Raw genomic sequence first — 72,089 nt, forward strand, 5'->3', positions numbered from 1 at the left:
GCTCTCCCTCACAAGACGCATTAAAGCTTTTCTGCAGTAGGATGTAAACAACCCCATAACTCCTAACAAAATAGAAGCAGTCATTAAAGGCCTCCCAACCAAAAAGAGCCCAGGTACAGATGGGTTCAGTGCAGAATTCTATCAGATCTTCGTAGAAGGCCTCATAGCAATACTATCCAAACTATTCCACAAAATTGAAACAGATGGAGTGCTACCAAATTCGTTCTATGAAGCCACAATTACTCTTAAACCTAAACCACAAAAAGACCCAAAATAGAAAGAAAACTTCAGACCAATTTCCCTTATGAATATCGACAAAAATACTCAATAAAATTCTTGCAAACCGAATACAAGAGCACATCAAAACAATCATTCATCATGATCAAGTAGGCTTCATCCCAGGGATTCAGGGACAGTTTAATATATGGAAAACCGACAACGTAATCCACTCAAAGATAAAAACCACATGATCTTTTCGTTAGATTCTGAGAAAGCATTTGACAAAATTCAACACCCCTTCATGATAAAAGACCTTGAAGAGAATTCAAGGCCCATACCTAAACTTAGTAAAAGCCATGTACAGCAAATCAGTAGCTAATATTAAACTAAATGGAGGGAAACTTAAAGAAATCACACTAAAATCAGGGACTAGACACGGCTTTCCACTCTCTCCCTACTTATTCAAAATAGTTCTCCAAGTCTTTGCCAGAGCAATCAGACAACGAAAGGAGACCAAAGGGATACAGATTGGAATGGAAGAAGTGAAAATATCACTATTTGCAGATGATATGATAGTATATTTACGTGATCTCAAAAGGTCCACCAGAGAACTACTAAACCTGATAAACACCTTCAGCAAAGTGGCTGGGTATAAAATTAACTCAAATAAATAAGTAGCCTTCCTCTACACAAAAGAGAAACAAGCCAAGAAGAAATTAGGGAAACGACACGCTTCATAGTAGTCCCAAATAATATAAAATACCATGGTGTGAATTTAACCAAGCAAGTGAAACATCTGTATGATAAGAACTTCAAGCCTCTGAAGAAAGAAATTGAAGAGGACCTCAGAGGACGGAAAGATCTCCCATGCTCATGGATTGGCAGGATTAATATACTAAAAATGGCCATTTTACCAAAAGCAATCTACAGATTCAATGCAATCCCGATCAAAATACCAATCCAATTCTTCAGAGATTTATACAGAACAATTTGCAAATTCATCTGGAATAACAAAAAACCCAGGATAGCTTAAACTATCCTCAACAATGAAAGGACTTCCAGGGGAATCACTATCCCTGAACTCAAGCAGTATTACAGAGCAATAGTGATGAAAACTGCACGGTATTGGTACAGAGACAGACAGATAGACCAATGGAACAGAATTGAAGACCCAGAAATGAACCCATACACCTCTGGTCACTTAATTTTTGACAAAGGAGTCAAAACCATCCAATGGAAAAAAGATAGCATTTTCAGCAAATGGTGCTGGTTTAACTGGAGGACAGCATGTAGAAGAATGCAGATCGATCAATTCTTACCACCCTGTACAAAGCTTAAGTTCAAGTGGATCAAGGACCTCCACATCAATTCAGATACACTCAAATTAATAGAGGAAAAAGTGGGGAAGCATTTTGAACACATGGGCACTGGAGAAAATATCCTGAACCAATGGCTTATCCTCTATGAACATGAATCGTCAAATGGGATCTCATAAAACTGCAAAGCTTCTGTAAGGCAAAGAACACTGTGGTTAGGACAAAATGGCAAGCAACAGATTCGGAAATGATTTTTACCAATCCTACAACAGATAGAGGGCTTCTATCCAAAATATACAAAGAACTCACGAAGTTAGACTGCGGGGAGACAAGTAACCCTACTAAAAATATGGTTCAAACACATGGGCACTGGAAAAAATTTCCTGAAAAAAACACCGATGGCTTATGCTGTAAGATCAAGAATCGACAAATGGGATCTCATAAAATTGCAAAGCTTCTGTAAGGCAAAGGACACTGTGGTTAGGACAAAAGGACAACCAACAGATTGGGAAAAATCTTTACCAATTCTACAACAGATAGAGGACTTATATCCAAAATATACAAAGAACTCAAGAAGTTAGACCGCAGGGAGACAAATAAACCTATTAAAAATGGGGTTCAGAACTAAACAAAGAATTCACAGCTGAGGAATGCCAAATGGCTGAGAAACACCTAAAGAAATGTTCAACATCTTTACTCATAAGAAAAATGCAAGTCAAAACAACCCTGAGATTTCACCTCACACCAGTGAGAATGGCTAAGATCAAAAACTCAGATGACAGGAAATGCTGGCGAGGATGTGGAGAAAGAGAAACACTCCTCCATTTTGGTGGGATTGTAGACTTGTACAACCATTCTGGAAATCAGTGTGGAGGTTCCTCAGAAAATTGGACATTGAACTGCCTGAGGATCCAGCTATACCTCTCTTTGGCATATACCCAAAAGATGCCCCAACTTATAACAAAGACACGTGCTCCACTATGTTCATAGCAGTCTTATTTATAATAGCCAGAAGCTGGAAAGAACTCAGATGCCCTTCAACAGAGGAATGGATACAGAAAATGTGGTACATCTACACAATGGAATATTACTCAGCTATAAAAAACAATGACTTTATGAAATTCATAGAAAAATGGTTGGAACTGGAAAATATCATCCTGAGTGAGGTAACCCAATCACAGAAAAACACACATGGTATGCACTTATTGATAAGTGGATATTAGCCCAAATGCTCGAATTACCCTAGATGCACAGAAAAAAATGAAACTCAAGGAGAGTGACCAAAATGCGAATGCTTCACTCCATCTTTAAAAGGGCAACAAGAATACCCTTGGGAGGGAATAGGGAGGCAAAATTTAGAACAGAGGGTGAAGGAACACCCATTCAGAGCCTGCCCCACATGTGGCCCATATATATACAGCCAGCCAATTAGATAAGATGGATGAAGCAAAGATGTGCAGTCTGACAGGAACCGGATGTAGATCTCTCCTTAGAGACAGCCAGAATATGGCAAATTCATAGGCGAATGCCAGCAGCAAACCACTCAACTGAGAACGGGACTCCCGTTCAAGTAATCAGAGAAAGGACTAAAAGAACTTGTAGGGGCTTGAGTCCCCATGTGAACAATAATGCCAACCAACAAGAGCTTCCAGGGACTAAGCCACTACCTAAAAACTATACATGGACTGACCCTGGACTCCAACTGCATAGGTAGCAATGAATAGCCTAGTAAAGGCACCAGTGGAAGGGGAAGCCCTTGGTCCTGCCAAGGCTGAATCTCCAGTGAACTGAATTGTTGGGCCTAGGGCAGTAATGGGGAGAGGTTGTAGAGGGGAAAGCCCATATAGAAGGGGAGAGTAGGGGATGGGTTAGGGGCATGCTGTCCTGGAAACCGGGAATGGAAATAACAATTGAAATGTAAATAAGATGTACCCAATTAAGTAAAGATGGAGAAAAAAATGAATGAAATATTAGGGTAAGTATTCAAACCTAGAACAGATCAAACTTTTGAGTCTCTTCTGTCAGAACTGGAACAGTCATTATCAACGGTACTCAGAAAACAAACTATATACAAGTGGCTCGTAATTAACATGTTCTCATTCAAGCATGAAGAAATATAAAAAGATTTTTGTGTTCTGCACAGATTCTACATAATTTTTATCAAGAAATTACAAGCACCTTTTATAGAGAAAAAATTTCCTAAAATTTATTAAATTGCAAGAAACTACATAGATTTCAATAATTATGAGAGAAAGATAAATCCAGCGGTCATTTCAAAATATATAAAAGTTTTAGTGGTGGAAACCATGGAGTGATGATAAAAAGAAACATTAAAGGACTATAAATTAGAAAACATTATAGGTGGAGTTTTATATTCTCCAGAGATATTAAGCAAAACTTACGAAAATTCTCCTGGTATTGTTTTAGAAAATGGAAACATTATCTATATTATATACAGAATTTAATGGAACAACAAAGTGCTCAAAAAACACCGAGAGCAGCAAAAAACAAGAGGCATCCATGGTTTTAGGGAAATGCTATAATAAAATTATAGTAATGAAACAACTTAATATTGATATGAAGATATGACCATAAATGAGACTGTTGTCCTTCTCCAATAGGAGATCTGTGAACACACCACTGCCACCAGCATCTAGGCAATCCTAGTCTTATTTAAGTCCAAGTCACAGTGCTGAATGTCAATAAATGCTGGCAGAGTGTTGGGGAGAAGGGAAGAGTTTGGCCAAGAGTACATGTGAAGAGAGCTACTTTTGAATCAAGGAGGCGTTTTTCTGGTACAGGTTCTGACACAATTATTCAAAAGATGTTTTCTAATTTTATTTCAACATAAAGTGAGTTTGCTAACTATAAAATATTATAGCCCCATATGCTCTCACAAGATGGATAGTGCACTTGCCTGGACCTAAGTTATAAACTAAGAACTCAGTAGAGGAAGAAGCATATCTGATTTTCTGTATTTACATCACACAGTGCATGCATATATTTCAGAAAGAAAATTAATAGTGAATAAAATATTTAGTAAATGTTAATGATTATATGACCATATCTATGGCACATGATAAAATATATTTTCTGTTTTAATTCTATCTCTACTAATTTCATAAGAAGTTGCCATCTACATAGCTCTCTGAGGATGCCTAGTCCCCAAGGCCATCCTCTTGGATAGGAAACTGGGAAAACAGGGGAGTCTGAAAGCATGGATGAATGTAAATTTCAGGCACACTAGAATTGCAAAAATGGCAAGGGGTACCCTGTTTCCAAACAACAGATTTTTGCTCTACCAGATTATTTCAGGTATTATTTTATGACAGAAAAACCCCAGTCAAAATTGTATCTTCTGTCCTCCCACTATAATAAATCATTTTCCCATTTTATGACTATTGGTTAAGTGTTACATAACCTCTTAGCATGTGTTTTAAGTGGTAAATACTTAACTTTCTATCTGAGATTCAATCACTTGAAGACTCTCAGACTTCTCATTGCAGTTTTGACATCACAAAGGACTAAATAGCAGCCCTGTTAGAACCAGCTGACAAAGTTAGTATGAAGTCAAGCAGAGTGAGTAATCAGGAGAAGCTGAGAGAAGCCAGATCAAGTCACTCAGCTTGGTGAGGCATGTAAGGCAGAACAGCTGAGTTGAATCAGCCAGCCAGAGATCTAAAGAACTAGGAAGGTATGGGTTCATTCTGCCGTAAGTCTCTAATATTTTCAGTAATGCTGACAATATTCTAGGCCTAGATGAGATTGTAGGAAGTCTAAAAGCTTCAAGGACAAGACCTAAGTTAGCAGACAGAGGAAAAAAACCTCCAAGACAACAATTACTTCAGGAAGACAAAAGTTACTTTTACAATTCTTCTCTTAGCTATAATGAATATTTTTGGTCCCAATTTTATGAAACATTGTTCAGATGACAAGATAGGCACATCTAGTTCAGTTTTTCCTAATGCATTCTTTTTTATATTCTAGTTATTACTCTACCATTCTTTATACTATTTTACCTATGACATTCGTTTTTCCTGAACCAGCAGGTGAATTCTCAGTGACAGTCCTGCATTAGAAGCCTCTCCTTAGGCTCAGAGTAAAAAGATAGAAAAGTTAGGATAAAGGGATCTTATACAAACTATATCTTTTGCCAAGCAAGGTTATTAAGAAGTATAACATCTTATAAACATTTTCTGGAAGTGAAAATGGGATAAGTCAGGAAGTTGAGATGAATAATTGGGTGCACACGATATCACAATACCGTCAGAGAAAAGCATACAGCAGTTTTGGTAGAGTTATTCCCAGTCCATTTTGGTGAAGAGTATTTGGTGCTCCAAGTTAGAAGTCACATTCCCAAAATATCTCACTTTAGACCGTTCTTGAACTGCCATGTATATCCTTGTCATTCAGACTGGTTCCCTTCATATATCATGGTCTCAGGAAACCTTCTGTTTCCAATAGGGAGCAATGCTATTTAAACCAGGAACCAGCCTCCTACTATTCATGCTACCAGTGCTGTTCCCTTCTCTGCATTTAACAAAGGCGATGGGATTTTTGCAGGCAGACAAAGACAATAGAATTACAAAGAGACATGCACATTGGAATGTGTTGCTGAATATCTCTGAACTCTAAGCACATTACTACAATACTTGAGAGTATTGTGCCCAAGGCAGGGCAGTATGTTAGAGTGAACAAACACATACATTTACATAAATGTTCCTTGTATATCAGTGCAAGAAGATAGACAAACTCAATAGCTTAGTACTGTCAAAAATAAATTTTGATTCTTTTATCCCAATGATCATATGATAAATTGCATTAAGTGCTACTGTATGAGAGCTGATGTACCTAGATCAAAAGACAGTGGAAACTTCAGTTTCTAGACTGCTTCTTAACAGTATTGAGAATGCAAGCAGTTGGAAATACTGATGATGCCAATTTTAGGTATTTTATGAATTGAAGCCCCTCTGCTTGATGATCTTTATATCCTTAGCTAACTCCTGAGAGATTTCCAGTGACTTGGGAACTTTGTAAAATGATTTACAATGAACAATCAAATCATATTCTACTCCTCACACAACATTATTAACACTCTATAACTATTTATAAACACAGTTCCTGTCTATGATGGTAGCAAGGTCATGGTGGTGGGGAGATAATGTGGATCAGTCCCAGGGCTGCTTGAAAATTGGAGCTGTTTTGAAGGAACACAGAGAATAAGATGAAAAGGTACTATTGGGGCCTAGACAATCTCCTTATTAGAAGAGTGATGAAATAAAACAGCAGAAACTATATCTGGTTGGAATTTCAGCAGCATCAGTAGAAGTGTTGTGTCTATTCATAAGCTGTGAGAGACCAATAGGAACCAACTCTACTTTAATGCCATTAGAGTATTTATTATGATCTTGAATTTTGGCTTACTCACTGCCAAACCTGACACAACAGGACAGTTTGATGAAGAAGCCCCAAACCCTCTTTGGGACAGGGTTTTATAGGAAATGTGAGGAATTGAAGGTGTGTCCAGTTTAGCAAGCATCTCATAGAATGACTATTGTAAGCCCACTGGTGGGTGGTCTCAAGCAAGATTATGGAAAAATCACAAAGAGTCTGAAAGTTCATCTGAAACAATCAGACTAATCTTTCATTTTTGCTAGGAAGTAGCTAGGGAATAACCCTGGGATGTGGGTCAAGGACAAGTCATGGGATCCATTCTAATTTTTGGATGGGATTTGGGTTCAACCATAGGTCAAGTTCTCAGGATTTTTTTCTTTTAAGATATAATCCCTTCCCAAGGAATGAGTAGGTTTGGCCTCTCATTCCCCCCTTTATCTGGTAATTCGAAGGCCCAAACATCCTGAAGCTCATAATACTTTGCTATGGAGGGACTGGTAGTGACTTTTTATAATCACAAGTCTTAAGTTCTTTTATATCAGTATCTTGTTTCTCAGTCTATCACTTGTTATTGGATATTTCTTTATTTACATTTTGAACGTGATTGCTTTTCCTGGTTCCCTTTCATTGAGCCACCTATTCCCTCTGCCTCCCCTTCTTCTTTAAGGGTGTTTTTCCTCACCTTCCACCCTTCTTACCACCTCCCCCCAATAATACCCTATACTGGTGGTCCAACCTTCGCAGGACCAAGTGCTTCTCCTTCCATTGGTGCCCAGCAAGGCCATCCTCTGTTTCATATGTATCTGGAGCCATGGGTCAGTCCATGTGTATTCTTTGTTACTTGTTAAGTCCCTGGAAGCTTGGCTTGGTTGGCATTGTGGTTCTTACTGGGTTACAAGCCCCTTCAAATCTTTCAATCCTTTCTCTAATTCCTGCAAGGTAGGTCTCCTTCTCAGTTCAGTGGTTTGCTGCTTGCATTCATGTCTGTATTTGACATGTTCTGACAGTGTCTCTCAGGAGAGTTCTATATCCTGTTCCTTTCAACATACACTTCTTTTTTTTTTATTATTAACTTGAGTGTTTCTTATTTACATTTCGAGTGTTATTCCCTTTCCCGGTTTCCAGGCAAACATCCCCCTAATCCCTCCCCCTCCCCTTCTTTATGGGTGTTCCCCTCCCCACCCTTCCCCCATTACTGCCCTCCCCCCAACAATCACGTTCACTGGGGGTTCAGTCTTAGCAGGACCCAGGGCTTCTCCTTCCACTGGTGCTCTTACTAGGATATTCATTGCTACCTATGGGGTCAGAGTCCAGGGTCAGTCCATGTATAGTCTTTAGGTAGTGGCTTAGTCCCTGGAAGCTCTGGTTGCTTGGCATTGTTGTACTTTTGGGGTCTCGAGCCCCTTCAAGCTCTTCCAGTTCTTTCTCTGATTCCTTCAATAGGGGACCTATTCTCAGTTCAGTGGTTTGCTGCTGGCATTCGCCTCTATATTTGCTGTATTCTGGCTGTGTCTCTCAGGAGCGATCTACATCCGGCTCCTGTCGGTCTGCACTTCTTTGCTTCATCCATCTTGTCTAATTGGGTGGCTGTATATGTATGGGCCACATGTGGGGCAGGCTCTGAATGGTGTTCCTTCTTCAACATACACTTCTTAGCTTCATCACTCTTAGCTAGTTTTGTTGCCTTTATAGGTCACATGTGTGCCAGGCTTCGAATTGCATTTCCTTCAGATTCTCCTCTAAACTTTGCCTGCATATCCCCTTCTATAGATATTTTTGTTCCCCTTTTAAAAAGGAGTGAAACATGCTCATTTTGGTCATCCTTCATTTTGAGCTGCATGTGTTCCATGGACTGGATTACATCTTGGGTAATTCGAGCTTCTGGGCTAATATCCATTTCTCAATGAGTGCTTTCCGTGTGTGTTTTTCTGTGATTGGGTTAGTCACTCAGGATGATATTTTCTAGTTCATTCCATTTGCTTATGAATTTCATGAAGTCATTGTTTTTGATATCTGGTAGTGTTCCATTGTGCAATGTACCACATTTTCTGTAATAATTCCTCTGTTGAAAGACATCTGGGTTCCTTCCAGCTAATGGCTATTATAAATAAGGCTGCTCTAAACATAGTGAAGCATGTGTCTTTTTTGTATTTGAAGCCTCTTTTCGGTATATGCCCAAGAGAGATATAGCTGGGTCCTCAGGTAGTGTAATTTCCAGTTTTCTGAGGAACTTCCAGACTGATTTCCAGAGTGGTTGTACAAGTTTGCAAACCCACCCACAATGGAGGAGTGTTCCTCTTTCTCCACATCCTTACCAGCATCTGCTGTCACCTTAGACATTCTGACTGGTATGAGGTGGAATCTCAGGGTTGTTTTAATGTGCATTTCCCTGATGACTAAGTATGTTGAACATGTCTTTAGGAGCTTCTCAGCCATTCAATATTCCTCAGCTGTGAATTCTTTGTTTAGCTCTGTACCCCATTTTTAATACGGTTATTTGGCTCTCTGGAGTCTAATTTTGTGAGTTCTTTGTATGTTTTGGATATTAGCCCTCTATCAGTTGTGAGATTGGTAAAGATCTTTTCCCAATTTGTTGGTTTCCATTTTGTCCTAATGACAGTGCTTTGCCTTACAGAAGCTTTGCAGTTTTATAAGATCCCATTTGTTGATTCTTGATCTTAGAACATAAGCCATTGGTGTTTTCTTCAGGAAATTTTCCCCAGTGCCCATGCAATTGAGACTCTTTCCCACTTTTTCTACTGTATATTCGAGTGTATCTGGTTTGATATGGATGTCCATGATCCACTTAAACTTAAGCTTTGTACTGTTTTTAAAATTCTGTCTGTGTGTTGTGCACTTGGTGTTCTAATTATATGAGAAAATATGGAATGCTTCACGAATTTGGGTGTCATCCTTGTGCAGGGGCCATGCTAATCTTCTCTGTATCGTTCCAATTTTAGTATATATGCTGCCGAAGTGAGCACCTCCCAGTCTATCATAATGTGATTTTTGTAACACCAAGGAAGTTATCTGATTGTCAGTATCTAATCTCATGAGAACAGCTAGTAGCAAGGCCATGTCTTTATGACTCAATTAGTTTAAGCTTGTATGTATTGGTGACCAGAAAGGACTGGACCATTATATTTTAGAGGGTGTCAGGTTTGTCATCCAGTCCTCATGGAACCCCTGAGTCTTTTGCAGGGGTCTGGTCAGTGGGAACCTATCAGTCTTATCAGTCCTTTCAGGGAGTCTTTAGACAGAAGTTTCTTCCCGCTGGTTGGGGTCATCTTGTACTGCAAACAGGTATGTGGTGGATTCGTGCTGCAATCTTGTTGACCTTCAGGGAGGTGAATGTGGTAAAGATAATAACATAGGGACTTTTGTATCGAAGCTATAATGAACCCTAGCTCTGGGGGCACCTTTTCCATGGAGAACAAGACATTTAAACCAAACATGTTTATGAGCCCATTGAATATCTCCAAGATCACATAGCAATGGACAATATTTGAACTCAGTGATGACCTTTGTCTATATGTTAAGAACAATGCAGGGAGTGGTATCCTGAGCATGGTTTTTAAAGGGTTGAGTCCCATCTGGTAACGGGAGTTTCATACCTGGTAGAGAGGGAAGAGAAGGAGAGTTACTCAGTCATTGCCAGTCACTAAGTTCAATTTAGGTAAGTTCTCTTTTTGAGTCCTGTTCATGTTTTCTACCTGTCCTGAGCTCTAGGTTCTGTATGCATAACAACCAAGCAGCTATGTATGGCTTTATTTTTGAACAGGATGAAAGATGAATTACAGGAGTCAGGTTACCTAGATCAGGGCTTGATGGTCCATGAGAATTCTCCAGTATCCTTGTTCAAAAGCAAGAGAGAGAGAGAGAGAGAGAGAGAGAGAGAGAGAGAGAGAGAGAGCCAGAGAAAGAGAGGGACAGAGAGACAGACATATACAGAGACAGATAGAGACAGAGAGAGAACAGTGATGGGATCTAGCAATGATGAGAAACATCCCTATGAAAGTGGGGGCAGAACCATCCAGAGCTTCCAGGGACTAAGCCACTACCCAAAGACTATACATGGACTGACCCTGGGCTCCAACCTCATAGGTAGCAATGAATAGCCTAGTAAGAGCACCAGTGGAAGGGGAAGCCCTTGGTCCTGCCAAGACTGAACCCCTATGAACCCTTAGTGAACGTGATTGTTGTGGGGAGGGTGGTAATGGGGAAAGGATGGGGAGGGGAACACACACAGAGAAGGGGAGGGGGAAGAGTTGGGGGATTTTGCCCCAGAAAATGGGAAAGGGAATAACAACCAAAATGTAAATAAGAAATACCCAAGTTAATGAAGATGAAAAAAAAAGTGGGGGCAGTCTTTGAATAGTCACCAGTATTAGTGATGTGTTGGTCTGCGAAACAGACAGTTAATGGTTCTGCTCCTTTTAAGAGAGACTTACCTCATATGCTGCTGCATTTACCCACTGGGTATACAGCTAGATGTGATGAACGTTTGAATATATGTACTGGAAGTAATCAGAGTTTTTTTCATTCATTGTATGAGTATCAAGAAGAATCATCTGGTAGAGGATTAATATTATGGCTTCTTTGCAATGATGGTTCTCAGGCTACTGAGGTAATTACCAAAATTCACATTTTAAATTCTTGCATGCATATTAACTCCCATGTGAATGGCACTGTGGGGTTGGCCTGGCTGCCCTGCCTTCTGAGTCATGCATCACTGTTTTTTCAGGTTAGAATCCTTGTCTCCTGAGACACTGTGTGTCTTAAAGTTCCTGAGAAACTGGGACACTTCCTCAGGCAAGAAAGCTTTCAGACCATTTTGGGTTCCTCTGTATGTTCCTTTATAAGTGACAAAAATGTGGAACTTTGAGAAGACAATTTGCATAGACTTTATCTTTTGTACCCTCTTAACCTTGTAAATATTACTGCATGGTGGCACCTACAACTGTACTAATCATGGCATTTGCCACTACATTCCATTCCTGATAAGGGTATAAGAAGTCAGATTGTTCTCTAGAAAATTGCCATAGCCTCAGTCTTGCTTTTGTCCCATAAAAACAATCCTCATTTAGTTCCTCACCTAAGACTCATGTAAATTTGAACCAGTAAATATGTGTGGGCATTTTCACCTATATTCCATCACCAACATATTCAAGAGTGTCTTTGCCTTTAGGGCTGGTCATTCCCCGAGAGCTATTAGAAAATTAGTCCTATGAGGAATTACTGCAGATATAAATGATTTAGGGTATACACCTCACTAAATACATAGTAATTGTTTATAATGTTAACTAAGGAACATTGCACTCCTCATTAATTTTCTAGTCTAAAAATATCCTCCTAATGTAAACACAGTTTTCTGAAATGTGTAATTATATGTTGTGTTCTATTTGTGGTAATGATTGATTGATTGATTGATTGATTGATTGATTTTTTTAAGACAGGGTCTCACTGTGTAGCTCTATCTGTTCTGATACTCACTATGTAGATCAGGCTGGACAAAAAGTTGTGGGTTGCCTGATACTGTTTCTATTTGTTGCTTGTTATGCTTCCCAAATAGGGGCTGCCTGGGACCAGGAGTGAATCATCAGGTGACTGCATCAGAACTTTCTCCCCATTTTATCTTGTAAAATAAATGCAAGAGCAGGTGATTGGGCAGGGATAAGGAATGTAGAACTGAAGAGTTGGAGAGAGATAGAGACAGAGCCAGAGAGCCAGAGAGGGAAAGAGAGAGAGAGAGAAAGAGAGAAGAGGGGGAGAACAAAGGAAGAGGAGGCAGAAGGAAGATGGAGCTGAAGCAGGTGGCCTGGAGAAACCACAAGTTATAAGGGATCTCATAGCTTGGTAAAACAGTAGTGTAGTGGTAGATCTGCCCAACCTAGGTGCACAGCTTTTATTCATATTAATTGCATTGTGTTTCCTTTGCTTGTGCTTATTTGGGTTGGAGAATTTACTGCAAAAAATTGTGCCGTACGTATTGATTAGAACTCAAATAACCTAAGATAAAATTTCACTTCTCATCCGCTCCTAATACGGCTCTGGCAGAGATCAAGGTTGGGACAATAGTGGATTGAAAGTTGCCTGGATATGAGGGGTTTACAGAGAACTGTAGAGAGGCTCCTTCCTGTAACCCCAGGCAGAGAGTTACAGCCAGGGGCAATATGCTAGCCTGGAGCTAGGCTTGAGCAGTGCCCTGTAAAATCCTGGGAAGGGACAGGGACCCTGGACCACAACTGCCTGCAAGGTATTTTTCCTAGAGCCACAGCAAACAGGTCTGGGCATCTACGCCCTGGTGAGCCTTTCTGTGGTCGCCTCGCTGTATCCCCCCATGTCTACACAGGAAATCGACATACAGACTGGATCTCCGGACTGAGATCAGCACACAAGCAAGCACACAGCTACAACCTAAAGAGGCCTCTCCCAGGGAATAAAGGAATCAGAGAAGACTGCAGTGTTCTGAATCGAACAGCAGAGGGAGACAAAGGTACAAAGGTCTCCAGATCAGGTCATACTTTGATGTGAAGAGAGATATGTAACCTTTTGATACTAAAAAAAATGAGAAACACAATAAATATCTTTGGATCTTATAGGTCTGGAGCAATAAGCTTAAGACTTGGGAACATGTCTGAAACAAAGGAACTGAAGGTTCAGAATTTCATAGGTCAAAATAACCCACTGAAGGAGGATATTGAAGGTTAGAGACAGGAGCTAGAGGAGACATTAGAACAAAGAATTAGACAACTCACAGATCAAATTGAACAGACAGGAAATGGAGATAAAATTTTGAGGCAAAGTCTAGAGGATAATTTACTGGAGCTAGCAAATCATAATAATCAGAACTTCAATATCAGAATTACAATATAAAGAGAAGATAAAATTATTTTTTCTCCATCTTTATTATTGGGTATTTCTTATTTATATTTCAATTGTTATTCCCTTTCAAGGTCTCCAGGCCAACATCCTCCCAATCCTTCCCCCTTCCCTTTATGTGTCTGTTCCCTCCACAATCTCCCCTTGTTACTGCCCTACCCTCAACAATCCCGTTTACTTGGGGAGTCAGTCTTGGTAGGACTAAGGGCTTCCCCTTCCACTTGTGGTCTTACTAGGATATTCAAGGCTACCTATGCAGTTGGAGCCAGGGTCTGTCCATGTATAGTCTTTGGGTAGTGGCTTAGTCACTGGAAGCTCTGGTTGGTTGGCATTGTTGTTTATATGGTGTCTCAAGCCCCTTCAAGCTCTTTCAGTCCTATCTCTGATACTTTCAACGGGGGTCCTGTTCTCAGTTCAGTGGGTTGCTGCTGGCATTCGCCTATGAATTTGCCATATGCTGGCTGTGTCTCTAAGGAGAGATCTACATCCGGTTCCTGTCAGCCTGCACTTCTTTGCTTCATCCATCTTATCAAATTTGGTGGCTGTATATGTATGGGCCACATGTGGGGAAGGCTCTGATTGGGCGATCCTTCAGCCTCTGTTCTAAACTTTGCATCCCCATTCCCTCCCAAGGGTCTTCTTGTTCCCCATTTAAAGGAGTGAAGTATTCACATTTTGGTCACTCTCCTTCAGTTTCATGTTTTCTGTGCATGTAGGATAATAGAAGCATTTGGACATACCATGTGTACATTTTTAAATGAGTACATACCATGTGTGTTTTTCTGTGATTGGGTTACCTCACTCAGGATGATATTTTCCACTTCCATCCATTTGCCTATGAATTTAATGAACTCATTGTTTTTGTTAGTGGAGTAGTATTCCATTCTGTAGATTTACCACATTTTTTGTATCCATTCCTCTGTTGAAGTGCATCTTGGTTCTTTCCAGTTTCTGGTTATTATAAATAAGACTATTATGAACATAGTGGAGCACGTGTCTTTGTTATTTGTTGGAGAATATTTTGGGTATATGGACAAGAGAGGTATAGCCGAGTCCTCAGGTAGTGCAATGTCCAATTTTCTGAGGAACCTCCAGGCTGATTTCCAGAATGGTTGTACCAGTCTGCAATCCCACCAACAATGGAGGAATGCTCCTCTTTCTCCACATCCTCGCAAGCATTTGCTGTCACCTGAGTTTTTGATCTTAGCCATTTTGACTGGTGTGAGGTGAAGTCTCAGGATTGTTTTGATTTGCATTTCCTTTATGACTAAAGATGTTGAACATTTCCTTAGGTGTTTCTCAGCCATTTGGCATTCCTCAGCTGTGAATTCTTTGTTTAGTTCTGAATCCCATTTTTTTAATAGGGTTATTTGTCTCCCTGCAGTGTAACTTCTTGAGTTCTTTGTATATTTTGGATATAAGCCCTCTATCAGTTGTAGGATTGGGAAAGATCTTTTCTCAATCTGTTAGTTGTTTTGTTCTCACAACAGTGTCCTTTCCCTTACAGAAGCTTTGCAGTTTTATGAGATCCCATTTGTCAATTCTTGATCTTAGAGCATAAACCATTGTTGTTTTGTTCAGGAAATTTTCTCCAGTGCCCATGTGTTCGAGATGCTTCCCACTTTTTCTTCTATTAGTTTCAGGGTATCTGGTATGATGTGGAGCTCCTTGATCCACTTAGACTTAAGCTTTTTACAGGGTGATAAGCATGGATCGATCTGCATTCTTCTACATGCTGACCTCCAGTTGAACCAGTACCATTTGCTGAAAATGCCATCTTCTTTCCATTGGATGGTTTTGGCTCCATTGTCAAAAATCAAGTGATCATAGGTGTGTGGGTTCATTTCTGCATCTTCAATTCTTTTCCACTGGTCTCCCTGTCTGTCTCTGTACCAATACTATGCAGTTTTTATCACTATTGCTCTTTAATACTGCTGGAGTTCAGTGATAATGATTTCCCTGGGAGTCCTTTTATTGTTGAGGATAGTTTAAGCTATCCTGGGTTTTTATTTTTCCAGACTAATTTGCAAATTGTTCTATCTAACTCTCTGAAGAATTGGATTGGTATTTTGATGGGGATTGCATTGTATCTGTAGATCGCTTTTGGTAAAATGGCCATTTTTACTATATTAATCCTGTCAATACATGAGCATGGAAGATCTTTCCATCTTCTGAGGTCTTCTTCAATTTCTTTCTTCAGAGACTTGAAGTTCTTTTCATACAGATCTTACACTTGCTTGGTTAAAGTCACACTGAGGTATTTTATATTATTTGGGACTAGTACGAAGTGTGTCATTTCCCTACTTTCTTTTCGGCTTGCTTCTCTTTTGTGTAGAGGAAGGCTACTGATTTATTTGAGTTAATTTTATACCCAGCAACTCTGCTGAAGGTGATTATCAGTTTTAGTAGCTCTCTGGTAGAACTTTAGGGATCACTTAAATATACTATCATATCATCTGCAAATAGTGATATTTTGACTTCTTCTTTTCCAATTTGTATCACTTTGATCTCCTTTTGTTGTCTGATTGCTCTGGCTAGAACTTCAAGAACTATATTGAATAAGTAGGGAGAGAATGGGTAGCCTTGTCTAGTCCCTGATTTTAATTGGATTGCGTCAAGTTTCTCTCTATTTAGTTTAATGTTAGCTACTGGTTAGCTGTATATGGCTTTTACTATGTTTAGGTATGGGTCTTGAATTCCTATTCTTTGCAGGACTTTTATCATGAAGGGGTGTAGAATTATGTCAAATACTTTCTGAGCATCTAATGAAATGATCATGTGGTTTTCATCTTTCAGTTTGTTTATATAATGATTATGTTGATGGTTTTCCGTATATTAAACCATCCCTGCATGCCTGGGATGAAGCCTACTTGATCACGGTGGATGATTGTTTTGATGTGCTCTTGGATTCAGTTTGCCGAATTTTATTGAGGATTTTTGGGTCAATATTCATAAGGGAAATTGGTTTGAAGTTCTTTTTCTTTGTTGGGTCTTTGTGTGGTTTAGGTATAAGAGTAATTGTGGCTTCATAGAAGGAAGTCAGTAGTGCTCCATCTATTTCAATTTTGTGGAATAGTTTGGATAGTACTGGTATGAGGTCTTCCATGAAGGTCTGATAGAATTCTGAACTGAACCCATCTGGACATGGGCTCTTTTTGGTTGGGAGACCTTTAATGACTGCTCCTATTTCCTTAGGAGTTATGGGGTTTTTTAAATGGTATATCTGTTCCTGATTTAACTTCAGTAGCTAGTATCTGTCTAGGAAATTGTCCATTTCCTGTTGAATATAGGCTTTTGTAATAGGATCTGGTGATTTTTTTGAATTTCCTCTGATTCTGTAGTTATGTCTCCCTTTCCATTTCTGGTTTTGTTAATTTGGAAGCACTCTCTATGTCCTATCATTAGTCTGGCTGAGGGTTTATTTATATTTTTGGTTTTCTCAAAGAACCAACTTTAATTTCTTTTGATTCTTTGTATGGTACTTTTTGTTTCTACTTGGTTGATTTCTGCTCTGAGTTTGATTATTTCCTGCCTTCTATTCCTCCTGGGTGTATTTACTTCTTTTTGTTCTAGAGCTTTTAGGTGTGCTGTCAAGCTGCTGACATATGCTCTCTCCTGTTTCTTTTTGCAGGCACTCAGAGCTATGAGTTTTCTTCTTAGCACAGCTTTCATTATGTCCATAAGTTTCAGTATGTTGTACCTTCATTTTCATTAAATTCTAAGAAGTCTTTAATTTCTTTCTTTATTTCTTCCTTGACCAGGTTATCATTGAGTATAGCTTTGTTCAACTTCCATGTATATGTGGGCATTCTTCCCTTATTTTTATTGAAGACCAAGTTTAGCCCGTGGTGGTCTGATAGCACGCATGGGATTATTTCTATCTTTCTGTATCTGTTGAGGCCTGTTTTATGACCAATTATATGGTCAATTTTGGAGAAAGTACCATGAGGTGGTGAGAAGAAGGTATAGCCTGTTGCTTTAGGATATAATGTTCTATAAATATCTGTTAAGTCCATTTGGTTTATGACTTCTCTTAGTCTGTCTATGTCTCTGTTTAATTTCTGTTTCCATGATCTGTCCGTTGATGAGAGTGGGGTGTTGAAATATCCTATTATTGTTTTATGTGCAATGTGTGCTATGAGCTTTAGTAAGGTTTCTTTTATGTATGTACATACCCCTGTATTTGGAGCATAGATATTTAGGATTAAGAGTTCATCTTGGTGGACTTTTCCTTTGATGAATATGAAGTTTCCTTCCTTATCTTTTTCGATGTCTTTTAGTTGAAAATTGATTTTATTCAATATTAGAATGGATACTCCAGCTTCCTTCTTCAGACCATTTACTTTTATAGTTGTTTTCCAGCCTTTCACTCTGAGGTAGTGTCTGTCTTTGTCTCTGAGGTGTGTTTCCCATAGGCAGCAGAATGCAGGGTCCTCATTATGTATCCAGTTTTTAATCTATGTCTTTTTATTGGGGAGTTGAGACCATTGATGTTGAGAGATATTAAGGAATAGTGATTGTAGCTTCCTGTTATATTCATATTTGGATGTGAGATTATGTTTGTGTGCTTTTCTTCTCTTTGTTTTATTTTCAAGACGATTAGTTTCTTGCTTTTTCTGGGGTGTAGCTTGCCTCCTTATTTTGGGCTTTACAATTTATTATTTTTGTAGGGCCAGATTTGTAGAAAGATATTGTATAATTTGGTTTTGTCATGGAATATATTGGTTTCTCCATCTATATCAATTGAGAGTTTTGCTGGATACAGTAACCTGGGCTGGCATTTGTGTTCTCTTAGCGTCTGTATGACATCTGTCCAGGATCTTCTGGCTTTCACAGTCTCTTTTGAGAAGTTCAGTGTGATTCTGATAGGTCGGCCTTTATGTGTTACTTGACCTTTTTCCCTTTCTTCATGTATTATTCTTTCTTTATTTTGTGCATTTGGTGTTTTGACTATTATGTGATGGGAGGCATTTCCTTTCTGGTACAATCTATTTGGAGTTCTGTAGGCTTCTTGAATGTTTATGGGTATCTTTTTCTTTAGGTTAGGAAAGTATTATTCTATGATTTGTTGAAGATAATTACTAGTCCTTTGAGCTGGGAGTCTTCACTCTCTTCTATACGTACTATCCTTAGGTTTGATCTTCTCATTGAGTCCTGGATTTCCTGTATGTTTTGGACCAGTACCTTTTTCCGTTTTACATTATCTTTGACCGTTGTGTCGATGATTTCTATGGAATCTTCTTCTCCTGAGATTCTCTCTTCTATCTCTTGTATTCTGTTGGTGATGCTTGTATCTACGGCTCCTTGTCACTTCCTTTGGTTTTCTACATCCAGGGTTGTTTCCCTTTGTGCTTTCTTTATCGTTTCTATTTCCATTTTTAATTCCTTTACCTCTTTATTGTGTTTTCCTGGAATTCTTTCAGGGATTTTTGTGATTCCTCTTTATATGCTTCTTCTTTTTTATTTATGTTTTCCTGCATTTCTCTAAGGGAGTTCTTTATGTCTTTCTTCAAGTCCTCCACCATTTTGATCAAATGTGATTTTAAATCGAGATCTTGCTTTTCTGGTGTGTTTGGATATTCAGTGTTTCTTTGGTGGGAGTATTGTGCTCCGATGATGCCATGTAGTCTTGGTTTCTGTTGCTTGGGTTCCTGTGCTTGCCTCTCGCCATCAGGTTGTCTCTGGTGTTAAATTGTTCTGCTATTTCTGACAGTGGCCAGACCTCTCTATAGGTCTGTGTATCAGCAGTTCTATAGACCTCTTTTCCTGTTTTCTTTCAGACAGTTATGGTAACAGAGTGTTCTGCTTTCAGGCGTGTAATCTTTCCTGTGTACTGGTCTTCAGGTGTTCCTGTGGTCCTGTGTCCTGAATCCACCAGGCAGGTTGCTTTCAGCAGAAAAGTTGGTCTTACCTGTTGTTCCGCGGCTCAAGTGGCTTTTGAGGGGCTGCTTCTCAGCTCTCCATGAGGGCAGGAACCAGGAGGACCTGAATTGCCTTTTCCTGGGGCCCCGTGCACCAGGGTCCCATATGATGATAGGTGTTTTCTTCTGGAGTCAGAAATGTGGGCATAGTGTAGTCTCTTCTGGATTCCCAGGCATGTCTGCCCCTCTGATGGTTTAGCTCTCTCCCCGCCCCACGGGATTTGGGTGCTGAGAACTGTTGGCTGGGCCCCTTCAAGTCCTGGCAATGTCTGGACCACAGGGGACCTGCTGCTCCAGTGCCCCTTTCTTCCTGTTCCTAGAGGCCCTATACAGTTTCCTCTTGGGCCAGGGATGTGGGCAGGGATGGGCAGTATTTTTGGTCCCTTCCTCTCTGCAGTCTCAGGAGTGCCCACCTCTCCGGGCGGTGAGCTCTCTCCCAAGGCGTTTGGGAACAGTGAGCTGTGGGCTGGGATCAGCTGATGATTGATTTCTTATACCCATTTTGGCCTCAGCTTTGTGATATGATTTTATAAGAATTGCTGATTAGTACATTTGCATTCAGAGGACTTACTATAAATATATCGGACTTTTAAAGAAGAGTTAAGATTTGTGATTCTTTTAAGATTCTTACGAGGTTACTTTTAAAGATAAATAATAAAATAATAGCTCCTTTCTTTGTAACTTTGCAGAATGCTCTCTGCTAGTAAGAGAATTGACTAAGAATAAAACCTTGATTCATTATACTTTGTTAATCTGTAACAAGTTGCTTGATTTTTTTTTACCTATAATATGGCTTATACTATTTCTGTAAATGTATTGAGAAAATAGGTTTTTTTTTTTCATAGTCATTCAGTAGGAGAAAACTGAACCATTATCTTATACTGCCTGAAAGAGTTTTTATGGCTATATAATCCATGTGAGAAAGAATGAAGTCGTCAAAACATTGTTCTTTTCACCTACCAACTATGTGTATGTATGTACATGTGTAAAGTTTGTGTGAGAGTGTGATGGAACTTCAATCCACCCATATATCTACACATATGTATATATGTAAAGCTTCTTTGGGTGTGTGTTGAAGCTTGCATGTTCCACCAATTGTGTGCATATATGTACATACATTATGTATATATGTATGTATATTATGTGTGAAATGCTTGAAGCCTGTTTGTTGGAAATTTGTTTCATTCACACACCAGTAAATGTTTATATGTATGTATGTGTATATGTGTAAAGCTTAGAACCTGACTTTCAGAGCATTGCTCCAGTCTTCTAAACATATGAATATGTATGTGTCTTCCTATCTGTCTGTCTATGAGTATGTCTGTTGCTCTACCCCTCCCTCCCTAAATCACTCCCTCCCTCCCTCTATCCCTCCCTCCCTCTCTACTTCCCTCCCCTCTCTATTCCCCACACTGCCCTCTCTCACTGTGAGTGAGTTAATGGTTGCCTTCTGCTCTATCTCTTCACTAAATGCTGGCTGCCAGAACCATCAACCCCAGGTGATTTCTGGACTAATCCTAATCAGCTGCTCTCGGCACTGACTCCCACTAGCTGGCTACCTCAGATTACTCTGTGGTGTCAAGGTAGATTTTTGCAAAGTCATCTAAATTTCACACATAGAGAAGGTTACTTCAATAAGCCTTATTTTCCCTGTCAATTTAACAAGTGTGTCTTTTATGATATACTTAAGTTGAGGGTTCTTATGGAAAATGCCTAAAGAAAAACCCAGTCATCTCTACTCATAATCCACCTTTTCTCTGTAGGTTCCTGTAATTGTAACACCACAGTAGAACATTGAAAAGTAGAATGCCAGTGAAAAGTGTTTGTAATACTCTTCTATATTTTTAAAAATTTATGTAATTTTATTTTGTGTGTGATGTGTTATTATGTGCATAAAAACATTCAGGTAAAATTGGAGCCCAGAAGAGACCATCTGATCCTTTTTAGCTACTGTTACAGGAGGTTGTTAATAAAAGTATGTGGGGTTGAGTATTGAATCAGTTGCTCCATAAGTACAGGACATCGTTTTAATTGCTGAGATATCAATTCATCTTCTGAAATATTCTATCACGTTGTTTTTAAAAATATTCCTCTCTCCACTATGTTCATAGAAGAACTCTTCTAACTCCTAGAATGGATCAGGATTCTCTTAGCTCTTTCTGTCAAAGAGGACAATTGTCAAATATTCTGGATGATTATAGGAGACAATGTAGACCTCAGTACACATGATATTGCTAAATAAAAATCATAAAGGAAACAGGTATGTCATTCCAAAAATAAATAGGTATGGTAATGTAATCCAATATTTGGTGATTATGAACCAACTAGATATGTGCCGGTCAGAATTTATGAAATGTGAGTATGGGAAGATGATTTCTCCCTGATTATTTTAACAGAATTTTTTTCTGGTCTAAAGAGTATTATGTAACATTTGGGAATGAAAATGCATACCAGCATCCCTGAACTGGAAGCCAAAATGGAAATGATCTCAACAGCCACCATGATCTTGCCTTTTGTGCTATGGTAAACGGGGAGGAAAGTGACCCAGACACTGCAGACCACCAGCATGCTGAATGTTATTGACTTGGCTTCATTGAAGGCACCAGGCAGATTTCTGGAAAGGAAAGCCAGAGTGAAGCTCACAAAGGTCAGGCAGGCCAGGTATCCCAGAACACTGTAAAAACAAGTGACTGAACCCTTGTTGCAAACAATGATAATGTGACCATGCTCAGATTGAGCATCAATGTCAACAGAAGAAGGAGAAACTCCTAAACAGACGGCACAGACAATAACTTGGATGAGAGTGCAGATGGGAATGATGTACGTAGATACTCCTGAAAGAAGAAAGTACTTCATCATTCTTTGAGGGGCTGTTACTTTGAATGCCAGAATAACAGTAATTGTTTTGGCTAACACTGTGGAAATAGCCACGGTGAATAGAACTCCAAATGTGATTTGCTGTAGGATGCATGTGACCGAGTCTGGATGGCCAATGAAGAGCAAGGGGCAAAGGAAACAAAAAATGAGGGAGAGGAGCAAGATGTAGGTGAGAGTGCTGTTATTGGCCTTAACAAGGGGAGTATTGTGGTGCTTCACAAAGATGCCAAGAATCACAGCTGTGAATGCAGAGAAGCCCAAGGCCACTAAAGAAAGTGCCATCCCCAGGGGGTCTTCATAACTGAGAAAGATAAGAGCTTTTTGAATGCAATCATTCTGTCCTGTGTTGGCATATTTGTCCTCTGAGCATGGGACACACATCTCCAAGTCTAATGGAAAAATTAAGGCATTGTTAGTGTAGCTTCAGCAATTTTATTGTCAGGATATTTCGTTTAAGAATCTCGAAATAGACAGCAGCTCTCTGCTCCCAGACCCGGTGAGAGAGAGACCCAACCGCCTGGTCAGGTGGGCACTCCTGAGGCTGCAGAGCGGAAGAGACCACCAACTCTGCTCACCCCTGCCCACATCCCTGGCCCAAGAGGAAACTGTATAAGGCCTCTGGGCTCCCGTGGGGGAGGGCCCAGGAGCGGCAGGACCCCTGCCTGAGACACCGCCGGAACCTGAAAGAAACAGACCGGATAAAAAGTTCTCTGTACCCAAATCCCGTGGGAGGGAGAGCTAAACCTTCAGAGAGGCAGACAAGCCTGGGAAACCAGAAGAGACTGCTCCCTGCACACACATCTCGTACGCCAGAGGAAAAAGCCAAAGACCATCTGGAACCCTGGTGCACTGAAGCTCCCGGAAGGGGCGGCACAGGTCTTCCTGGTTGCTGCCGCTGCAGAGAGCCCGTGGGCAGCACCCCACGAGCGAACCTGAGCCTCGGGACCACAGGTAAGACCAAATTTTCTGCTGCAAGAAAGCTGCCTGGTGAACTCAAGACACAGGCCCACAGGAACAGCTGAAGACCTGTAGAGAGGAAAAACTACACGCCCGAAAGCAGAACACTATGTCCCCATAACTGACTGAAAGAGAGGAAAACAGGTCTACAGCACTCCTGACACACAGGCTTATAGGACAGTCTAGCCACTGTCAGAAATAGCAGAACAAAGTAACACTAGAGATAATCTGATGGCGAGAGGCAAGCGCAGGAACCCAAGCAACAGAAACCAAGACTACATGGCACCATCGGAGCCCAATTCTCCCATCAAAACAAACATGGAATATCCAAACACACCAGAAAAGTAAGATCTATTTTCAAAATCATATTTGATCATGATGCTGGAGGACTTCAAGAAACACATGAATAACTCCCTTAGAGAACAAGTAGAAGCCTACAGAGAGGAATCGCAAAAATGCCTGAAAGAATCGCAAAAATCCCTGAAAGAATTCCAGGAAAACATAAATAAACAAGTAGAAGCCCATAGAGAGGAGACACAAAAATCCCTGAAAGAATTCCAGGAAAACACAATCAAACAGTTGAAGGAATTAAAAATGGAAATAGAAGCAATCAAGAAAGAACACATGGAAACAACCCTGGATATCGAAAACCAAAAGAAGAGACAAGGAGCTGTAGATACAAGCTTCACCAACAGAATACAAGAGATGGAAGAGAGAATCTCAGGAGCAGAAGATTCCATAGAAATCATTGACTCAACTGTCAAAGATAATGTAAAGCGGAAAAAGCTACTGGTCCAAAACATACAGGGAATCCAGGACTCAATGAGAAGATCAAACCTAAGGATAATAGGTATAGAAGAGAGTGAAGACTCCCAGCTCAAAGGACCAGTAAATATCTTCAACAAAATCATAGAAGAAAACTTCCCTAACCTAAAAAAAGAGATACCCATAGACATACAAGAAGCCTACAGAACTCCAAATAGATTAGACCAGAAAAGAAACACCTCCTGTCACATAATTGTCAAAACACCAAACGCACAAAATAAAGAAAGAATATTAAAAGCAGTAAAGGAAAAAGGTCAAGTAACATATAAAGGGAGACCTATCAGAATCACACCAGACTTCTCGCCAGAAACTATGAAGGCCAAAAGATCCTGGACTGATGTCATACAGACCCTAAGAGAACACAAATGCCAGCCCAGGTTACTGTATCCAGCAAAACTCTCAATTAACATTGATGGAGTAACCAAGATACTCCATGACAAAACCAAATTTACACAATATCTTTCCACAAATCCAGCACTACAAAGGATAATAAATGGTAAAGCCCAACATAAGGAGGCAAGCTATACCCTAGAAGAAGCAAGAAACTAATCGTCTTGGCAACAAAACAAAGAGAATGAAAGCACACAAACATGACCTCACATCCAAATATGAATATAACGGGAAGCAATAATCACTATTCCTTAATATCTCTCAATATCAATGGCCTCAACTCCCCAATAAAAAGACATAGATTAACAAACTGGATACACAACGAGGACCCTGCATTCTGCTGCCTACAGGAAACACATCTCAGAGACAAAGACAGACACTACCTCAGAGTGAAAGGCTGGAAAACAACTTTCCAAGCAAATGGTCAGAAGAAGCAAGCTGGAGTAGCCATTCTAATATCAAATAAAATCAATTTCCAACTAAAAGTCATCAAAAAAGATAAGGAAGGACACTTCATATTCATCAAAGGAAAAATCCACCAAGATGAACTCTCAATCCTAAATATCTATGCCCCAAATACAAGGGCACCTACATACGTAAAAGAAACCTTACTAAAGCTCAAAACACACATTGCACCTCACACAATATTAGTGGGAGATTTCAACACTCCACTCTCATCAATGGACAGATCATGGAAACAGAAATTAAAGAGAGACGTAGACAGACTAAGGGAAGGCATGAGCCAAATGGGCTTAACAGATATTTATCTATCCTAAAGCAAAAGGATATACCTTCTTCTCAGCTCCTCATGGTACTTTCTCCAAAATTGAACATATAATTGGTCATAAAACAGGTCTCAACAGATACAGAAAGATAGAAATAATCCCATGCGTGCTATCGGACCACCAAGGCCTAAAACAGGTCTTCAATAACAATAAGGGAAGAATGCCCACATATACGTGGAAATTGAACAATGCTCTACTCAATGATAACCTGGTCAAGGAAGAAATAAAGAAAGAAATTAAAAACTTTTTAGAATTTAATGAAAAGGAAGGTACAACATACCCAAACTTATGGGACACAATGAAAGCTGTGCTAAGAGGAAAACTCATAGCGCTGAGTGCCTGCAGAAAGAAACAGGAAAGAGCATATTTCAGCAGCTTGACAGCACACCTAAAAGCTCTAGAACAAAAAGAAGCAAATACACCCAGGAGGAGTAGAAGGCAGGAAATAATCAAACTCAGAGCTGAAATCAACCAAGTAGAAACAAAAAGGACCATACAAAGAATCAACAGAACCAAAAGTTGGTTCTTTGAGAAAATCAATGAGATAGATAAACCCTTAGCCAGACTAATGAGAGGACACAGAGAGTGCGTCCAAATTAACAAAATCAGAAATGAAAAGGGAGACATAACTACAGATTCAGAGGAAATTCAAAAAATCATCAGATCTTACTATAAAAAGCTATATTCAACAAAACTTGAAAATCTTCAGGAAATGGACAATTTCCTAGACAGATACCAGGTATCGATGTTAAATCAGGAACAGATAAACCAGTTAAACAACCCCATAACTCCTAAGGAAATAGAAGCAGTCATTAAAGGTCTCCCAACCAAAAAGAGCCCAGGTCCAGACGGGTTTTGTGTAGAATTCTATCAAACCTTCATAGAAGACCTCATACCAATATTATCCAAACTATTCCACAAAATTGAAACAGATGAATCACTACCTGTGAAGCCACAATTACTCTTATACCTAAACCACACAAAGACACAACAAAGAAAGAGAACTTCAGACCAATTTCCCTTATGAATATCGACGCAAAAATACTCAATAAAATTCTGGCAAACCGAATTCAAGAGCATATCAAAACAATCATCCACCATGATCAAGTAGGCTTCATCCCAGGCATGCAGGGATGGTTTAATATACGGAAAACCATCAATGTGATCCATTATATAAACAAACTGAAAGAACAGAACCACATGATCATTTCATTAGATGCTGAGAAAGCATTTGACAAAATTCAACACCCCTTCATGATAAAAGTCCTGGAAAGAATAGGAATTCAAGGCCCATACCTAAACATAGTAAAAGCCATATAAAGCAAACCAGTTGCTAACATTGAACTAAATGGAGAGAAACTTGAAGCAATCCCACTAAAATCAGGGACTAGACAAGGCTGCCCACTCTCTCCCTACTTATTCAATATAGTTCTTGAAGTTCTAGCCAGAACAATCAGACAACAAAAGGAGATCAAGGGGATACAGATCGGAAAAGAAGAGGTCAAAATATCACTATTTGCAGATGATATGATAGTATATTTAAGTGATCCCAAAAGTTCCACCAGAGAACTACTAAAGCTGATAAACAACTTCAGCAAAGAGGCTGGGTATAAAATTAACTCAAATAAATCAGTTGCCTTCCTCTATACAAAAGAGAAACAAACCGAGAAAGAAATTAGGGAAACGACACCCTTCATAATAGACCCAAATAATATAAAGTACCTCGGTGTGACTTTAACCAAGCAAGTAAAAGATCTGTACAATAAGAATTTCAAGACACTGAGGAAAGAAATTGAAGAAGACCTCAGAAGATGGAAAGATCTCCCATGCTCATGGATTGGCAGGATTAATATAGTAAAAATGGCCATTTTGCCAAAAGCAATCTACAGATTCAATGCAATCCCCATCAAAATACCAATCCAATTCTTCAAAGAGTTAGACAGATCAATTTGCAAATTCATCTGGAATAACAAAAAACCTAGGATAGCTAAAGCTATCCTCAACAATAAAAGGACTTCAGGGGGAATCACTATCCCTGAACTCAAGCAGTATTACAGAGCAATAGTGATAAAAACTGCATGGTATTGGTACAGAGACAGACAGATAGACCAATGGAATAGAATTGAAGATCCAGAAATGAACCCACACACCTATGGTCACTTGATTTTTGACAAAGGAGCCAAAACCATCCAATGGAAAAAAGATAGCATTTTCAGCAAATGGTGCTGGTTCAACTGGAGGTCAACATGTAGAAGAATGCAGATTGATCCATGCTTAACACCCTGTACAAAGCTTAAGTCCAAGTGGATCAAGGACCTCCACATCAAACCAGACACACTCAAACTAATAGAAGAAAAACTAGGGAAGCATCTGGAACACATGGGCACTGGAAAAAATTTCCTGAAGAAAACACCAATGGCTTACGCTCTAAGATCAAGAATCGACAAATGGGATCTCATAAAACTGCAAAGCTTCTGTAAGGCAAAGGACACTGTGGTTAGGACAAATCAGCAACCAACAGATTGGGAAAAGATCTTTACCAATCCTACAACAGATAGAGGGCTTATATCCAAAATATACAAAGAACTCAAGAAGTTAGACCGCAGGGAAACAAATAACCTTATTAAAAAATAGGGTTCAGAGCTAAACAAAGAATTCACAGCTGAGGAATGCCGAATGGCTGAGAAAAACCTAAAGAAATGTTCAACATCTTTAGTCATAAGGGAAATGCAAATCAAAACAACCCTGAGATTTCACCTCACACCAGTGAGAATGGCTAAGATCAAAAACTCAGGTGACAGCAGATGCTGGCGAGGATGTGGTGAAAGAGGAACACTCCTCCATTGTTGGTGGGATTGCAGACTGGTAAAACCATTCTGGAAATCAGTCTGGAGGTTCCTCAGAAAATTGGACATTGAACTGCCTGAGGATCCAGCTATACCTCTTTTGGGCATATACCCAAAAGATGCCTCAACATATAAAAGAGACACGTGCTCCACTATGTTCATCGCAGCCTTATTTATAATAGCCAGAAGCTGGAAAGAACCCAGATGCCCTTCAACAGAGGAATGGATACAGAAAATGTGGTACATCTACACAATGGAATATTACTCAGCTATCAAAAACAACGAGTTTATGAAATTCGTAGGCAAATGGTTGGAACTGGAAAATATCATCCTGAGTGAGCTAACCCAATCACAGAAAGACATGCATGGTATGCACTCATTGATAAGTGGCTATTAGCCCAAATGCTTGAATTACCCCAGATCCCTAGAACAAACGAAACTCAAGATGGATGATCAAAATGTGAATGCTTCACTCCTTCTTTAAATGAGGAAAAAGAATACCCTTGGCAGGGAAGGGAGAGGCAAAGATTAAAACAGAGACTGATGGAACACCCATTCAGAGCCTGTCCCACCTGTGGCCCATACATATACAGCCACCCAATTAGACAAGATGGATGAATCAAAGAAGTGCAGGCCAACAGGAGCCGGATGTAGATCGCTCCTGAGAGACACAGCCAGAATACAGCAAATACAGAGGCAAATGCCAGCAGCAAACCACTGAACTGAGAATAGGTCCCCCGTTGAAGGAATGAGAGAAAGAACTGGAAGAGCTTGAAGGGGCTCGAGACACCATATGTACAACAATGTCAAGCAACCAGAGCTTCCAGGGACTAAGCCACCAACTAAAGACTATACATGGACTGACCCTGGACTCTGACCCCATAGGTAGCAATGAATATCCTAGTAAGAGCACCAGTGGAAGGGGAAGCCCTGGGTCCTGCTAAGAGTGAACCCCCAGTGAACTAGACTATGGGGGGAGGGCGGCAATGGGGGGAGGGTTGAGAGGGGAACACCCATAAGGAAGGGGAGGGGGGAAGGGGATGTTTGCCCGGAAACCGGGAAAGGGAATACTCAAGTTAATAAAAAAAAAAAAAGAAGAAGAAAGGTAAATACAAAATATCCAATTTAATAAAAATGGGGGAAAAAGATTAAATTAACTGGCTGCTGTGTGAGGGAGAAACAATCTACACGGACAAGCTCCCTGAGAGGTTTGGTCTATATTTTAAAAGTTGAGTTGCAATAGCTACAATGAAGTATATTTCTCAACATATTTTTGGTAAAGGTATCTTTAGACATATGTAAAAAATGGTTTTTTCTTTAATCACTGAATTGCCATTAAATCATTTTTAGAGAAAAACGTATATCTTTTTATTTTGCAAAATCTCCTATCTCCTTCTTAACAGTTTTTGATAATATTACAAATTATTATATACCCTTTTCTGGAGTCTTAAAGTGGAATTGGATTTGGTTCCCTCTAGCCACATGCCTGATTCTGTCCTCCATGTGCTTCTGTACTTGATAGGTGTGCATAAACTTATGTAAGGATATGTACATCAAGAAAATGTAAATAAATCCTTTAGAGATTCATGTTCTACATATGTTTTTATAGAGGATAAATCACTAGGAATGATTTTTCCTAGAACCCAGTAACACTGGAGGTTTCTAAGCAAAAATGTTTGAGAATATTTTATCTACTAAAATTTTCAATCAGTGAAATATATATGATAAGTTATATTTCAATAATGACATTTTAAATTATATATATATATGTTCTTTTTAACGTTTCTTTTTAGACCAATTCACTATTCCAATATGTGTGTAAGATGATAATCAAATTGAAGAACTTAGCCCTGCAGGAAATACACACTTGTCTCATTAGAAATTTCATTTTCTGGGCAGGGACTGCAATCAAAACAACAGGCTGACATTTCCTTCTTTCTGAATTTTCTAAATCCTGGACCACAATCAGCACTGCACACAGAGGTCGGCATCTAAAAAAACAGACATATCCTGCTATCAGAAGTTTTACTTACACCTTCAAAAATAATATTGTATTAGCATGTGATATTAAAACACTTAATTCATATACACCAACAAAGTTACCAGTTTCATTTACTGTATTGTCTGATGACAGACATCAATGTACGAAAAATTAAGGAAATGTTGAATTGTTTCCCATCAACTTGGAATTCAGAAAGAAGAGTTGATAGTGTCCTGTTTGCAAACAGTGCAGGAATTTCAAGGTGGTTATTTTACTTAATCCTTGTCTCCTTAACACACAGTGTAGGATAAAGGCAAAGAGAACCTAATAAAGAAATTATCGGGCTGGAGAGATGGCTCAGTGGTTAAGAGCACTGACTGCTCTTCCGGAGGTCCTGAGTTCAAATCCCAGCAACCACATGGTGGCTCACAACCATCTATAATGGGATTTGATGCCCTCTTCTGGTGTGTCTGAAGACAGCTACAGTGTACTCATGTATAATAAATAAATCTTTAAAAAAAAAAAAAAAAAGAAATTATCTCCATCAGACTAGCCTGTCATCATACCTGTGAAGCTTATTTTAAATTGGTAATTGATGTAGGAGTACGCAGGTTATTGGGAACAGTGTTCCATGTAGGCAGTGGTATCTTAGAAATCATGCAGAACAAGCCAGTAAGCTGAGTTCCTTGAGTGACTATGTTTCAGTTGCACTATACAGATCCATGCCTTGTCTTTCCTTGAGTGTAACCCACGAGCCAATTCAACCTTTTCCTCCTCACTTTGCTTATACTTAATGTTAAATAACAGCAACATAGAAGCAAATTACAAGCAAAGAACATACAAAAATGGGAAAAAATACTTCAAATACCCGGTAACCAAAATAACCTCAACTACATTACGACTGAAAACTAAAACAAACTAAATGGAAATAGAATAAGATCTACATAGGAAGAGGGCCATTGTTTTTACAATGAGGAGTTTCTCACGTTCTGTACAATGAACTGAGTGTTTACTAAAGTGAACAGGCTATGGGGAGCCTGAAAATAGCACGAAAATTGAGGTTGCTTAAAGTTAATTGAGGTATTTCTTAAATTAAGGAAATCTTGGCATTACACTGAATCTTGGGATGGGTGTCCATATGCTGCATTGGAATTTTACTGATTTCTGCATGCTGAATTTGCATCCTTTGTTTCATGTAAGTTTGATGGTGCTATTGCAGCATCAATTATTCACAGAATCACATCATGTTCTTCAGAAATATGATTAAGCACAATTCTTCTTTTTTCTTTGTTGTTGTTGTTGCTTTTGTTGTTGTTGTTGATACAGGGTCTCACTGTGTAGTATTAGTAGATCTCAACCTCATATAGATCAGGGCAGACTGCTTTACTTCTCTTTCTGTATTTATTTTTTTATTATTTATTTTCACACTTAGTAAGGTTTTAAAGACTATTTTGATGATGAGTTGAGAAAGTACATTCCTTACCCATATCCTGCTCATTTTATTTAAAGCAGAGTATCCATTTCAACCCTGTTTTGAGTAGATTAAGTAGAAAAGGCAGACTAGCAATGAGTTGAGAGAAATTATCCTGACTTTTGATTCACAGAATGTAGATTAAAGACATGTGTTACTACAAAAACTTGACATAATTTCTAGGTTAAATGGAATTTCTTTGACTCTCCTATCCATAAACTGCAATGCCATCAATAAGTTTCCTGTGGAAAACTTTATTATGGCAATATATGTTCTCTTAGTTTGTCAGTTTTTGTTTGTTCTCCATTTTTAAATTCTGAATGGATCCTAGACTTTATTAAGAGCCTTTTCTACATGCTTTTGGATAATGTAATGGTATGATTAAGTTTATCTTGAGATGTTTTACACTTAAATGATACACATATGTTGAACCTTGGCATAAAGTAATTTTTGCACAGCTCAAGCTGCTAATGTTATGAAAGCTAATTGTGTTTCTAAAAAAAAACTGTTTGCACTAGAATATCTTCAAGTAGCTTCTGGGCATCTGCCCCCAGTTGGTTCTGCCATCTAAAGATACCAACAGACAATAGCTGGGTATAACAGATAGAGACAGAATTCCTTGGTTCCCTGGACTTGGGCAGAGGGGAAGGAGGAAGAAAGAGGTCTGTCATGCAGAACAAGAGTGCAAAGAGAGGAGACACTATATCCAAATGAGTTAGAAAAACAAGGAGAGTGCTCCATGTTCTGGACCAAAAAATGTGACCAAGACAGCTCTCTAAGTAGAGTCAAGAACAACTGAAATGGAATATAGAATTAGTAAATAATCACTCAGGATTAACAGCATGGAGATTGGGCAGTTGCTCAGCTACTGTGCTGTTTAAAGCATATTAAAATAAAGAGACTATGTGTGGATTTCTTTCCTTTGGTAACATAAATAATCGAGGCTGTTAGCAAGCCAACTACATGGGATTAATTAATACATAATAAAACACACAGGGACTGATCTTTCATTTGTGATATTGCCATCTGTCAGAAGATGTTTAGTCAAGATTATTTCAGGCATGTCCACAAAAGATAAATGACGTTGTACTCTAAGTATGATTCTTAGGTTCTGTTTCATTTTGTTGCTTCCCCTGACCCTTATTTCCAGAAGTGTATATATATATATATATATATATATATATATATATATATATATATATATATAATATGGGAAAGGATTTTTTTACCCACCCGGCCCATGGATGCTACAAAAGAATGTCTAGTTTTATAGCCAGCCTACCTACACTGGCCATATTTCATATTTATGTGAGTGGCCTGTTCTGTTATGGCTAACCATGGTGATATCCAGCTTCATATTGCTAACAAAAGCCATTGTTGGACCTGTTATCCTACAGCACCCAGAATCTTTTTTGATGTCTGTGGTATGTGTTCTACCAAAATGTGTGCAAATATGTATGGTGGCTGCTGCCATCATGGTGGATGTCTGCTGTCAATGGGATATGTATTGATGTCCATGATCAATGTTACCACCAAATGCAATGTGTGTGCCCTTAGACTGCGTTGGTAACTGAAGTCAAGCTGAGGTCCATGAGTTCTGTTTTAGCAGGAGCCTTATTAATCTGAGAGAACCACACTGCCACGTGAGGTTACGGAGATGTCCAGATCTCTGCTGCTAGTGGTGGCTATGTCTGGATCCATGATCCTATTGCATTTAGAGAAAATGTTGATTTCCATGGCACATATTTTGCCTGAAGACTTTGGAATTTTTATGCTCTTGACTGTAGCCTGAAACCATGTTGATGTTCATGCTCTGTGCTCAGTTTGAGGGCCTTGTCTGGGTCTGTAGCCCTGTTGCAGCTAGGCCCCATGTGCTTTTCTCTGTAACTACAAGAAACCATGTAGAATCCCATTATCTTTGCTCCCTGCATTTTTAAAAATGCTAAGAGACTACTTTAGCAGTGATATGAATGATTGTAGATTCATAGATGTGAAGGAGGTACATGAAAGTTTTCTGTAACAACTCCTCTCATCATCCCAACCCCTATGCTTCCCCCACAATCCAAGAAAGAATATTAGTTTAAACAGGAAGCCCTAAAAAGAACTCTTTAAATATATGGTAAGAAATCTAAAGTTAGCTTTGCAAAGTTGAGGGCTTCTTGAAGGAGTTTTGGAGGGAACAGCTAAGTTCTATTTATGGGGCAGAATTTGACCATGCTCCAGTGTCTTATTTAGGAATTTACTCCTGTGAGCAAACACCATAACCAAGACAAATCTTCTAAGGACAACATTTAATTTGGCCTGGCTTACAGGTTCAGAGGTTCAGTCCATTAATGTTAAGGCAGGAACATAGCAGCATCCAGGCAAAGCTGAGAAATCTACTTCTTCATCTTAAAGCTGCTAGCAGAATACTGAGTTCTAGGCAACTAGGATGAGGGTTTTAAAGCCCACACTCAGAATGACACACATACCCAACAAGGTCACAACTTGAAACAGTGCCACTCCCTGGGTCAAGCATATACAAGCCATCTCATCTGGTGAGTACATGAATAACAAAATTTGGACTTTTTAACTTTAATTTTTACTTTCTGTGGGGTGCTGTCATGGAGACACAAACATGAAAGGACTGGGAATTGAATATGGTCAAAGTGCATAATTGGAAATTTGAAGAGTAAATAAAAATATTATGTTAAAAATAAACCAAACACATTATCTGTGATCTTTAGTTAGAGAAGGTGACCACGAAATTCAATTATTACTAAAACATATTTGTAAATTGTGTTTTAGTTGTTATTTCAATATTTGATGTTTTTCTACTAGTTTTTTTTTCCTGGTAGGGTCTTAGAGGGTAGAATGATGTCATTTTACAGCAAGGCAGGTCAGTATAACATGAAACCATTCATTGGATGAGAAGAAAAAGGCTTGGGAGGAGGACTGGTATGGGGGGAGTCTATAAATGAGACAGGAAGAGGAAAAGTGGGAGAAAATCAAGAAAAAAAATGTGAAGGAGCAGGATAATACAGATCCCAATGGACTAGGCTAATTTTATCCACAAACCCTCACTTATTCCTAAAAGTTATGCATAAATTATGATTTAGTTTTTATTTAAATATTTGATTTTTTAATATTTGTTTTTCTTGTCAAGCGTTCAAGTGGTATTTACATGTTATTTTGACCTCTTGTGTTCACCTTACTTTTAAATATGGTGGAGTTCCTTTAATGTCTTTCATAGTGCTCCTTTATTAGTTATGATTAATTGCAATTGTGTTCATCTTGAAATTCCTTCTGTCTCTTTCCATAAAGAATAAATACATTGTATTAGCAGTTATGTCTCTAAATGGTTTTTTTTTTTCATCTTTATTAACTTGGGTATTTCTTATTTACATTTCTATTGTTCTTCCCCTTCCCGGTTTCTGGGCCAACATTCCCCTAATCCCTCCCCTTCCCCTTCTTTATGGGTGTTCCCCTCCCCATCCTCCCCACATTACCGCCCTCCCCCCAACAATCACGTTCACTGGGGTTTCAGTCTTGGCAGGACCAAGGGCTTCCTTCCCCTTCCACTGGTGCTCTTACTAAGCTATTCATTGCTACCTATGAGGTTGGAGCCCAGGGTCAGTCCATGTATAGTCTTTGGATAATGGCTTAGTCCCTAGAAGCTCTGGTTGGTTGGTATTGTTGTTCATATGGGGTCTCAAGCCCCTTCAAGCTCCTTCAGTCCTTTCTAAGATTCCTTCAACGGGGGTCCCATTCTCAGTTCAGGGTTTAACGATGGCATTTGCCTATGTATTTGCAGTGTTCTGGCTGTGTCACTCAGGAGAGATCTACATCTGGTTCCTGTCGGCCTGCACTACTTTGCTTCATCTGTCTTGTCTAGTTTGGTGGCTTTATATGAATGGGCCACATGTGGAGCAGGCTCTGAATGGGTGTTCCTTCTGCCTCTGTTCTAAATTTTGCCTCCCTATTCCCTCCCAAAGGTGTTCTTGTTCTTAATTTTCCTTTAAGAATATCCATGATGAGTTGCAAAAGAGCTAAGTAACAAGGATGGCACAAGATGGGAGACGGATATCACCCTGAGACGGGGAGATAGAGTAGACATCATTGGTGAATGGGTTTGGAGACTAAATGGGAGGGCAGTGGGATGAGAACAGAAGGGGAAGACAAAGAAACAGATTGTTTAGAGAGAGCACTAGGATAGGGTGGTATCTCTGAGTCAAGCTAGATTTATACAGCAATGAAACTCCCAAATATCTATGAGGAATACCCTGACTAAGTCTCTGCGCAAAGAGGGAGATAGAGCCTTGAATGGTCATCTCTGATAACTAGGCAAGATTTCCAGTGTTGGGATTGAGACAACACCACATCCACAAAACTTTCAACCTACAATTTACCCTGCATAAATTTGGGGGTTAGTAAAACTGTAACAGAAGATCAGGGGATAGTTAACTATTGACTGGTGCAGCTTGAGAACCTTGCCATGAGAGAAAGGCCACCACTGATGCTGGTAATAATATTTTGTTACATTTCCAGGCAAGAACCTAGCATAACCATCTTCAGAGAGAATTTATCCAACAGCTGATGGAAACAGATTGACAGAGCTATAGGCAATGTTGAGGAATCCTAAATAAGAAGGAAAAGAATGATTGTAGGAACCAGAGGGATTAAGGACACAAAAAAACCTACATAATCAACTTACCTGGTGTCCTAAGGGTTCACAGACTGAACCACTTACTGCAAATGATGCATGGGACTAACGTATCTTCTAAATATATAAAGCCTTTGTGAAACATGGTCATTATATGTTAGCAGGTTTGTTGTCTGACTTTGGGAAGCTTTATTACTAGTGGGTAGCCTCCCGTGTTCTCATAGGAGAACATGAAACTGTGCTTATTTATTATACAACATGATATACCAAACTTTTTGATATATGAGTGGTGGGGGCTCCCCTTTTCTGAAGGAGAAAGAGCAGGGAAAAGATTGAAGGACTAGGAACAGAGTAGGGACTGTAAACTAGTGTCCCAATGTCAAGTTAATCAATGAATAAATGAATTTACTGCTTTCACTTTAAAATTAGTGATGCTGATGGAACCTGCTGTTATCCAGAGAGGGACTTTCTATGGCACAAGGTTCTGTCCTGCAGCTTTCATATTCTTCCTTTTTTCCAAAACAAATTTTTAGTCAAATGCGCCAAAGAATTTTCATTTGGAAGTTGATTATTTGCTAATTACATTTCTCTACTAGTCCATATAATTGATTCACTGTTTACACAAAGAGTATGTCCATCCTTATATTAACCCCCAAGGTTTTTAAAAGTGACCTCTTAATCACACTTCCTTGGTCACTATGATTTTCACTTTTCCTTGTTGTTTAATATTTGTTTTAGTTTGAAGTTTCTAATTCTGGTGCCTTATCTTCAACCTTTGCCATCCTGTCCTCAACTTGGAGTATTCATTTTGTGAGTCTTGTCAATAAGATATTATTTTGGTTTATTTTGTTTTTCTGTTATACATTTTAGTTTGAAATTCTTTCATTATTTTATACCTCCCGAAGTTCTCTGTCATATAAACAATCAATGTCATATTGTAAAAAGTGTTCATACTTTCATTGTATTCTCCCAGATGCTGTGACACCCCTCTGATATTTTTAATGTTCTTATATTCACTCTTTAATTTTTTGTTTAATATAACATTGAATATATTTTTGCTTAACTGTATGACTCTTAAGTTTGGCATCATATTTCCCTGACGTCTTCATGTTTCATTTATGAATCTCCATACTGGGTTTATGGTATATGTGAATAGAACTCAGGTTGCATTTTAAAAAAATCTATAGACTTCTAGTAGACGTGCTTGAAGTAGGCCTGGTGAGAACACACATAAGATTGCAATTCTATCTTTAACATGGATATGTAGCTCTATAATTACACTTTTAGTTCTTACATATTTTCAGTATGAATTACATTCTTAAACTTATTGAGGACAAATAGCAACTATAAATTTCACACTGTCTGAGTAACCTGAGAATCACTTCATATCCAACCTGAAGACATTTACCCAATGTTTTTTGGGGGGCAGTTTGAATATTACATATTAAAACCAAGATATCAGATGTCATAGCTATAGAAAACCTAGTATGTGTGTGAAATATTTCATTCTCAAAGTTCCTCAAGTCAAATTTTTATTACTACCAATTTCTCCTCATTTTAAGAAGGAAACTATGCATATCCTTGTTTTGTTAAATAATTTTTTGCAAGAATTAGTGGGGCCAAAATCTTCCTTATTCAACATTACCTCTTCCAAGGTATGAGTCAGTGCTGCAGTCATAGCTCAGCTCTCAAGCACAATTACTACCAGTAAAGAGGACCCAAATTGATTTCCAGTACCCACAGAGTAGCATGGAGCTTTTGCAAGTATCTTAGATTCAAATAACTCTTCACTCATCCATATATCCATACATGCAGCTGCTACATTGATAGACATGCAGAAAAACACCCATACCCATATTTTTATAATTTCTATAGTTTTTTAACTGAAAAAAACAAGATGTAGTTCATAAAGTATCTAAAATTGTCATTAAAATGTTACGCTTTGATTAGCTAGAGACGTTGGAAATTTAGGACTAGTTGGTCAATAGACATAAAATTACACAAAAAAAATCAATGACTTGATCATGTTGAATTTACTCTATCCTTAAAATGAACAACGATCTTTAAACATCTTTTGAAGAGGTTCATCATATGAGTGGAAATCACTCTATATTAGTAAGAATAGGACCAATATAATATTGCTAACTTTATTGGAAATAACTTCAAAATGTTTTCTAAAATAGTTTATATTAATGTGAAAAATAAGAAACAAGTTCTGATCTGATAAAAATACATTACATTCATGTTAGAAATCCTCAGTGAATTGGTAAAAACTCATTTGAAAGAAAATGAAAATAAGAAATGTAGTTTAGTAGTCTCTCACATGACAGTCAACTTCATTTCACCACTTTCAAGGAAGGTTGGATGCACTCACTTGACAGTGTAATTTAAATGAGTACCAGTTAGGCCAAACCCACCTGTGTACTTCCTCTTGCCCACTCTATCATATCTTCAGATAAATGTAACTGTTGACCATTTCTAAAATAGGGACTAAATAGTCCTATTTTCACTTTAAATGCAAGTCCCTGTGGAAAATTCCAAATGTAGAAAATGTCATATTCTTCCTGCAGTTTGTCTTCTTGATTCATATTTACTCTGTCCCCAACTGGATTAGTGAAGTGGATCTTTCTCAGAGGGGCACCCAGCTGAAAGACAAGCAGCATACTATTGAGTATATTTTCTTGCTTAAGGTTAGAAAATGCATTCTTATTCCATATTAAAGGCAACTTTATTGACCGTATGCTGGTGAAAACCTCAGTGAAAGCAAAGAGATAAACAAAATTATAATGTTTCTGTTATTTTGTTCTCTAAGAGGAAATTACCACATGAGCACAAACATTCATGTGACACCAAACATATATTTGCAATATGAAAATATAGATACATGAAAAGGGAGAGACTTGCATCTGTATAGAGAGGCACATATAACTGGAGCACATAATTATTTACAGAAACATACACATACATGCCCAAATGCACATGAATATACAGATACACACTGAAACAGAATATTCATGAAAATAGTCAAACAGATGCCAAAACACACAAAACAATTACCCAGGTGCACACATATAGAACTACATGGAAACACATGCTCAGAAGAATATACATAAATAGACATACATATATACTGACACACACCCAGAGTAACATTGCCACACAGACAAATTCGTGCTGCCATACAAAGACACAGGCAAAGCAAAAGAATTATACATAAATAAAAGAACATTCACAAAACCACAAAAAACATATAGACACAGGCAGAAACATGCATTGATAAATATTCACAGGAGTATACATTTATACAAAATGAACAATACAGAAAGCAATTGAAAAACAAATTTATGTTAATTACCCTAAACCAACATATATAGACACATATAAAAAACATAGATAGATAGATAGATAGATAGATATTGATGTACACAGAATGTAGACAAATTGATATACAGATAAACACAGATATACAGAAAAACAAAAACATACAAATATACAGTGAGAAATATATATCCACACAAATGAGCACACAGGAATTAGTAAATTGAATCCTTGCATTCATTATTCTCTATGTTAGTACTCTCAGAGCACCAAGTGATATCCCTGACCTATAGTGGAAACATCATATATTGGGATCTCTACTTAAAACAATACCCTACAGGGGTTATACAATAATTAACAATTAATGAATAAGGATTCATCATTCAGTGGGTTCTTTAGGAAGGACTGGATTTGTTTTCAATATTAGAACATGTGTGATGATAATCAGGTAATCTGTAACAAATCCCAATACTACATTGACAAATTATGCTTTGTATTCCATTCTCTTTACATTAGTGGTATATACCAGCATCAAGATTTATACAATCAGACACCACCCGGACCTGAAGGGACTGGATCAACAGTTCTCTGCACCCAAATCCCCTAGGAGGGAGAGATAAACCTTCAGAGGGGCAGACACGCCTAAGAAGCTAGAAGAGCTACATTCTGTCCACATTTCTGACTCCAGAGGAAAACACCTAATGCAATCTGGGACCCCAGTGTACTGGGGGCCCCAGGAAAAGGCAGCGCAGGCCCTCCAGGTTGCCACCCTCACAGAGAGCTCAACAGCAGACCCCCACGAGCAACTTGAGCCGCCGGACCACAGGTAAGACCAAATTTTCTGCTCCAAGCAACCTGCCTGGTGGACTCGGGACACAGGCCCAGTAGACAGGAAAGCTGAAGCTTTCAGCCAGGAACAGCTGAAGACCAGTAGACAGGAAAGACTACACGTCCGAAAGCAGAATACTCTGCTGCCATAACTGGCTTAAAGAAAACAGGAAAACAGGTCTACAGCACTCCTGACACACAGGCCTATCGGACAGTATAGCCACTATCAGAAATAGCAGAACAAGGTAACACTAGAGACAACCCAATGGCAAGAGGCAAGCGCAGGAACCCAAGCAACAGAAACCAAGACTACATGGCATCATCGGAGCACAATTCTCTCACCAAAGCAAACACTGAATATCCAAACACACCAGAAAAGCAAGATCTAGATTTAAAATCACATTTGATCATGATGCTGGAGGACTTCAAGAAAGCCATGAAGAACTCCCTTAGAGAAATGCAGGAAACATAAATAAACAAGAAGAGGCCTACAGAGAGGAATCACAAAAATCCCTGAAAGAATTCCAGGAAAACACAATCAAACAGGTGAAGTAATTAAAAATGGAAATAGAAGCAATAAAGAAAGCACAAAGGGAAACATCCCTGGATGTAGAAAACCAAAGGAAGAGACAAGGAACCGCAGATACAAGCATCACCAACAGAATACAAGAGATAGAAGAGAGAATCACAGGAGCAGAAGATTCCATAGAAATCATCAACACAATGGTTAAAGATAATGTAAAACATAAAAAGCTACTGGTTCAAAATATAGAGGAAATCCAGGACTCAATGAGAAGATCAAACCTAAGGATAATAGGTTTAGAAGAGAGTAAAAAACTCCCAGTTCAAAACACCAGTAAATATCTTCAACAAAATCATAGAAGAAAACTTCCCTAACCTAAAGAAAGAGATGCCCATAAACGTACAAGAAGCCTACAAAACTCCAAATAAATTGGACCAGAAAAGAAACTCCTCCTGTCAAATAATAGTCAAAACACCAAATGCACAAACCAAAGAAAGAATATTAAAAGCACTAAGGGAAAAAGTTAAAGTAACATATGAAGGCAGACCTATCAGAACCACACCAGACTTCTTATCAGAGACTATGAAAGCCAGAAGATCCTGGACAGATGTCATACAGACCTAAGATAACACAAATGCCTGCCCAGGTTACAGTATCCAGTAAAACTCTCAATTAACATACATGGAGAAACCAAGATATTCCATGACAAAACCAAATTTACACAATATTTTTCTACAAATCCAGCACTACGAAGGATAATAAATGGTAAAGGCCAACATAAGGAGGCAAACTACACCCTAGAAAAAGCAAGAAACTAATCGTCTTGAAAACAAAACAAAGAGAAGAAAAGCACACAAACATAATCTCACATCCAAATATGAATTTAACCGGACGTAATAATCACTATTCCTTAATATATCTCAGCATCAATGGTCACAACTCCCCAATAAAAAGACATAGATTAACAAACTGTATACACAATGAGGACCCTGCATTCTGCTGCCTACAGGAAACACACCTTAGAGACAAAAACAGACAGTACCTCAGAGTGAAATTCTGGAAAATAACTTTTCAACCAAATGGTCTGAAGAAGAAAGCTGGAGTAGACATTCTAATTTTGAACAAAATTGATTTTCAACTAAAAGTCATCAAAAAGATAAGGAAGGACACTTCATATTCATCAAATAAAAATTCACCAAGATGAACTCTCAATCCTAAATATCTATGCTCCAAATACAAGGGCACCTGCATACATAAAACTCAAAGCACACATTGCACCTCAAGCAATAATAGTAGGTGATTTCAACACCCCACTCTCATCAATGGACAGATCATGGAAACAGAAATTAATCAGAGACATAGACAGACTGAGAGAAGTCATGAACCAAATGGACTTAACAGATATTTATAGAACATTCTATCCTAAAACAAAAGGATATTCTTTCTGCTCACCATCTCATAGTACTTTGTCCAAAATTTACCATATAATTGGTCATTAAACAGGCCTCAACAGATACAGAAAGATAGAAATAATCCCATGCATCCTATCAGACCACCACAGGCTAGAGCTAGTCTTCAATGACAATAAGGGAAGAACGCCCTCATATACATGTAAGTTGAACAATGACCCACTAATTAATAACCTTGTCCAAGAAGAAGTAAAGAAAAAAACTAAAGACTTCTTAGAGTTCAATGAAAATGAAGGTACAACATACCCAAACTCATGAGACACAATGAAAGCTGTGCTAAGTGGAAAACTCATAGCTCTGAGTGCCTGCAATCAGGAGAAACAGGAGAGAGCATATGCCAGCAGCTTGACAGCACACCTAAAAGCTATAGAACAAAAAGAAGCAAATACACCCAGAAGGAGTAGAAGGCAGGAAATAATCAAACTCTGAGCTGATATCAACCAAGTAGAAACAAAAAGGACCATAGAAAGAATCAACAGAACCAAAAGTTGGTTCTTTGAGAAAATCAATAAGATAGATAAACCCTTAGCCAAACTAACGAGAGGACACAGAGAGTGCATCCAAATTAACAAAATCAGAAATGAAAAGGGAGACATAACTATAGAATCATAGGATATTAATAAAATCCTTAGACCCTACAACAAAATCCTATATTCAAAAAACTTGAAAATCTGCAGGAAATGGACAATTACCTAGACAGATACCAGGTACCGAAGTTAAATCAGGCACAGATAAACCATTTAAACAATCCCATAACTTCTAAAGCAATAGAAGCAATCATTAAAGGTCTCCCAACCAAAAAGACCCCACGTACAGATGGTTCAGTGCACAGTTCTATCAGACCTTCATAGAAGACCTCATATCAATACTATCCAAACTATTACACACAATTTAAACAGACAGAGTGCTACCGAACTCCTTCTATGAAGCCACAATTACTCTTATACCTAAACCACACAAAGACCCAACAAAGAAAGAGAAATTCAGACCAATTTACGCTTTGAATATCAATGCAAAAATACTCAATTAAATTCGTCCAAACTGAATCCAAGATCGCATCAAAACAATCATCCATCACGATCAAGTAGGCTTCATCCCAGGCATGCAGGGATGGTTTAATATATGGAAAACAATCAACGTAATCCATTATATAAACAAACTGAAAGATGAAAACCACATGATCATTTCATTAGATTCTGAGAAAGCATTTAACAAAATTCAACACCCCTTCATGATAAAAATCCTGGAAAGAATAGAAATTCAAGGCCCATAACTAAACATTGTAAAAGCCATATAAAGCAAACCAGTAGCTAACATTAAACTAAATGGAGAGAAACTTGAAGCAATCCAACTAAAATCAGGGACTAGACGAGGCTGCCCACTCTCTCCCTACTTATTTAATACAGTTCTTGAAATTCTAGCCAGAACAATCAGACAACAAAAGGACATCAAGGGGATACAGATTGGAAAAGAAGAAGTGAAAGTAGCACTATTTGCAGATGATATGATAGTATATTTAAGTGATCCCAAAAGTTCCACCAGAGAACTACTAAAGCTGATAAACAACTTCAGCAAAGTGGCTAGATATAAAATTAACTCAAATAAATGAGTAACCTTCCTATACACAAAAGAGAATCAAGCCGAGAAAGAAATTAGGGAAATGACACCCCTCATAATAGTCCCAAATAATATGAAATACCTCGGTGTGACTTTAACCAAGCAAGTGAACGATCTGTATGATAATAACTTAAAGCCTCTGAAGAATGAAATTGAAGAAGACCTCAGAAGATGGAAAGATCTCCCATGCTCATGGATTGACAGGATTAATAGAGTAAAAATGGCCATTTTACCAAAAGCGATCTACAGATTCAATGCAATCCCCATCAAAATACCAATCCAATTCTTCAGAGATTTATACAGAACAATTTTTAAATTCATTTGGAATAACAAAAAACCAGGATAGCTTAAACTATCCTCAACAATAAAAGGACTTCTGGGGGGATAACTATCCCTGAACTCAAGCAGTATTACAGAGCAATAGTGATAAAATCCACATGGTATTGGTACAGAGACAGAAAGATAGACCAGTGGAATAGAATTGAAGACTCAGAAAAGAATCCACACACCTATGGTCACTTGATTTTTGACAAAGGGGCCAAAACCATCCAATGAAAAAAAAGATAGCCTTTTCAGCAAATGGTGCTGGTTCAACTGGAGGTCAGCTTGTAGAAGAATGCAGATTGATCCATGCTTATCACACTGTACAAAGCTTAAGTCCAAGTGCATCACGGACCTCCACATCAAACTAGAGAACCTCAAACTAATAGAAGATAAAGTGTTGAAGCATCTTGAACACATGGGCACTGAAGAAAATTTCCTGAACAAAAAACCAATGGCTTATGCTCTAAGATCAAGAATCGACAAATGGGATCTCATAAAACTGCAAAGCTTCTGTAAGGCAAAGGACACTGTGGTTAGGACAAAACGACAACCAACAGATTGGGAAAAGATCTTTACGAATCCTACGACAGATAGAGGCCTTATATCCAAAATATAGAAAGAACTCAAGAAGTCAGACCGCAGGGAGACAAATAACCCTATTAAAAAACAAAGAATTCACAGGTGAGGAATGCCAAGTGGCTGAGAAACACCTAAAGAAATGTTCAACATCTTTAGTCATAAGGGAAATGCAAATCAAAACAACCCTGAGATTTCACCTCACACCAGTGAGAGTGGCTAAGATCAAAAACTCAGGTGACAGCAAATGCTGCCGAGGATGTTGAGAAAGAGGAACACTCCTCCATTGTTGGTGGAATTGCAGACTGGTACAACCATTCTGGAAATCAGTCTGGAGTTTCCTCAGAAAATTCAACATTGAACTACCTGAGGACCAAGGTATACCTGTCTTGGGCATATAACCAAAAGATGCCCAAACATATAACAAAGACACATGCTCCACCATGTTCATAGCAGCCTTATTTATCATAGCCAGAAGCTGGAAAGAACCCAGATGCCCTTCACAGAGGAATGGATACAGAAAATGTTGTACATCTACACAATGGAATATTACTCAGCTTAAAAAAATGACTTTATGAAATTCAGAGTCAAATGGATGGAACTGAAAATATCATCCTTAGTTCAGTAACCAAATCACAGAAAAACACACATGGTACGCAGTGATTGATAAGTGGCTATTAGCCCAAATGCTTGAATTATCCTAGATGCACAGAACACATGAAACTCAAGAAGGATGACCAAATTGTGAATGCTTTACTCCTTCTTTAAAAGGGGAACAAGAGTACCCTTGGGAGGGAATAGGGAGGCAAAATTTAGAACAGAGGCAGAAGGAACACGCATTCAGCGCCTGCCCCACATGTGGCCCATACATATACAGCCACCCAATTAGATAAGATGGATGAAGCAAAGAAGTGCAGGCCAACAGGAACCGGATGTTGATCTCTCCTGAGAGACACAGCCAGAATACAGCAAATACATAGTTGAATGCCATCAGCAAACCACTGAACTGAGAACGGGATCCCTGTTGAAGGAATCTTAGAAAGACTGGAAGAGCTTGAAGGGGCTCGAGACCCCATATGTACAACAATGCCAACCAACCAGAGCTTCCAGGGACTAAGCCACTACCCAAAGACTATACATGGACTGACCCTGGGCTCCAACCTCATAGGTAGCAATGAATAGCCTAGTAGTAGCACCAGTGGAAGGGGAAGTCCTTGGTGGTGCCAAGACTGAACGCCCAATGAACGTGATTCTTGGGGGGGGATAGTGGTAATGGGGGGAGGATGGAGTGGGGAACACCTACCTGAAGGGGAGGGGGAGGGTTTAGGGGGATGTTGGCCGTGAAACCGGGAAGGGGAATAACAATCCAAATGTAAAGAAGAAATCTTCAAGTTAATAAAGATGGAAAAGTAAGATTTATTCAATAGGTAGGAAAATTCTTGATTAATCATTCTATGTTAAAAAATATTTCCTAGCACACTTGGTTTTGGCATCAAAGAGACTCAAAAAGACATTGATAACAGGAAACGTTAAATAATGAAAGAAGCACTACCTTACTGCAGACATAATTTTGTACTTTCCCTTTGGCAATGGGCAGACTATGAAACTTTTGAAAAGTCATCTCATGAAGTACATGGGCAATAGTATACACAGCATTGTATATGTTATAACTTCCTTCAGTAAATGTCACTTCAAAAGTATGTTCCATTAGCCATTCCAGTGAGTGATTAGATGAAAAGTTCTTCAGTGTCTTCCATTTCGATGCTGAGACTTCACAGTTAAAGTGCATCCATTCCAGCTTTGCCAGATTTTCATTTGAGTATGTGACAGGATTCAATGTCTGGACAAAATTTTTAAAACCAGAAATCACACCATGGTGGTGTCCAAAAGCAAATAAACCATATAAATTGTCTTTCATGCTAGGAGTGACATCCCACTGTGTGGTGGTGATCCATAATCTCTGTAAACCTAGAGATTCCCACATTCTAAAACTCACAGCTAAAGTACTACCTGTGTCGCCATAAATGATAACAACATTTGTAGATGACGTCATGATTTGGCTGTAATACACTTCAGCTCTTGACATGTATAAATGCATATTGACTGGGATCATGCTCACAAAAGCAAAGCAGACTGCATTTTTTTCCATCCCTCTTTTCAAATAAGAGAGAAATTGGGTCCCTTGATCATTGTCTGAGATGGCCAACCCTATCCAGTTCCAACTAAAATGAATTATGAAGGAGACCAGGGCAAGGGCTAGAGATGTATCATCAGAAGCCATCTGATATAGATAGGGAAATTTTTCATGATCACTCAGAACAGGATGAAAGTGTCCGTAAGTAAGATGAAGGTACTAGAACACAAAAAGCAGCATGATATACGATGTATACCTGAGAATTTATAAACACTGTTTTCTGGAGATTTCTAGAAATCTCAGATAGCTATTATTTCTTCCCTCATCTCTGTATCACACAAGGACATTTGAAAGCTCCATCACGACTCTGAATAGGACCCTTGAACTACATAGATTGGCTCAAGCCTTGTAAGATTATGGGGGCTCCAAGTGATACCTGATTTCATGAATTACCAACTGGCACCTAATACACAAGTACACGCACACACACACACACACACACACACGTACACACACACACACACACACACACACACGTACACACACACACACTTACCTGCTGAGATTTGAAGTTGTTTAGGATTGTATAAAGTAACAGAGTTGTTGCCCAGTTTAATCCTGTAAGTGCCACTCCACAGAGATTATCTTTACAGGTATAATTAGGGAGAGCTCCATAATCAGCTATATTCGCTTCAATGACAGTTGGGAATTCTGATTCCCAATCACAAATGTTTTCTTGAAATGAAAATACTAGAGACATATTTGGCAAAAGATCAGGGTTCCTGTTGACTTCAATCATGGAAAAAGCCAAGACAAGAGAATACTTGTGGATTTCAGTGTTTTTTCTGAAAAATGTTACAGTGTTTTTAAAGACAGCAATTTACAAATATCATATTCAGTCCATAGAAGGACAATCCTGTACTGGATTGTATCCCCCCGCACCCCTGAAAGGTGAAATGACTTGTGTAATGAGGTTGAGAAGACAAAAGAAGCCGGAAGTTGATAAAACCTTGACAAGTTCATGAGAGGTCATGTCCCGTAAATGAAACGTACTATTATCATGTTCTCACTGAGAGAGTTTTCCTTCTCATGTTTTTGAATGTTTGCTAAGAATGTAAACAAATCACCAAATGCTTTGATCAAACAGTAAAAATGGTCACATATTCATTTGAAATTAGTGAGAAATATGTGAAATACATTGGATGTATTTGTGCCATTGAATTTATGGTATGTTTGTACAAAAGTGACTGTATTGGCTAAGGCAGAAAAGTCTTCTGTGACAATTCTTGGCTCATGTCATTAAAATTCATTTTCATTGGGGGGCAATATGTTTATCATATTCCTACATAATCATCCTAACCTTAAATGTTCTTTCTAAATTTCAATTCCAATGGAATAATTCTCCTGTGTGTTTATGTTTAGAAAAAGAATAATGTGTCATATCCCTTCAGAATTAACATCAGATGGATAAACATGAAATATTATTAATTTTTACCAAGAAAAAATCTACATTCCAACCAGAAATTGTACATCTGTCATGTCTTTTTTATTAAAAACAATCCCTTTTAGAATATTCTTTATGAATACACAAAAAGGTGTCTTTAAAAATTTCAATAACAAATGACAGATTGTCAGACTAGTACTTGTACAAATCACACAAATCCTGCACATTTAAACCTAAGAAACATAAAGTACTTGAATGATCATAGTGGCTTTGTGGTCTAAAGTACTATGTCTGAAAAACAATATCAGAAGCCCACAGAAACAAAATGTTCCCAGTCGTACACTGGTGAAACATAGAACTATATTTTGTAAGGTTACTGAAAAAGAGAAATAAACAACTAAATATTGAAAGTGTCAGGTTAAACGACATAGAGGAAAAAGGGAAGAAATATGCACCTTAAATAATGGCAAAGATGAGCTAGTACGTAACTCCTCCATCCTTATTCTCTAATATTGCCAACTATCATATACCACAGTTATTACCCAGGATAGTAACAAGGGAAGTATCTAGCCACCACTATTAGTAATAATATCACTTTTCAAAGAACGCAAACATATTTTTATAGTCACTACATTCCTTCTTTATTCTAAAGAGAGAGGAAAGAACTGGACTTTGTAAGACCTAAATGCCAGTGAATTTATATAGATCAAAATATGAAGTTCACAGAGGACAGCTCTCTTACATCAAATCTTGATGCAGCTTCAGTACATAAATGGGGACCACATGGAGCAAATTTAAGAAAGTAACTGAGTATCTATTTACATGAAAGTTCTGCACAGCTAGAGGTGTCTCCAACATTGCTGGCCCCAGCATAAGCACTAGAAGTTGCGCACTCATGGAACGATAATCAGCTGACTCTGTTCATTTGCATGAACACATACAGAATAAAGTCATAAAAATTATATCTTTCAACGATATATCATTGTGCTACTGTGCTATGGAAACTGTCTAGGAGAAGGATACATGTGACTGACAAAGCCTGGAAGTTGTTTTATTACCTCGGTCCATCCCAGCAAGTGGGAGGCAGGCTGAAAAAATAACCTGTCAATTTAATGTGGTAATATAGCATTGTCTCTAGTATAATTTGGAGTTCTTTCTTGTTTTCCAGATTAAGAACACAGTATAAAAGACCCTTAGAATTGCTTTACTCCACAACTCAACAGGCTCAGGAAATAATCATGATCACATCTACATGGAAAATATAAAAGCACTTACTGTGTATTGAAAAAATGACTGAAATACTCTTTCTCCACAGGCTTTTGTACTGCTTGAATCAAGAAGAAACAGCCAAGTCTCTCATTTCCACTCTTGTTTTTACTCTGTTATTCTCCAAGAGCAGGTGGGATAAATAAAACCAGTCACCTGAAATGGAATGTTCTGGAACAAGAAAGACAAAATCAGAGTGAACATAGTTTTCCTTCTCTGAGGCTGGGCAGAATAGTTTTTAAAGTGCCACAAAGATCAGCAAATCAAACTGATACCCATATATCCCCATGTACTATTATCACTGTGGCCAAGGGAGATGCTACATCTGCATTTCTGTTTCCCTTTTTACACCTGTTTCCTCAACCCTGGAGCAATTTTTGATACTATCTCCTGGGAATGTTCATCTGATGTCCACTGTTCATGTGATAAACTTAGTTGATAAATATAGATGAGGGAGTTGTAGCTACATGAATGACATCACACATATTTGTGGAAATGAAGCTCCCTGGAAAGATTCCACTTTGTGAAATTTGGTCTCAGGATTGCCTCAAAATCTGTTTATGTGAATATGTGTAATAATAGCAGTGGATTTTGTTAGTTGATCCACCTTCAGGAAGGACTCTTAGAATCTGAAGTCATGGTTACACACTGACCATTGTCTCACAAATCCCATGTCAGGGAAAAGTAGCCTCATGTTTAGAGCATTTAATATCCATTGGGAATAGCATATGGGCAATGTACAGCAGTGACACAAACAGAATATCTAAACAAAAATGTGCTTACATTGTCTTGAGAGTTAAAAATCATAGCAAATCCAGAAATGTCCTGAATAATAGTAAATGTTGCTTTTAAAATATTTAAGAAAATAAAAAGAGAATGTTAAACCTTTATGCCTCATTTCAAATACTACCTAAGGCCTTGAACTGTTGTTCCCCATTATTTTTAATGAGAAGCTAAGCTGAATATTTGAGTTCTAAACCATGATTTCAAAATTTGACCCTCAGTTCTCACAGATCAATACCTCATTATTATTCTTATAATTAGTATTTTAGAAGCAAATGGTGTATGGGAGGTGAACTTTTTTTAATGAATAAACTCTTCTTATGTAATTTTCATAGCCATGTGGGAGAGTTTACTTCTAATTGTGGTCAGAAGCGTGAATGTAGATATGGACTGCAGAGAAAGCATCACAAATGTGGGCAACTCTTTCATATGTGTTGTGATATGTAGTATTTAGCATTTATGATGAGTCAAACAGAGTATGTTTTCTCTTCTAGATTTTATTGTGCATTTAAATAACACCATTTTATGTGTGCATGAACCTGCACCTGTGTCCTAGGTAGCAAATATACGGACAGAGAAAAATGAGATGATGGAGAGTTTATCGTAGGAAGGAAAAGCACATTCACCTTTGATGAGCACAAATAAAATTGCTGTGAGTCCAGATTCAGCATTGTATTCAGTTTCATCTGTGTGAAATGGTTATTTTTTATATTAATACATTTTATTATGACACATTCACATGTATGTTTTATGTATTTTGCCAGTTTTTCCCCATTTGAAACCCACATCTCTTGCTCATCTTAGTACTCATTCCATTCCTCAGTTCAAACAGCCTTCCTCTTAATTTATTACCTTTGTGTTAAGTTTATGAGACAAGTGTCATTTTTTCTTGTGTATTTTTCCAAACTGTCTTCACATAGCACCCCACCCCTAAATATGTTACCCACTTGCTTCATGTAAAAATGAGTGCATATACACACCATATACACATATATACAGTTATTGACCATTTTATATGGAATCTTCCTTGCCTCTCTGGGATAAAGCCTATGTGACATTGATAGCTGATATTTTTATTTGTTCTTGGATTCACTTTGCAAATATTTTATTGAGTCTATTTGTACCAAGTCTGATAAGAGACATCTCTCTCTCTCTCTCTCTCTCTATATATATATATATATATATATATATATATATATATATCCATCTTGGTTAGTTTTTTTATGTAGCGTGAATATCATGTTGACTGTAGCCTCATAATCTGAACTGGGCAATGTTTCTTCTGTTTCTATTGTTTGGGATAATATAGGAATAATGGCATTACAATTTTGAAAGTCTCAAATAATTCTTTCATAAATTTATTTGTTTCAGATTTCTGGGGAGGGTCAGCAGTTGGGAGAATTTTAGTGAGTTCTATTACACTATTTGTTAGAGTTCTGTGTAAATTGATATGCTGACATTCTTTGATTGTAGCAAGTGGTATTGAGGACAATATCCATATATTTCAGATTTCAGACTTGTGGTATGATATTAAATAAATACTTTTTGTATTTTGTTTTGTTTATTACATGGAATGTTAAATTCACAGCAATATGGAACAAATCTAAAATTTTTTCATCATTTTTTATTTATTTTAATTTTTATTAGATATATTTCTTTACTTACTTTTTAAATGTTATTCCCGTTCCAGGTTTCCTGTCCAAAAGTCCCCAATCCCTCTCCTCCCCTCCCCCCCATGCGGGTATTTCTGCTATATATCCCCCTTATTGCCCCCTATATTCCCCTGCACTGGGGGTCCAACCTTGTCAGTACCAAGGGCTTCCCCTTCCACTGGTGCCCCAACAAATTTATTCTCTGCTACATATGCAGTGGAAGCCCTGGTTCAGTCCATGAATTGTCTTTCGGTAATGGTTTAGTCCCTGGAAAGTCTGGTTGGTTGGCATTCTTGTTTTAATGGGTTTGCAAGCTCCTTCAACTCTTTCAATACTTCCTCTACTTTGCTCCAAGAGGTTCCTGTTCTCAGTTCGGTGATTTGCTGCTAGCATTGACTTCCGTATTAGACATGCTCTGGAGGTGTCTCTCAGGAGAGATCTATATCCGGTCCCTTTCAGCATGCATTTTTTTAGCTTCATCAATTTTATCTAGTTTTGGTAGCTGTAGATATATGGGCCACATGTGGGGCAGGCTCTGAATAGCCTTCCTTGAGTTGCTGCTCTAGACTTTGATTCCATATCCCCTCCTGTGGATATTTTTCCCCGTTTTAGAAGGAATGGGAGCATCCACATTTTGGTCAACCTGCTTGAGCTTCCTTGTGGGCTGTGGATTGCATCTTGGTTTGTTCCAGCTTTTTAGCTAATATCCACTTACCAATGAGCGCATACCAAGTACGTTTTTCTGAGATTGAGTTACCTCACTCAGGATAATTTTTCTAGTTCATTCCATGTGCCTATGAATTTCATGAAGTCGTTGTTTTTGACAGCTGAGTAGTACTCCATTGTGTAGATGTACAACATTTTCTGTATCCATTCCTCTGTCAAAGGGCATCTGGGTTCTTTCCAGCTTCTGGCTATTATAAATAAGGCTGCTATGAACATAGTGGAGCATGTGTCTTGGTTGTATGTTGGAACATCTTTTGGGTATATGCCCAAGAGAGGTATAGCTGGGTCCTCAGGTAGTTCAATGTCCAATTTTCTGAAGAACCTCCAGACTGATATCCAGAGTGGTTGTACCAGTTTGCAATCCCACCAACAATAGAGGAGTGTTGCTCTTTCTCCACATCCTCACCAGAATCTGTTGTCACTAGAGTTTTTTATCTTTGACATTCTGACTGGTGTGAGGTGGAATCGCAGGGTTGTTTTGATTTGCATTTCCCTTATGACTAAGGATGTTGAACATTTCTTTAGGTGCTTCTCAGCCTTTCAATAATGCTCATCTGAGAATTTTCTTTTAGCTCTGTACTTCATTTTTAATAGGGTTATTTGTCCCTCTGAAGTCTAACTTCTTGAGTTCTTTGTATATTTTGGATATTACCCTCTATCAGATGTAGGATTGGTAAAGATCTTTTCCCAATCTGTTGGTTGCTGTTTTGTCCTAATGACAGTGTTTTTTGCCTTACAGAAGTATTGCAATTTTATGAGGTCCCATTTGTTGATTCTTTATCGTAGAGCATGAACCATTGGTTTTTTGTTCAGGAAAATTTCCCCAGTGCCCATGTGTTCGAAATTCTTTCCCAATTTTCTTGTATTAGTTTGAGCGTATCTGGTTTGATGTGGATGTCCTTGATCCTCTTGGACTTAAGCTTTGTACAGCGTGATAAAATGGATCAATTTGCATTCTTCTACATGGTGACCTCCAGTTGAACCAGCCCCATTTGTTGAAAATGCTATCTTTATTACATTGGATGGTTTTAGGTCCTTTGTCAAAGATCAAGTGACCATAGTTGTGTGGGTTCATTTCTGGGTCTTCAATTCTGTTACACTGATCTATCTGTCTGTCTCTCAACTAACACCATACAGTTTTTATGACTATTGCTCTGTAATACTGCTTTATGTCAGAGATGGTGATCCCCCAGAAGTACGTTTCTTGTTGAGTATAATTTTCGCTATCTTGGGTATTTTGTTATTCCAAATGAATTTGCAAATTGATCTATTCATCTGTATAAAGAATTGAGTAGGAATTTTGATGGGAATTGTGTTGAATCTTTAGATAGCTTTTGGCAAAATGGCCATCTTTACTATATTGATCCTGCCAATCCATGAGCATGGAAGATCTTTCCATCTTCTGAGATCTTCCTCAATTTCTTTACAGAGACTTTAAGTTCTTGTCATAGAGATCTTTCACTTCCTTGGTTAAATTCAAACCAAGATATTTTATATTATTTGGGACTATTGTGAAGGGTGTCATTTCTTAATTTCTTCCTTGGCTTTTTTATCCTTTGAGTAGAAGAAGGCTACTGATTTGTTCAAGTTAATTTTATACCCTGACATGTTGCTGAAGTTGTTTATCAGGATAAAGTGTTCTCTGGTGGAACTTTTGGGTCATTTAAGTACACTATTATATCATCTGTAAATAGTGGTATTTTGATTTCTTCCCTTCCAATTAGTACCCCTTTTACCTCCTTTTGCTGTCTGATTGCTCTTGCTAGGACTTCAAGTACTATATTGAATAAGTAGGGAGAGAGTGGGCATCCTTGCCTAGTCCCTGATTTTAGTGGGATTGCTTCAAGTTTCTCTCCATTTAGTTTGATGTTAGCTACTGATTTGTTGTGCATTGTTTGTACTATGTTTAGATATGGGCCTTGAAGTCCAGATCTTTCCAGAACTTTTATCATGAAGGGGTGTTGAATTTTGTCCAATGCTTTCTCAGCATCTAATGAAGTAATCATGTGGTTCTTATCATTGAGTTTGTTTATATAGTGGATTACATTGATGGATTTTCATATATTAAACCATCCCCGCATCCTTGGGATGAAGCCTACTTGATCATGATGGATGATCATTTTGATGTGTTCTTGGATTCAGTTTACAAGAATTTTATTGAGTACTTTTGCATCAATATTCATTAAGGGAAATTGGTCTGAAGTTCCCTTTCTTTGTTGGGTCTTTGTGTGGTTTTTATATGACAGTAATTGTGTCTTCATAGAAGGAATTTGATAGTGCTCCATCCATTTCAATTTTGTGGAATGGTTTGGACAGTATTTGTATGAGGTCTTCTATGAAGGTCTAGAAGTATTCTGCACTGAACCCATCTGGACCTGGGCTTTTTTTTTTGGGTGGGAGACTTTTAATAACTGCTTCTATTTCTTTAGGAGTTATGGGGCAGTTTAGATGGCTTATTTGTTCCTGATTTAACTTTGGTACCTGATATCTGTCTAGAAAATTGTCCATTTCCTCCACATTTTTTCAGTTTTGTTGAATATAGACTTTTGTAGTAGGATCTGATGTTTTATTTAATTTCTTTAGATTCTGTTGTTATGTCTCCCTTTTTGTTTCTGATTTTGTTAATTTGGATACATTCTCTGTGACCTCTGGTAGTATGGCTAAAGGTTTATCTATCTTGTTGATTTTCTCAAAGAACCAGCTCCTGGTTTTGTTAATTTTTGTCTAGTCCTTTTTGTTTCTACTTGCCTGATTTCAATCTTGAGTTTGATTATTTTCTGCCTTCTACTTCTCTTGTTTTTTTTTTACCTCTATTTGTTCTAGAGCTTTGAGTGTTCTGTCAAACTGCTGACATATGCTTCCCTAAACTAATGAAAGAGTTGACCACAAACTTACAGGAAGCCTACAGAACTGCAAACAGATTGGACGAGAAAAGAAATTCATTCCCCAACATAATAGTCAAAGCACCAAAGAGAGAAAAAAAAAAGAAATAATATTAAAAGCAGCAAGGGAAAAAGTTCAAGTAGCATAAGACAGCAGACCTATCAAAATTGCAACAGAATCACAACAGAGATTATGAAAGCTAGAAGATCCTGGACAGATGTCATACAGAACTTAAGAAACAAATGTCCCAGCCCAGGCTATTATAATCAGCAAAACTCTCAATTAGCATAGACGGAGAAATCAAGATATTCCATGACAAAACCAAATTAACACAATACCTTTTCACAAATCAAGGCTTTCAAAGGATAATAGATGGAAAACTCCAGCACAAGGAGGGAAAATACAGTGGAAAAAGCAAGAAAGTAATCTTCCTGCAACAAACTCAAAGGAGTTAGCCATAGAGATAATTCCACTCCTAAGAAAAAACTAACAGGAAACAAAATCACTATTCCATAATATCTCTTTCTAATTGGATATTTTTCTTTCCATTTCAAATGGTATTCCCTTTCCCATCCATAAGCCCTCTATCCCATCCCCTCTCCCCTTCTTCTAAGTGGGTGTTCCTCCTCCCCAAACACCCCTCCAGTCACACCCTGATATTCCTCTACATTGGGCGCCAGCATATTCAGGACAAATGACTTCTCCCATTGGTGCCCAAACAAGGTCATCATCTGTTCATATGCAGCTGTAGCCATGGGTCTGTCCATGTGTACTCTTTGGGGAGTGTTTTAATCTCTGGGAGCTCTGGTTGGTTGGTAGTGTTGTTCTTATGGGGTTGCAAGCCCCTTTGGCTCCTTCAATCCTTTCTCTAGCTCTTCCAATGGGGACCCCGTTCTCAGGTCAATGGTTTGCTGTTAGCATTTGCCTCTGTTTTTGTCACACTCTACCTGAGCCTCTCAGGAGGTAGATGTATCAGGGTCCTGTCAGGTTGCACTTCTTTGTTTCTTCAATATTGTCTATGTTTGGTGACTGTACATATATGTTAGCAGGATCCTCAGTTGGAGCAGGTTCTGAATTACCAATCTTAAGTCTCTGCTCCAAACTTTTTATCCATATCTCCTCCTTGGAATATTTTTATTCCCGTTTCTTAGAAGGACTGAAGCATCTGCATTTTGGTTTTCATTCTTCTTAAGCTTCATATAGTCTGTGGATTATATCTTGGGTAATTGGAACTTTGGGGCTAATTTCCAACTATCAGTGAGTGCGTTCCATGTGTTTTTTGTTGTTGTTGTTGTTGTTCTTGTTGTTCTTGTTGGTGTGTGTGTGTGTGTGTGTGTGTGTGTGTGTGTGTGTGTTATTTCATTACCACACTCAGGATGATATTTTCTAGTTAAATCCATTTGCTTATGAATTTCATAAAGTGATTTATTTTGATAGATGAGTAGTACTCCGTTGTGTAGATGTACCACATTTTCTGTATTCATTCCTCTGTTGAAGGACATCTGGTTTCTTTTCAGCTTCTGACTATACTAGATAATACTGCTATTAACATAGTGGATCATTTATGGTCTGTTCCAGAAATTTACTCCAGTGCCCTTATGTGTGAGGTTCTTCCTCATATTTCTTCTATTATTTTGAGTGTATCTGGTTATATGTGGCAGTCCTTGACCCACTTGGACTTTAGCTTTGCACAAGGTGATAAGAATGGATTGATCTGCATTCTTCTACATGCTGACCTCCAGTTGAACCAGCACCATTTGTTGAAAATGCTATTTTTCTGCCACTGGATGGTTTTAGCTTCTTTATCATAAATAAAGTGACCATAGGTGTGTGGGTTTATTTCTGGGTCTTTGATTCTATTCCACTGATCTTCAATTTCTTTTGCCAGAAACTTGAAGTTCTTGTCACTTTTTTGGTTAGAGTCACACCAAGGCTTTTTATGTTATTTGGGACTACTTTGAAAGGTGTTATTTCCCAAATTTCTTCCTCAGCCTGTTTATCCTTTGTGTAGAGAAAGGCTACTGATTTGCATTTTCTCTGACTGTTGTGTCAATGTTTTCTATGGTATCTTGTGCACCTGAGATTGTTTCAATCTCTTCTATTCTGTTGGTGATGCTTGCATCTATGACTCCTAATCTCTTTACTAGGTTTTCTATCTTCAGGGTTGTCTCTCTTTGTAATTTCCGTATGTTTCTATTTTCATTTTTAGGTCCTGGATGGTTTTGTTCCATTCCTTCACCTGTTTGGTTGTGTTTTCCTATAACTCTTTAAGGGATTTTTGTGTTTCCTCTTTAAGGACTTCTACTTCTTTATCTGTGTTCTCCTGTATTTCTTTGAGAATGTTACTTATCCTCCTCAAAGTCCTTTATCATCATCATGAGATGTGATTTTAAATTTGAATCTTGCTTTTCAGTCTGTTAGGGTATCTAGGACTTGCTGTGGTGACAGAACTGGATATTGATGATGCCAAGTAGTCTTGGTTTCCATTGTTTAGGTTTTTGTGCTTACCTCTCCCCATCTGGTAATCTCTCATGCTAGTTGGTTTGCCATCTATGAGTGAATCTTATATCTCTTCTGGGCTTCTGAGCCTGTCATCTTAGGATTCACAGCACTCCTGGGAAAGGAGCTCTACCCGGGCAGGATTTTGGTCCAGAGGGCTGTGAGATAGACTCAGCTCTGGGCACAGATGCAGACCAGAAGTATCTTGTCCCGGGCTGCTCTATAATTCCTTTACCCAGTATGGTCCTGGCAGGTCCCTCTTTGGACATTTAGTGCAGTGAAATTGGGGTCCTACCTGTGGGCTTAAAATGAAAACACTTCTGGTAGACCAATTCTTTCTGGGCAGGTATTGGCTCCGGAGTGCTATGGAACAGCCTTAGCTCTAGGCACAAATTTCTGATGAGGTTTAAAACTAGTTGTAGTCTCATAGTCAAACTCACCTTTTTCAGCATTGAGAGAGATAATATAGATTTCAGATGAGAATACAAGCTAAAATCAGAACATAATATAGGTATAAAATTATAAGCTTTTTAAGTAAGAATAGATGGTAGAGTGTTTATGTAAATTAATGAATATGGTAGACTGGATGTTAAGTGTAGCTTATACCTTATAATTTGCATAATTGTAATGGTTGTGCTCAATTTATATGTGAGATAAAAGAGCCTTTTTATTGGACAAAAAGGGGGAAATCCTGTAGGATGTCTAGGTGCTGAAAAAGCATTTGATAACATAAAACATTCCTCCATGTCAAAAGTATTTGAGAAATGAAGAATTCAAGGCACATACCTAAAAATAATAAAGGCAATATACAGAAAACAATCAGGAAATATTAAATTAAATGGAGAGATACTTGAAGCGATGCCACTAAAATCAGGGACAAGAGAAGAATGTCAATTATTTCCATAACTATTCAATATCGTACTCAAAATTCTTACTATAGCAATAAGGCAATAAAAAGAAATCAAGCTGATACAAACTGGAAAAGAAATCAAGGTATCACTATTTATGCATGACATGACAGTTTAAGTAAGTGACCCCAAACATTCTACCACAGAAATTCTACAGCTGATAAAAAAAAACTTCACCAAAGTGGATGAATATAAGCTTAACACAAAAAAATCAGAAGCCTACCTTTTCACAAATGATAAATAGACTGAGAGGAAATGCACGGAGCCATATTGGATTTGGGCCTAGCTGCTTTTTGACTGCATGGTTCAAAGTGACTCTGGGCTGTTTGGCCACAGAGACTCACCCCTAAGATGACTGCCATAAGTCTTAAGATTGTTGGACAGAGCCTCTCCCATGAATTTACGGCACAGGAAGATAACATTCAAGGGATGCCTTAGCTCCCTTAGCAGATACCAGTTATCTCCTCAGTCAACACCCAGTGTCTCCACTACCTGACCTCATCGCCTGACTTCTTTGCCTCCAGCTATCACTGCCTATACCTTCATCTCCCCCTCCTTCATGTTTCACAAAGGTCACTCCCCCCACCTGAAAGCCTTAAAAGCTGCAACGTTCATCCCAATAAACGAGACCTTGACAACAGAATCTTGCTTGGTCTCCTTCTTCTCTCGCCCCCCATTTAGGCCCTAGGGTAGCACCCCTTCGGGACCCTGAATAACTGGGTCCCCGCTGGCGGGGACAAGGAAAAATACAGATACAAAAATATTCACAATAGTCACAAGTAATACAAAGTATCTTGGTGTAACTTTAACCAAACAAGTGAAAGATCTGCATAGCAATAACTTCAAGTCTTCAAGAAAGTAATTGATGAATTCAGAAGATGGAAAGATCTCCCATCCTCATGGATTGGTAGGGTTAACATAGTAAAATTGGCCAATCTACCAAGAACAATCAACAGATTGAATCCAATCCCTATCAAGATTCCTACAGAATGCTTTACAACATGGAAAGAGTAACACTAAATTTCACATCAAAAAACAACAACAACAAAACCCAGGATAGCCGAAAGAATTCTTAACAAGGAAGAACTAATGGAAGAATTACCATCACTGATCTCAAACTGTTCTATAGAGTAATAATGAATTTAAAACAAAAACCTCAAAGTATTAGTATAGAGACAGGCAGGTAGATCAGTTGAATAGAATTAAAGGTCCAGAAATGAACCCACACCTATGGTCACTTGATTTTTGACAAAGGAGCTAAAATGATACAGTGAAAAACATACAGCATTTTCAAATAGTGGTGCTTGTTGAGCTGGTGATCTGTGTGTAGAAGAACACAAATTGATTCATTATTATTGGCCTGTACAAAGCTCAAGTCCAAGTAGTTTGAGGACCTCAACATAAAACCAGATACATTGAATCTAATAGAAGAGAGTGAAAAATAGCCTCAAACTCATTGGCATAGGGGGTAATTTCCTAAATGGAATCCTAATGGCTCAAATTATAAGATTAACAATTGATAAATTGGACCTTATAGAACTTAAAAGTTTCTGTAAGGTAGAAGATACAGTCAGTAGGACAAATAGAAGCACACAGATTGAGAGAAAATATTCACCCCCCACAACTGATACAGGGCTAATATCCAAAACACATAAAGAACGTCAGAATTTAGACTACCTACATAAAATCAAATAACACAATTAAAAATGGGGTACAGATCTAAACAGAGAATTCACAACAGATGAATCTTTAAAGTGTGCAGCACTTAATGAAATGTTAAAACTCCTTAGTCTTCAAAGAAATGCAAATTAAAACAACTCTAAGATTCCCCTGACATCAATTAGAATGGTAAAGATCAAAAACTCAGGTGACAACACATTCTGGTGAGGATGCAGAGAAAGAGGAAAACTCCTCCACTGATGGTGGGATTGCAATCTGATACAACCACTCTAGAAACAAATCTGGGTATTTCTCAGAAAACTTGAAATAGATCTACCTAAAGACCCAACTATATCACTCTTGGGCATATACAAAAACGTTTATCCACAGATTGCAGACTGGTACAAACACTCTGGAAATCAGACTGGGGATTCCTCAGAATATTGGACATTGCACTACCTGAGGACCCAGCTATAACTCTCTTGGGCATATACCCAAAAGATGCCCCAACATACAACAAAGACACATGCTCCACTATGTTCATAGTAGACATATTTATAATCACCAGAAGCTGGAAAGAACCCAGATGCCCTTCAACAGAGGAATGGATACAGAAAATGTGGTACACCTACACAGTGGAATACTACTCAGCTATCAAAAACAGTGACTTTATGAAATTCATAGGCAAATGGATGGAACTGGAAACTATCATGCTGAGTGAGGTAACCCAATCACAGAAAAACACACATGGTATGCACTCATTGATAAATGGACATTAGCCCAAATGGTTGAATTACCCAAGATGCACAGAACACATGAAACTCAAGAAGGAAGGCCAAAATAGGAATGCTTCACTCCTTTAAAAGGGGAAGAAGAATACCCTTAGGAGGGGATAGGGAGGCAAAGTTTAGAACAGAGGCAGAAGGAACACCCATTCAGCGCCTGTCCCACATGTGACCCATACATATACAGCCACCAAATGAGATAAGATAAATGAAGCAGAAAAGTGCAGGCTAACAGGAACTAGATGGAGATCTCTCCTGAGACACATATCCATACTACAAAAAATACATAGGAGAATGCCAGCAGCAAACCACTGAACTGAGAATGGGACCCCAGGTGAAAGAATCAGAGAAAGGACTGAAAGAGCTGAAGGTGCTTGAGACCCCATATGAACAACAATGCCAACCAACCAGAGCTTCCAGGGACTAAGCCACTACCTAAAGACTATACATGGACTGACCCTGGGCTCAAACTGCATAAGTAGCAATGAATAGCTTAGGGAGGGCACCAGTGGAAGGGGAAGCCCTTGGTCCTGCCAAGGCTGGACCCCCAGAGAACAGATTTTTGGGGGTAGAGAGGCAATGGCGGGAGGGTGGGGAGGGGAACACCCATAGAGAAGGGGCAAGGGAGGTGTTACGGTGATGTAGGCCTGGAAACCAGGAAAATAATAACAATTGAAATGTAAATAACAAATGACCAATTTAATAAAGATGAGAAAAATTTTTAAAAAAGTTTCCCCACCTTATGTGGGTTCCACGAACACAGGTTTCACTATGTTCATAAATCCCTTATCAGTAATAATGAGAGGCAGGAAATAATCCAGATGTCCTTCAAATGAAGAATGAATTCAGAAACCGTGGTTTAGTTATACAATAGAATACTATTCAGTTATTAAGAATGAGGATATCATGAGTTTTGCAGGCAAATGGATGGAACTAGAAAATAACATCCTGAATTAGGTAACCCAGACCCAATAGACATGCATGGTACATACTTGCTAATAAGTGGATCTTAGCAAAAAGTATATGTAGTGTATAGCCTGCAGAACTTCAAAAGTTTAACAAGCAGAAAGACCAAGAGAGGATGCTTCAATCCCACTTAGAAGGGGAAGAAAATAATTATGGTAAGCAGAGGGAAGGAGGGACCTCAGAGAGAGAGAGGGAAATAGGGGAGAAGGATTGTGTATAAAGTGGGAGCATGAGTGAAGCCCAGAGCACTAGCAGAATAAATGTAAATATGTAGTCTCAGGTGGTGTGGGAGGTGGGGAGATACTGTAGAAAGTACAAGAGACCTAAAAGGTGAGAGATCCTCAAGATTCAATGGGAGTGTCTAGATGAAATGCCCAAAAGTGAAGAGAGGGAACTTGAAGGTTACACCTCCTGTAGACAGAGAGGTCTTCAAGTGTAAGAATGGTGTTGACAATCCAGTATCAAATTTCTGACTCCGAATTATTGCTGTCTAAAAGAACTGCATGGACAAAAGTGAGAAAGAGGGTGAGGAAAGTTGGTCCAGTGACCATTTCATCTTGCAATACATCTCATGGGGAGGCATGAAGGCCTGACACTATTACTAATGTTATGTTGTGCTTACAGACAAGAGTCTAGCTTGCTTTCCTCTGAATGGCCTAAACATCTGCTGACAGAAACGGATACAAATACTATGGCCAATGAATGGACTTAAGTCAGGGATGGCTGTGGTTGAATTAAGGAAAGGTTAAAAGAAGCTGAGGAGGAGGGCAACCCAATAGGAAGACCAGCATTCTCAACTAAGCCAGACTCCTATGATCATTCAGACACTGAGCCAACAACCAGGCAGCATACAGAGACTGGTCCGAGGCCCTAGACATGTATATAGCAGAAGACTGACTGGTCTGGCCTCAGAGAGAGATGTGCCTAATCCTAAAGAAACGTGAAGCTTTAGGAACAGAGGAGACCTGGTTTGAGGTGGGGGTGTGCATCCTCTCAGAGATATCTTTAAGAAAAGTAAAATCCAAAGGCATTGTGAAAGGATCAGAGATATATTGATTAAAAGCCAATAAAGTAAATCTAGAGTCAATAAATTAATATTAAATAAACTACAATAAGATTAAGTTGAATAATTCCAAGCAAGTGCCTTATAACTACACTTAGAAACACATCTACTAATAGGAGACAATGGAATAAAATTATAGTCTTTAATTGGGTACATATCTGATCTGAGCCATAGTATATAGACTATATGGCAGTGAGACAGGGCCAGGATCCTCATGGAGAATGGTACTGAGGGAAGGGACAACAAAGATAAGTCAATTATCGCCAGCATTCACACACTTCCAGATTTCACCCAGTTTGTACAAAATGATCACCCATACTTCATTATCTGTTATAAATACTAACACTCTTTACAGAAGGGCAATTCAATACCCTCAGTTTGCTCTGGCCATTGCTTTCGCCATGGATGAAGTTAACCAGAACCTATCTTCTAACAAACATGTCTCTAATGTTATACTTCCCTATTTACTGTGGAGAAGAACTGTGAACATCACACAGAATCAAAAATACTGTTGCAAAAACAGGTGATGGTCTTCCTAAGTATGCCTGAGAAGATAAAATCATGTGTTTACTAGCACAGTCCTGACTTAGGAAACTTCTTTGATTGTGACAACATTCCTTCGGTTCAGCATACCTTAGCAGATGAGATTGTGTGTGGTAGTCCCAAGTCAATTTTAGGACCATTCCCAGATCCTAAGAGCGAGGACACTGGCTTCACATTTAAGGCCATCCAATCTATAAATGACAAGGATAATTATTCAGATGTAGACTAACATTTTTGTGTGTCAAATATAGATGAAGCAGAGAAGTGTAAAGATGATTTTTCCTAGCTGGAGCCTCAACCTCACAAATCCTGGTCCATGGCTTCCTGCTCCCAAATCCCGTGGGTAAGAGAGTTCATCACCCAGACAGATGGGTACTCCTGAGATGGTAGGACAGCAGACACTGCCAGAGAAAACTATATAGGGCCTCTGGGAAGAGGAACATAGGGGGACTCATCTGCAGGTGCCCTGCAGTCCAGACTGTTCCTGGATCTGAAGGGACATGGTCAAGCAGCTCCTTGCACCCAAATCCCATGGGAGGGATAGCTAGACCTTCAGAGGGGCAGACATGCCTGGGAAGCCAGAGGAGACTACTCTCTGCCCTAATTTCCAACTCTAGAAGAAAATGCCTAGTGCCATCTGGGCCCGCTGTGCACAGGGACCCGAGAGAAGGCAGGTCAGACCCCTCTGGTTGCTGCCCTCACAGAGAGATGAAATCCGGCCCCAAGGAGCAACTTCAGGCCCAAGATCAGAGTTAAGACCAACTTTTCTGCTCCAAGTGACCTGCCTGGTGGACTCAGGACACACAAAGGCAAAATTCCTCTGGGACCTGACACTTTCAATTTCTAGCTGGAGACCGAACCTCACTGATCCCTGCCCACAGCTCCATGATCCCAAACCAGATGGGAAAGAGAGCTCATCGTTCAGAGAGGTGGGCACTCCTGAGACTGCAGAGCAGGTGAGACTTCCATACTGCCCTCCCTTGTCCACATCCCTGGCCCAAGAGGAAACTCTATAGGGCCTGTGGGAACAGGAATGGAGGGGCACTCAAGCTGCAGGTGCCCTGCGGTCCAGCCTGCACCGGGATCTGAAGGGACCATATCAAAACCTCCCTGCACCCAAGTCCTGTGGGAAGGAGAACTAGACATTCAGAGGGGCAAAAATTCCTCGGAAGCCACAGGCTACTAATCTCTGCCCACATTTCTGACTCTAGAGGAAACGCGTAGCGCCATCTGGGTCAGTTGTGTACAGGGACCTGAGAGAAGGCAGGTCAGACTCTTCTGGTTGCTGCCCTCACAGAGATATGAAACCCAGCCACAAGGAGCAACTTCAGGCCCGAGACCAGAGTTAAGACCAACTTTTCTGCTCCAAGTGAACTGCCTGGTGGACTCAGGACACACGTACACAGGAAAGCTGAAGACCAGTAGACAGGAAAGACTGCATGCCTGAAAGCAGAACACTCTGTTCCCATAAATGGCTGAAAAAAAAAAAAACCCCAGGAAAACAGGTCTACAGCACTCCTGACACACAGGCCTAAAGACAGTCTAACCACTGTCAGAAATAGCAGAACGAGGTAACACCAGAGACAACCTGATAGCAAGAGGCAAGCACAGGAACCCAGGCAACAGAAACCAAGGCTACATGGCATCATTGGAGCACAATTCTCCCACCAAAGCAAACACTGAATATCCGAACACACCAGAAAAGCAAGGTCTAGATTTTGAATCACATTTGATCTTGATGATGGAGGACTTCAAGAAAGACATAAAGAACTCCCTTACAGAAATGCAGGAAAACACAAATAAAGAAGTAGAAGCTGGGTTGGGGATTTAGCTCAGTGGTAGAGCACTTGACTAGCAAGCCCAAGGCCCTGGGTTCGGTCCCAGCTCCGAAAAAAAAAAAAAGAAGTAGAAGCCTATACAGGGGAAATACAAAAATCCCTGAAAGAATTACAGGAAAACACAATCAAACAGGAGAAGGGATTAAAAAGGGATATAGAAACAATAAAGAAAGCACAAAGGGAGACAACCCTGGATATAGAAAACCAAAAGAAGAGACAAGGATCTGTAGATACGAGCATCACCAACAGAATACAAGAGATAGAAGAGAGAATCTCAGGAGCAGAAGATTCCATAGAAATCATTGACACAACTGTCAAAGATAATGTAAAACAGAAAAAGCTACTGGCCCAAGACATACAGGAAATCCAGGACACAACAAGAAGATCAAACCTAAGGATAATAGGTATAGAAGAGAGTGAAGACTCCCAGCTCAAAGACCAGTAAATATCTTCAACAAAATCATAGAAGAAAACTTCCCTAACCTAAAGAAAGAGATGCCCATAAACATACAAGAGGCCTACAGAACTACAAATAGATTGGACCAGAAAGGAAAGTGCTCCCAACACATAATAGTCAAAACACCAAATACACAAAACAAAGAAAGATTATTAAAAGCAGTAAGGGAAAAATGTCAAGTAATGGCAGACCTATCAGAATTGCACCAGACTTCTAACCAGAGACTGTGAAAGCCAGAAGATCCTGGACAGATGTCGTACAAACCCTAAGAGAACACAAATGCCAGCCCAGGTTACTGTATCCAGCAATACTCTCAATTAACATAGATGGAAAAACCAAGATATTCCATGACAAAACCAAATTTACACAATATTTTTCTACAAATTCAGCCCTACAGAGGATAATAAATGGTAAAGCCCAACACAAGGAGGCAAACTACATGCTAGAAAAAGCAAAAAACTAATCGTTTTGCAACTAAACAAAGAGAAGACAAGCACACAAATATAATCTCATATCCAAATACAAATATAACAGGAAGCAACCATCAGTATTCCTTAATATCTCTAAACCTCAATGGACTCAATTCCCCAATAAAAAGACACAGGTTAACAAAGTGGATACGCAATGAGCACCCAGATTTTGCTACCTAAATGAAACACACCTCAGAGACAAAGACAGACACTACCTCAGAGTAAAGGGCTGGAAAACAACTTTCTAATCAAATGGCCTGAAGAAGCAAGCTGGAGTAGCCATTCTCATATCAAATAAAATTGACTTTCAACCAAAAGTCATCAAAAAAGATAAGGAAGGACACTTCATATTCATCAAAGGAAAAATCCACCAAGATGAACTCTCAATCCTAAATATCTATGCTCCAAATACAAGGGCACATACCTTCATAAAGAAACCTTACTAAAACTAAATGCACAAGTTGCACCTCACACAATAATAGTAGGAGATTTCAATAACCCACCCCCCTCATCAATGGACACAGATCATGGAAACAGAAATTAAACGGAGACATAGGCAGACTAAGAGAAGTAATGAAGCAAATGGACTTAACAGATATTTATAGAACATTCCATCCTAAAACAAAAGGATATACCTTCTACTCAGCACCTCATGGTACCTTATCCAAATTGACCATATAATTGGTCAAAAAAACAGGCCTCAACAGATACAGGAAGATAGAAATAATCCTATGCATCCTATCAGGTCACCACAGACTTAGGCTGGTCTTCAATAACAAAAATAAGGAAAGAACACCCACATACACATAGAAATTGAACAATGCTCTACACAATGATAACTTGGTCACGGAAGAAATAAAAAAAGAAATTAAAGACTTCTTAGAATTTAATGAAACTGAAGATACAACATACCCAAACTTATGGGACACAATGAAAGCGGTGCTAAGAGGAAACCTCGTAGCTATGCGTGCCTGCAGGAAGAAACAGGAGACAGCCTACATCAGCAGCTTGACAGAACGCCTAGAAGCTCTTGAACAAAAAGAAGCAAAAATACCCCAGAGGCGTAGAAGCCAGGAAATAATCAAACTCAGGGCTGAATTCAACCAAGTAGAAACAAATAGGACGAAAAAAGAATAAACAAGACCAGTATGGTGGATTATATTTATTGATTTTTTTTATATTCAAGTATCCCTTCATCTCTGGGACAAAGTCTACTTGATCATGTTTGGTGATATTTTGATGTGTTCTTGGACGTACTTTATGAGTATTTTTGCATGTACATTCATAAAGTTCTGCAATTCTCTACAGCAGTTTTGTGTGGTTTGCATTGTTGGTAACTGAATCCTCATAAAATGAAGTGGGTGATATTATTTCTGTTCCTGTTTTGTAGAACAATTTAAGGAATATTAATTTTAACTATATTTTGAAAGTTGTAGAATTCTCTACTGATTCCATGTGGCCAAAGGATTTTCTGCTTGGAAGACTTTTGATGACTGCTTTTATTCCACTATTGGTTAAATAGGACTATTTGTTTATCCAATGTTGATCTCATTTTGGAATGGGGTACCATCCTAAAAATCATGCACTTCCCTTTTATTATTCCAATTTGTTGGAGAAGTGGTTTTTAAAGTAATTCTTTGTGTCTCTGGATTTTCTAACTGTCTGTTATTATGACCCTCATTTTGGGTGTGATTATCCTTTACCTGATTGGTACTATTCAATTGTGCTAATCCGTTGCAAGTGTGTCATCTGTCCATTTTACTTTGACCCAGTTTTATTTCAGTGTAGAGGTCTTTACATTCCATGTGTTTGTGAGTATGATGTAAACGAATTCTTTAATGCTGCACTAAACACACTGCTTATTTCCTCTTCTTTTTTTTTCTTTATTAACGTGGATATTTCTTATTTACATTTCAATTGTTATTCCCTTTCCCGGTTTCCGGGCCAACATCCCCCTAACCCCTCTCGGTCCCCTGCTATGTGGGTGTTCCCCTCGCCATCCTCCCCCCATTACCACCCTCCCCACGATAATCACATTCACTGGGGGTTCAGCCTTAGCAGGAACAAGGGCTTCCCCTTCCACTGGTGCTCTTACTAGGCTATTCATTGCTACCAATGAGATTGGATCCCAAGGTCAGTTCATGTATAGTCTTTGGGTAATGGCTTAGTCCCTGGAAGCTCTGGTTGGTTGGCATTGTTGTTCATATGGGGTCTTGAGCCCCTTCAAGCTCTTCCAGTCCTTTCTCTGATTCCTTCGACGAGGGTCCCGTTCTCAGTTGAGTGGTTTGCTTCTGGCAATTGCCTATGTATTTGCTGTATTCTGGCTGTGTCTCTCAGGAGAGATCTACATCTGGTTCCTGTTGGCCTGCACTTCTTTGCTTCATTCATTTTGTCTAATTGGGTGGCTGTATATGTATGGGCCACATGTGGGGCAGGCTCTGAATGGGTGTTCCTTCTGCCTCTGTTTTAATCTTTGCCTCCCTATTCCCTCCCAAGGGTCTTCTTGTTCCCCTTTTTTTTTTTTTTTACTTTTTTTTTTTTATTAACTTGAGTATTTCTTATATACATTTCGAGTGTTATTCCCTTTCCCGGTTTCCAGCAAACATCCCCCTCCCCCCTCCCCTTCCTTATGGGTGTTCCCCTCTCAACCCTCCCCCCATTGCCGCCCTCCCCCCATAGACTAGTTCACTGGGGGTTCAGTCTTAGCAGGACCCAGGGCTTCCCCTTCCACTGGTGCTCTTACTAGGATATTCATTGCTACCTATGGGGTCAGAGTCCAGGGTCAGTCCATGTATAGTCTTTAGGTAGTGGCTTAGTCCCTGGAAGCTCTGGTTGCTTGGCATTGTTGTACTTTTGGGGTCTCGAGCCCCTTCAAGCTCTTCCAGTTCTTTCTCTGATTCCTTCAATACGGGACCTATTCTCAGTTCAGTGGTTTGCTGCTGGCATTCGCCTCTATATTTGCTGTATTCTGGCTGTGTCTCTCAGGAGCGATCTACATCCGGCTCCTGTCGGTCTGCACTTCTTTGCTTCATCCATCTTGTCTAATTGGGTGGCTGTATATGTATGGGCCACATGTGGGGCAGGCTCTGAATGGGTGTTCCTTCAGTCTCTGTTTTAATCTTTGCCTCTCCCTTCCCTGCCAAGTGTATTCTTTTTCCTCAGTTAAAGAAGGAGTGAAGCATTCACATTTTGATCATCCGTCTTGAGTTTCGTTTGTTCTAGGGATCTAGGGTAATTCAAGCATTTGGGCTAATAGCCACTTATCAATGAGTGCATACCAGGTATGTCTTTCTGTGATTGGGTTAGCTCACTCAGGATGATATTTTCCAGTTCCAACCATTTGCCTACGAATTTCATAAACTCGTTGTTTTTGATAGCTGAGTAATATTCCATTGTGTAGATTTACCACATTTTCTGTATCCATTCCTCTGTTGAAGGGCATCTGGGTTCTTTCCATTTTCTGGCTATTATAAATAAGGCTGCGATGAACATAGTGGAGCACGTGTCTCTTTTATATGTTGAGGCATCTTTTGGGTATATGCCCAAGAGAGGTATAGCTGGATCCTCAGGTAGTTCAATGTCCAATTTTCTGAGGAACCTCCAGACTGATTTCCAGAATGGTTTTACCCGTCTCCAATCCCACCAACAATGGAGGAGTGTTCCTCTTTCTCCACATCCTCGCCAGCATCTGCTGTCACCTGAGTTTTTGATCTTAGCCAATCGCACTGGTGTGAGGTGAAATCTCAGGGTTGTTTTGATTTGCATTTCCCTTATGACTAAAGATGTTGAACATTTCTTTAGGTGTTTCTCAGCCATTCGGCATTCCTCAGCTGTGAATTCTTTGTTTAGCTCTGAACCCCATTTTTTAATAGGGTTATTTGTTTCCCTGCGGTCTAACTTCTTGAGTTCTTTGTATATTTTGGATATAAGGCCTCTATCTGTTGTAGGATTGGTAAAGATCTTTTCCCAATCTGTTGGTTGCCGTTTTGTCCTAACCACAGTGTCCTTTGCCTTACAGAAGCTTTGCAGTTTTATGAGATCCCATTTGTCGATTCTTGATCTTAGAGCATAAGCCATTGGTGTTTTGTTCAGGAAATTTTTTCCAGTGCCCATGTGTTCCAGATGCTTCCCTAGTTTTTCTTCTATTAGTTTGAGTGTGTCTGGTTTGATGTGGAGGTCCTTGATCCACTTGGACTTAAGCTTTGTACAGGGTGATAAGCATGGATCGATCTGCATTCTTCTACATGTTGCCCTCCAGTTGAACCAGCACCATTTGCTGAAAATGCTATCTGTTTTCCATTGGATGGTTTTGGCTCCTTTGTCAAAAATCAAGTGACCATAGGTGTGTGGGTTCATTTCTGGGTCTTCAATTCTATTCCATTGGTCTATCTGTCTGTTTCTGTACCAATACCATGCAGTTTTTATCACTATTGCTCTGTAATACTGCTTGAGTTCAGGGATAGTGATTCCCCCTGAAGTCCTTTTATTGTTGAGGATAGCTTTAGCTATCCTGGGTTTTTTTGTTATTCCAGATGAATTTGCAAATTGTTCTGTCTAACTCTTTGAAGAATTGGATTGGTATTTTGATGGGGATTGCATTGAATCTGTAGATTGCTTTTGGTAAAATGGCCATTTTTACTATATTAATCCTGCCAATCCATGAGCATGGGAGATCTTTCCATCTTCTGAGGTCTTCTTCAATTTCTTTCCTCAGTGTCTTGAAGTTCTTATTGTACAGATCTTTTACTTGCTTGGTTAAAGTCACACCGAGGTACTTTATATTATTTGGGTCTATTATGAAGGGTGTCGTTTCCCTAATTTCTTTCTCGGCTTCTTTCTCTTTTGTATAGAG

At 38.9% G+C, this 72,089-nt stretch overlaps 1 non-coding gene and 1 pseudogene across 1 annotated transcript; both read right to left on the reverse strand.

Moving 5' to 3' along the window:
- Positions 1-9,806: 9,806 nt before the first annotated feature.
- On the reverse strand, positions 9,807-9,913 carry Rnu6-95 (RNA, U6 small nuclear 95). Its single transcript, XR_015656282.1, has one exon. It is a non-coding gene; the product is annotated as a U6 spliceosomal RNA (small nuclear RNA).
- Vom2r-ps27 (vomeronasal 2 receptor, pseudogene 27) lies at positions 22,082-50,209 on the reverse strand (annotated as a pseudogene).

Source organism: Rattus norvegicus, chromosome 1 (genome assembly GCF_021556685.1).
Source record: "Rattus norvegicus strain SHRSP/BbbUtx chromosome 1, alternate assembly SHRSP_T2T, whole genome shotgun sequence".
NCBI lineage: Eukaryota > Metazoa > Chordata > Mammalia > Rodentia > Muridae > Rattus > Rattus norvegicus.